The sequence below is a fragment of the Nesoenas mayeri genome (genome assembly GCF_963082525.1).
Source record: "Nesoenas mayeri genome assembly, chromosome: 12".
NCBI classification, from domain to species: Eukaryota; Metazoa; Chordata; class Aves; order Columbiformes; family Columbidae; genus Nesoenas; species Nesoenas mayeri.
Window position 1 is genome coordinate 23,047,952 of NC_137547.1, and position 56,693 is coordinate 23,104,644.

At 43.3% G+C, this 56,693-nt stretch overlaps 1 protein-coding gene across 1 annotated transcript; it reads left to right on the plus strand.

Moving 5' to 3' along the window:
• Positions 1-16,671: 16,671 nt before the first annotated feature.
• Positions 16,672-53,898, plus strand: ESRP2 (epithelial splicing regulatory protein 2; the record flags this gene model as incomplete). Its single annotated transcript, XM_080352209.1, has 15 exons — positions 16,672-17,174; positions 18,063-18,191; positions 35,977-36,090; positions 37,035-37,149; positions 37,890-37,988; positions 38,105-38,159; positions 38,933-39,043; positions 39,837-39,969; positions 40,159-40,201; positions 40,695-40,996; positions 42,913-43,134; positions 44,097-44,283; positions 45,494-45,683; positions 46,670-46,847; positions 53,809-53,898. Exons 1-15 carry the CDS (start codon positions 17,040-17,042, stop codon positions 53,896-53,898), a joined length of 2,103 nt encoding a protein of 700 aa, XP_080208335.1. The 5' UTR covers positions 16,672-17,039.
• Positions 53,899-56,693: the final 2,795 nt, after the last annotated feature.

Here is a 56,693-nt window from a genome sequence, read left to right on the forward strand (position 1 = left end):
TGACCCATTAACTAATGAAGAGTTTGGCTGCTTACTGTTTAATCTCACTTCGTTGCTTTGTCTCCTTCTGTACTTGTATCTGAAGTAAATAACTGTTATGTCTTTAGATCAATATGGTCTGTACTAAACTGATTAGGATTCGTGCCATACCATGTTATTTATGACACCTTAAGGATGTCTGTTCTTATGTCACCTCTCATACTAACATTATATTAGTGTGAAGGACCCTATCAGTGCATAATATCACGATCATTCTTCTTGGCAGCAGCACTCACTGAAGCAGCTTGTAGTTAAAACAGAATTTCCAGCCCCAACCAACCCCCAAAAGAAATAGGTTGTGAAACTGCAACTTAATTTAGCTCAAGGCTAGTTAGAGAATCAAGGCTTTTGAAAATTACCTGAAAAACTTACTTGCCAAAACAAGTTTTAAACTCGTGGCTACAAACACAAAATCAGCTTTTTGCAGTGTGTGATGAAAGGGATGTTGCATCACGGCTTGGGCCGGTCTTACAGCTTGCTGGAAGGGCGAGACTCTTTACTCTCGCTCCTGACTGGATGTCCCTGTCTGTGTCGGCTCTGGCAGCAACAGACGGTGCAGAACAAAGTCAGCCTGCTGACTAAAAGGTGCTTTACCGATGGTTTAACGACTTGCATGTGGTCAGACTCCAGCTGGGCCAAACCACGGCAGGTACAAAGAGATGGGATACGTGACGCTGGGAAAGAGCCGAGTGGGGAAACAAGAAGCCATCTCTCTTCTGGCAGCAGCAAGCTGTCAAACCAGCTTAGTTGTAGCATTTAACTTTAAAAGGTCTGCTCAGAAGTTTTGCTTGTAAAGGCAAGTGTCAGATTGCAGATTTTTCTGAACAGAGTTTAAATTTGGAATTCAATTCAGATTTGCAGGTGGTCATGTGAGCCTGTTGCCTGATAACTATCCAAACCATTAAAATTTTAAACTTAGGTATTATCTCTATATCAACGTTTGTTTAATTTCCCTTAGTAATACCATGCAATGAAACAAAACATACAGAGGTTTGAATACCCTCAGCCCATTTGACAGTAATCTTACCATGCCCACTGAGATGAGAAGTGGCAGAGCAATCTATCAGTTTACTGGGATTTTAGCAGTTCCTTGAACTCTAGTCCAGCATTCTCTTAGCAGTGCTGCTGAGACTGTTGATTATGGTATCATTCATAACCTTGGGTTTTGTTCTTGTCGTCTGGAGCAGTTCTGAGCAGCAGGTAAAGCCATCCCAAATGTCACTAAATGTCTTCGTTGGCCATTTAAACTGAAGCAGATGACTTAGAGGGAAATCAGATGGCATGTACCTGCCTTTCTGGCCGTAGACTCTGGAAGGCTGCACTTGCTGCTGTAGAAGCTCTGGCAGGTAACCGGGGTGAATTATTGTCTTCAGCTGACAAAACTGTTCACAAAGCAAACTTCATCTATACCAGGTGTGGGAGAGTTTTCCTTATTCTGAGGCTGAATAGATCTTTGAAATGCTTTTGGCAGGCCAACTGTTAATACATATTTCTGTGTTAACTAGTTAGTTCACACAGATTATGAAAAATGATTGGCTGTAGGACACATTAGAGCTGAACTAAGTTGTGAATTGTGTTTGCCTTCTGGATCATAGCTTGACTGCCCTCATCTTCATAGTAGAAAATGTTCAAGCAGAGGATGCCGTGGTGTTCAGCTCTAAAGGTTAGTGTAGTAATTATGAAAGCTAAACTGAGCAAATACATGCACATTTACCTTCTAACGTATGTGATGTAGCGTTTCTATTAACAAACACTGCTGCTGCTGAATTTTCCTGTGGACTGTACAATTTCCTCGTTTTTTAGAGCCACAAGTCAAGACAAAAGACTCAGAGTATTTCCTTCTTCTAGGCTGAAAAACTCCTTTTCTCATCCTGCCCCCCTGAGGCAAACTGTAGAGCAGTCCAGCTGCAGCAGCACTGTGTCTGTCCTCTCGCCCTGGCTGTACTGCACAGTCACATTTTCAAAGGGGACCGAATTCTGGGTGGCCTGTGAAGAAAAATACCTGTTTAAAAAGGGAAAGGGAAAGAATATCCATGGACTCTTCAAGACTTCTGTCTATCACCTCTGTATTATGAAAGTCTTGCATCTGATTCCCACATGTCATTATTGTATATAAAAACATACATATTTTATATTTAAAATTGGATGTGTCTATTATCCTGTGGTTTTCTTTGTAGTGCATATGAAGTGTCAGACTTATTACTGTTTGAACATGCCTCCTATATTTTTTTTAGATACAAGTACTTGTTTTTATACTCTTCAGGGTAAAGAATGCAAATTGGCCCAGAGAACACGCAAACCTGGGGGAGCAGTCTAATCACTGGGTAGAATTTGACGGTCGTCTTCCCAAGACATTAAGGAGAATTATTAGAATTAAGTTGAAGGAAGCAAAGAGAAGGCTAAAGATGATGTACAAATGTGGAGCAGAGGTTTCTTCTATAATGCTTTTGTAAAACATAACCAAGAATCTTTTCATGTGAAGTTAGTAATTTTAAACTGACTTTGCAAATCCAAATGGTATTTTATCAGCACAGTGGTTCAGCCATAAAAGTAGCCTAGGTGCAGCTTAATGTTATGTCCTTCTATTATTTCCTGAACCATATACAAATTAGTATGGATTATTATTTGAATGAGTCTGTAGGAGAAAATCCATAATGAGACGTTGGTTCAGTTGATAGCACTTTCCATTTGACTTGAAGGTGAGACAGTAGCTGCAGAGCACCGGTACGGGCTGCTGTGCCATTGCCGTCTTCCAGAGCATTTCTCACAAGAGGTTCATGGTTTCATGGCCAAACAGAAATGCATCATGGTATTGTGTCTACTTAAAGGCCTCCCACACTAATTTCAGCTTTTTGGAGCATGCTTCACTGCATGCCTAAGCCAGTGTGTGGTCTTGCAGAGACTAAATGACAGTTATATTCTATTAATATAATTCTACCCTTTAGCCATGGGCAGAGGACACAGTTTTGGAGTTTTCAAATAGAAAATGAAGGCAAGTATTACAAATAACCTGAAAACCTGCATTCACTGAATGTATTGCCATGGTGAAATAAAATGCATCTAAGTAGTGCAAAGGAGTAGGGTACATCAAGCATGACATTAGCAATGCATTCTTTATTCAGAATGGATTCAGGGTCCAGAAAGCATAGTATAACTAATTTATGTAAAAATAATGGCAATAAAGCTTTTCTTTTCTTGCTTCAACTTTCAACAGGAATTCACCCATGTACTCTTCAGGACTAGTAAATTATTTTTACAAGGCCCACTGGAATCTTCTATCCGATGACTTCTATTGAGTGTGCTTAGTGGAAAGCAACAGTTGAACTTGAATGCAGCAAGTTAGCGCCGTGCTGAACGCTGCCTTCACGTACGACATCTGTGGTTTCACAACACAACTTCTTGAGAAACTGCACAAATGGTAAGAAATATTTGATCTTTTGCAGGAATGTGGTTTACACCACGTTTGGGATCTTTGCATGGCCTAGGAAAAATTCAGTCAGGATCCAGATTTGGAGTAAAGCCTGCCATTTGAGTTGCTTGATATAGATGAAGTTCTTCTCTGCGTTCTTAATCAACAGAAGCATTGGCACTGTCCTGCATGATGTCCTTGTCTCTAAATAGGAGAGACGTGGATTTGATGGATGGACGACTCAGTGGATAAGTAATTGGCTGGATGATCACACTTGAAGAGTTGTGGTTAATGGCTTGATGTCCAAGTACAGACCAGTGACAAGTGGTGTTCCTCAGGGGTCAGTATTGGGACCAGGGCTGTTTAACATCTTTGGCGATGTGGACAGTGGGACTGAGTGCACCCTCAACAAGTCTGCGGCCAGCTCTGAGCTGTGTGGTGGTGTCAACGTGCCTGAGGGAAGGGCTGCCATCCAGAAGGACCTTGACAGGCTTGAGAGGTGGGCCCATGGAAACTTGAAGCTCAACAAGGCCAAGTGCACATACAGGCTGGGCAGAGAATGGATTGAGAGCAGCCCTGAGAAGGACTTGGGAGTGTTGCTTGATGAGAAGCTCAACATGACCCAGAAATGTATATATGCACCCCAGAAAGGCAACTGTATCCCGGGCTGCATCAACAGAAGTGTGACCAGCAGGTCAAGGGAGGTGATTCTCCCCCTCTGCTCTGCTCTCCCCCTGCCATGGCAGGGGGTTGCAACTCAAACTATTCTGTGATATCTTCATTCCCTTCCAAAGGTCCTGTCAAGCTGATGTCTTTTGATTTGTGGCTAAAATATAATTTCACTGTTTCCAAGTGAAATCAGATATCCTGAGTTTTTGAATCCTCAGAGCATTCTGCCAGTCATGCCTTCTGTTGTACTGAGGATATCAAGTTGAGGTGCGTGACCTGCAGCTGTGGCCCTCTGGCACGTGTGTACACAGGGGGGGAATGATGAGAGAAAGAGATTATGCACCCACTCTGTGTGGTACTTGAAGTTCATGTCCAACATATGACAGAAAAATTGCTTTCAGCATTCAGAAGCAGTCCTAGCTGTACTGCCACGAACTTAATTGTCTTAGGGTTTTAAGGTGCATCCTTATGCAGAGTACATGGCAACAGCATAATCCAGATGGAAAGCAATTATTAAAGTTTAAACAAGGAGCAACTGTTGTGTAGGTATACTAACTTCAGAGCAAAGCTGCTTAGACATGAAGACGTTGGATGGAGGAAAGGTATCATAAGGAAGCGTTTATGTGGAAGGAACATGTCTCTCCTAGGCAGTCATTGTAAAAAAGGGTCCTATGTAATGCTAGTAGAAAAGTGAGAGAAGAATTTTCAAATAAAATGTAAAAATATGAAGTGTATAATGGCATTCTAGTAGATGTGAATTTTACCTTGTTAAGGCAGCTTTTCTTTGCAGTGTCACTTCCTTTCACTGGGGAAGAGGGAGACAATAACAACTGTATGTCCTGAATGATGTGTTAATACATATTCAGGTTATGCCTGTGATAATATTGTGGGAAACTCGTGATTTCTACAGATGTTTGATCGTTCTGTGGTGCTATGTACTCAGCTAATGTTCTGCATTTTCAGATACTCAAAAGTATTGAAAAATATAAACCAAAAGAAGATTGTAGGAAGCTTGAGATGCTGAAAGGGAAGAGATCAAGTGTCTGCCTTTGGTCCAAACTTGAAAACACTGACAGAATACAAAGGTGAGGAATGAAAATGAATATACAGCAAAGGATCTATGTATATGTGTGTGTAGATATACATACATATGGGATCACATATTTGGTGAGCTTGCTATCCAAACTCTAACATTACCTTGGTTGAAATGAGATGTACTTTGATCTAGGAAATAGATTAGGAAACTCAACTATTATATTTTGATTCTTTGAAATCTGACGTTGAAGTCATTGAAGTGGTTCGAACAGTATGTAAGTTAGTGTATACATCTTTATCCTCTAAAGCACTGAATAAATGAAACAAATAGATCCCCAGCTCTAATTTTCCTTTGTGTATAAACAATGCTTTTCAAATTACTGGGTTTTGGCTCACTCAAGGACAGTGGTTCAAATGAACTCCTTGATGTTTCACCCCCAAACTAATCATTCCTGACACATGCTGAAGTTTTTGTTTCATCTTAAAAACGAAGGTGGAAACTGGGGCTTTATAAGTTTCAGAGCATTCCAGTACACGTCCTTTGCAACCATTGTGCAAACCATCATGCCCAATGCCAAGTTAAGTTCCCTGTTGAAACGTGACGAATGTTTCTTGTTATCTAGCCTTGATTGTATTGTGGAAAGACAAATGAAGACTGAGGGGCAAATTTTGTATTAAATAGCAGCACTTGACAATGAATATTTGTTGCCCACGAACCAGAAACTGTTGGCTTGAGTTGCACAACTGTTGGCTTATTTATCCCTTTCCTGAAACAGACTTGACTTTTTTTTTCAGCTGAGACTGTATAATCCTGCTGTTTAACCTGTGTATTGCCACTCACGTAGGATTCTTCTAAGAAAGGCATCTTTTGTCTTCTACATGAAAGGAAAATAGAAGTCTGTCTTATGCAGCATATTTTCCATACAACAATGAAGAAGTTACTCGATGATTGTGTGTACGTGGTGGTTTTGTAAATCCCTTTGGGCCTAGTCTTGAGAAAGGCAGCTAATCTCAGCAAGAGGGAGGTTTCACATGAAGTCTTTGCAGGGCTGTGGAACACATTCCTCCGCCCCAGCTGCCCAGGCTGTTTGCGTGCTGGGGCTCTGGCTGCTACTACAGATAAATTGTGCAAATAAATGAAGCTGGCCTTTATTTTACACCTACTAGTTTTGTTTTGTCACATATAAGCACACAACCTCCTCCTTCCTCCCCGCCCCTACAGCGCATTGTGACTCGCATGGAGGCCGCTGTTCCCCTGCAGCAATGAAGATGCACCCACAAAGGGTTGTCTGTCTCTACTGCTTTCAGGCCTGTGCAACCAAGTTGTAATTCTTAAAGTACAAAACCCTTCCCACTGCATTTGAGCCTACATCATCTAATGCGTGCCGCAGGTTTCATCCTCAGAAAAGTTGAAGTATGTTTTTAATTTTCTTCAGCTGTCTGCCTGTAAATGTTTTCCTCTTTAAAGGAATCTTGAAGTGAACTTGCATTAAAATGATGTTGATTTTTTTCTGTCCTTTCTTTTAATTGTTGTGATTACAAAATCCTGGAGGATTCTGAGTTAAATTCCCACAGAATACAATTACTCACACTGACTCCACCTTACTGCTGTGCTACTAACTGTATCTTATTCATCATCGTTACTATCCACTCAAGCATTAGAAGCTGCTATAATTTGTAACATGCCACAAAAACTGTAAGAAATACTTAATGGTAACGTGAAGTCCCATTTTCAGTGTGCAGTGGTGATAAAACAAACGATGGTTTTGTATCCTGGATCAGAGGGACGGTAGGGACACCTGTGAAGCTCCGGGATGATTCAGCAGTAAGGTTTGCTGCTTGGTGTGCTTTGGGCGCTTTCAGACAGCTTCGGTTTCAGCAGCGAGTTCTGTGCTTTGGTTTTTGTTGGGTTTTGTTTGTTTTTATTGTACTGAATGTGTGTTTAAAAACTGTTTCTTTAAATATAGGGTGTTAAAAAGAAAACACCACACATTCTGGTAAACACTGAGTGTTGATAGGACTGACAGATATTTTCATATAATAATTTCAGTTACAGATAAACCAGAAAAAAGGAGGATGCAAGTGATCTAGCAATTATACCATGATGCACTGAGAGTTGTTTACATATAATGAACCCTTATCCTGTCTGCTGGATCCAGTCAGCCTGTCATCACGCTAATGCAGCGCTTGTGTCAGCCCAGGGGGATTTGAGAGGAACCTACCCATTCATTTTCTGCTGGTCACAGAGCAGCCACCAGTGCAAAAGCTGGATTCAAACCGATGAAAGGGCAGGAGATATATGATCAGTATCCTAAGCATCAAATACTTTTGAAAAACACATCTCATGGTAAGCACTTCCCCAAAACCTTGTGTGAACTGTTTAACTAGAGCACAAAGACAGGTGACGTGCACTGGCTTTGCCAGCCAGCCAAGATCTTCTGATCTGGCTGTTTATGCCTCTTCACCTCCCGTTACCTCTCTGGAGTACAGGAGGCTGCTCTGCTGAGCAAGAAGCGCTAAGTATGCTCATAAAGGTGTGGCTTAGCTCCCTAGCAATTCCATGGCAACAGGGGCGTAGTAAACTAGCCTTAAGTAAAACAAACAGGCTTTGTAGAAATCAAAAGTTGAGAATGCAAGCTGTTCACATCTCTTTGATTAAAGCAGCTAATCTTTGATTGAAGGTGGTGGGCTCCACCTTGTTCCCCTACACCCAACAGGTTCACACGGGTTGGGTAGATTAAGTCTTGTGCTTTCAATACCAATGCAAATGAATGTTTGTAGTAATTTTTGTAAGATGTGTTGTGAGAAAAAGATATTAAATTTACATGTTATTTTATCACAAACATAACGTTAAGTAAAAGGAAAAGCCTGGTATCATTTACTAAAAATCTCATTACCCTGTACAGAATGGCTTATCTTACACTGGGAAGTACAGAGCAGAACCCATAATACTGAAAAAAATCTCCACCCTTTGTTGTTGAGTCCTTTTGCTTTGTCTTCCTCAAGGGAAATTATGTGTTCCTACCGGTCCTTCACCAGCACAAGTTCAGCTCTTACACAAGACAAAGAAGATTGCTTATACTTTCATCTGACTAGGCAGAATTACATTTATAGACGGTGTTCCCTTCTCCAGGAATCTACAGGGTGAAAGCACACCTTTTTTCCTACTGTAGTTACACGCTCAGACAGGGATTCCTGCATAGCTAGAAAGTAATCCAGGGATCTGAAGAGGCAAGACCTGTTCTGCAGTCTTACAACTTCCACCTATACAAAGTAGGTGCAAAATGCTACCCAAGGTGACTCATCTATGCCGGTGATAGCCAGCCTGGCTGCCTCTAGTGACAGCTGAGTGTTCAGTAGTGATCGGCCTAGAAACGCTTGCTGTGCCCTGAGGCCATGGCTTTGCGATGCTGTAGGGTAGCAGCACCCCTCTTCCCGTTCCCATGAGTCTTGGTTTTGCCAGGATAGCTGTTTGTGGTCCAGTCTGTGGACCGAGTGAGGGAATGGCTGCATCTTCAGGGACACTCTACCAAAATGGGGTGGTGTGCTGTTCTGTTTGCTTTTAACTGAGTCAGATCCAGCTTTCTGAAACTGGATCAATATTTCAAAGCTGATCCACAGCATAGCCCCACAAATAGTAGTGCTGAGGAACCAGAGGGGACAGTGAGCCAAGAGTGGGGTAAGGATGAGTGGCTGAGGCTGGATGAACAAGGTATGCCTGAAATTTATATGGATGTCAAACATATTTTATTAGGAAAACTACAGTTTAAGTGCACAGCTTGTCATATGTGGCAGGCCAAACAACTCCTAACTATTCTCATTTCATCAGTGCGACTATGTTTGCTTATAGCGCATACTAGGATTTAATCTATCTGAACAATAATGAAGGAGTAGATTGGACTCCTCTGGCTCCCTGCTCACACAAAGCAAAGCACCGGAGAGCGTAAAGGAATGGTTGGAAGTTAAAGTTATGCCCTAGACATCTAAGTCACCCAGAGCGGTATCAGTACATGAGCTCTGGTCACTGTGTAGCCTCTCCCAGAATGTGCCAGGCAGCTTTCTCATGTGCATGCCCCAGGGCTCTTTTCCTCACCACCATGTATTTTAGTGTAGAAAGGGCAAAACCTTCATGTATGTTAACTGTATGATTGAGATAAATACTGGAGAAAACCAAGGAATGACGGGGTGACATTTCCTGTCAAACAAGGGTGTGCCACATGAGCAGAGCGCTGTGGAAAGCAGGTGTGGTGGTACTGGCACTTATAAAACAGCCCTGTCGTGGTGCATTATCACAGCTCCAGCTTATTGGGAAGGGAAAGGGCAGAACTCATTGCACCCGCTCGCCATGTGCTTAGTTATTATCTGTGTTTATGAAGCAATTCTGTGGCTATTAAGTGATAAAATGCACTGAATTGCATCATATGGCATATTAAATTCAAAATGTATGCAGTATGCCAAATGGAAGAATCTAAGCAGAGCTGTCTTTCCCCCACCCCCCTGCTTTTTTTGTTGCTTGAATACATTTCACCTCTGTGCAATATGTTTCTGAAAGAACGTTTATTTTCAGGAATTCGTATCACTCTCTAGTGTCAGATATATCAGTAAGGACACTACTTCTACCTTCCTTCCACTGTGTGCTCCACAGCATATAGAATCCGTCCTCAGGCCAAAGGAAGAAGTGTATTTGTTGAATTATGCTCAGAGGTTAAAGTGAAGAGGGGATTTGTTGAATAGATACACGGAAATTTATTTGAATGAGAGTCTGATTACTGACAGAACTAACTATATAATACAGTTCAGTGTGACCTAGAGTCTTGATGCAAGCAATTGCATCTAGAGGTGCTGGTGAAAAAAATGAGATATCTTTGCAAAAACTGGAGTTGTCTTATCAGTTACAAACGGTAGAAAATAAACTCATCTAATCTTCCTAACAACTGGCATATTAGTCCTCCTAGATTCTGGTCCTGAAGAGTCAGACAAGGCCATGTGCTTCCAACACAGAGACAATAAAAGTTGTACCAGAGGCCTGATTCTTTGGGTAGGTTGTTCCATCCTTGTAATTGGGTAGATAGGACATAGAGCACATTTGAAGTATCCCTGACAGGTCCCAGTCATTGGTGGTAGAACTGGAGCAAAACAAACGCAATCAAGGTGAAAGAACAAAAAAACCATTGAATGATAGGTCTCCTATCATGTCTATTTTGGATGCACATAATTGCATTCATCAGTTTATTATACAAAATACTTTGATGAAATGTTTTTAAAAGCCTAAGGGCTTCAACAGGTGATTAAGTTTTGCTTAAGTTTTGCATTTATATTTTACTTCTATTTATACTGTGGTGAGAAAAAAACGTGTATTAGCATGTCTGTATGTGGAATAAGTTTAATTAAATTATAATGAAGAAGCAGGTTAAATATCAGAGCAGCTAAATCAAATGGGAATTAAATATTACAGGAACACACCCTCTTTGTTATCAGGGTTTTCAAGTCAGCTGAGCGCCTGTGATACAATCTGAGTAAAAAGACAGAGCTGTGTAACGTGTGCCCAGGTGCTCCCACGAGGCCAGTGTCAGCCAGTCGCCAGTAAAGCCTGAGAAAATGGAACTTGCACAGATTCATCGTTAACTTTGTGATTTGCGCAGTTGTTTGTCATTGAGCCATTTGGACTTCCAGTGTACGAACTTTGGCGTTCACTTGGTGATCAGTTCTTTCTTTCACTGCTGTATTGCAGAATCGATTACCAGCTCTCGGTAATTGAGAGCAGTGTATAACGTGAGAGTCTTTTGATGTAGATAGTGGCACTGACACTTACATTGTCCAGCTGGTTTTATGTTTGCATGCAGGGTGGCTGGAGTTGGATATCTGAAGTGCCAGGTGGCTTTGGCTGTCTCACTTTGAAACATCAGTGATTCTGAATGTCAATGAACTTGTGAGAACTTTCTCTGAATGCATTAATGTGTGGGAATATGGTGGGCTGAATATAATTAATTCATTAAAGGAGTGAATATAGAAATTCTTCTGTAAGAAGTTAAAGGATGACTGGATTTCCTGTCTTGCTGTTTCTATGTTTGGAAGCCTCTGAGTTGGTCTGTTAAATATAAAGTATAAAATGGCCCCAACTAAAGGTTTAGTGTAGACATCAGGTCATTCTCATTTTCTGTTATGAGGAGTTAACCACTTGTTCTTTTCACAAGAGGATATAAAGTTTATCCTGTTGAACTTTAAACATGCAAAGTAATTTTAAATGTTATTGTTTGTAAATTAATAAGATTAGTCTATTTAATTGCATTTAAATGAAAGTGAATGAAAGCCAGCATTTTGGCTTTTAGCTATTGTGGTTAATTTTGTTATCGATTTATGTATGTGTTCTTTGCTGAAGTGTGGTAGTAAGGATGTTGGTAGGGGTCTTTTTTCCATCATAGATGTCATAACAAACAACTCGTTATGCTAAACCTCATCATTAAACAACAAATTTTTACTGTTGGATATGCAGTCACGCTGACAGACTTACAAACTGTTGTATCCTTTTAACGGACAGAGAGGGTGGATTGGTAACAGGAGTAATCTAAGGCTGAACATCAGTTGGCTAAAAAACCTGTCACAGAAATAATATTTTCCATTGGATTTCCATTTTCATATGATACCTGAGACTAGTAAAAAAGTGACCAATTGCAATGAAAATATATGTAGGCAGATTCTAGGGGCTATAAAGCTTCACACAAAGTGAATATCAGTCCCAGGTAAGGTAGATTAAAAGGTGCAGGAAGTACTTGCATATTCATCTCATTAGGTAACACGGCATGCCTAACTTACTGCAGTTAAAGATCCTCAGCTGGCTGCAGTGAATGGTTTGGAAATTCAGCGGTGAGATCGGATTGGCCACCAGGAAGAAGCGTCTCCCGAGCAGCGCAGCGCGGCTTTGGAACGGCCAGGGGCTCGGACCCCGCCCGGGGGGCTCGGACCCCACCGGGGGCTCTGCAGCGCACAGCCGGGCCACGCGCCGCCGGGCCGGGCTGGCGCGGGCAGCAGCCCCAGCTCTGCGCGCCGCGGTGGACACGGGGGCTCCCGGAGGTCCCCTCCACATCACCTTGCAGCGATTCATTCCAGAAAGCTCTGGTAAATTTTTGGAAGGAAAGCATTGTTTCCAATGAGGGAAAAATCAAAATTCACTGTGTATTTGTTGCAAACTCTTCACTTAAATGTAAATCTATAATATTAATCAAAGACACTACTATGCATGCATGTTTGACCTGTCCATCCATTACACTGAAAAGTAAATGCTTAGATCTTCAAAAGCCTGATACCTGTAATCTGGAAAACGTGGCTAAACAGCATATACCTGTCCTGCAGTGGGAGCCCAGCCTGTATCAAACCTTTGTAGAGTTGAGACGCTGGATTGATAGTCAGCCCCTAAAGGAGGGAAGCTACATAAAATAGCAGGGAAAGTAGTTTCGTTTTTATTTATCTAGCTTAGTCACCAGTTTTATGTTTTAATTTATCTGTGAGTCCATGGAGATTAAATTCGACTGATGCAGGATTCTAAATGAATGCTTTCAGGATGGCTTGGTGGGGCTAGTATCTGCAGGGTAAGGACCCGCTGGAATCCACCTTCCTGAAATGTTTTTGCATATTGCCCTGCTTTTGTGCATATCCCGATGGAAATTATTTCAAGGTTCTGCACTGCATTGTAACCATGACAGCCCTACCTGGCAGACAAAGCGTCAGATCTCTCCTACCGTCTGGACAGCAATCAAAGAACACTGTTGAGCAGTTGTTCCCATGCCCTTTCCCACTCATTTGCTCTTAAAGAAAGGATGCCAGAAAATTCCTTACATATCGGTTTATGTTTCAGGAGTTACAGTAAGCTCCTCCTTCAGAAAATATTACTGCAGATGCTTATAATCCCATCCAGGAGCCAAGCACTGAATGGGTTTGAAATCTGAATGTCTTTTACCATGTGCTTATAGATCACTCACAGATCTTGTACTTGCTGTGCCAGTTTGGTCTGCAGATGCTGATGCACACAGAGGATTTACCACTACCCGTGTTGTCCAGTTAAACACCAAGGCTCCGTACTTATTTAATTTAGCGTCTCTGCTTCTCAGAAGCACGACATGATTTTGTCTGGAAGAGGCCTGTGGAGGTCAGGCGCCCACCATCCCTGCCCCGCCAGCGTGCCCCTTTGGAAGTTAGACCACACGTGGAAGTTAGTTAACATTCCTCAGGGCATTTCAAACAGTTTTACGAGGTTAATCATCATCGTTGTGTTCCTTTTAACTGATGAGTAAAGTATTCATGAGGAAGACAGATAACTTTTCAATATCATACAGGTTTGGAACAGGAGACTGATTTTTAGCTTCCCCGAAAGGTGATTGGAGTATTCCTGTAGATCTGAATGTGGCCAAGGTGTTATTCCTCCAGGTCTCATGCCTCCAAGTTTCATACTCCTTTTTTATTAAGAAGGCTATAAGAGAACTTCAGTGATTAGGAAATCCAGTCTACAGGGGGTTTTGATAGTAATGTGGTAAAGGTAAAAGGGGGAGGCAGTGTTTCCTTCTCTATAGTTTTTGTCTTTCTCTGTCTTGATTCAGGAAACTGGATAGTGTGTATAGTGAGAATGAAATTGTCACTGCAGGTTTGTCCATTACAAGCACAATGCATTTAATGAGCTTCTTCAGCATTCTCATGTGATCTAACTGTAAAAGCATTCTATTTTCCAGCTTGTTTGATTAAAAAAATCACAATACTGAACTTGCATAACAATGAATGTCCATCTTTAAAACCTTTATTCTCCATCCAGTTACGTTTATGAAACATTATCCTTCCATGGAGCCTATGAACAAGAACCTCTATAAATATGCCTGCGAGGATTAAAGCTAAAGGTGAGCAATAACTCTTGATTTCAGCAAGATCTTGGTTACAAATTAACTTTGTTAACATTCAATGTACAAGGGCTTGTCCCACATGTTGTTTCAGGAAGTGGATCCTGTTGCTGCTCTGTGGAGACAGGTGATCTCATCTCTTCACATTTTTTTGATCAATAAATCCAGAGACGGGTATAATTAAGAGTTGCATGCAGAGAGAATGAGGCTTCTGGATAGAAGGTGAATGGGAAAGTAGTTGCATAATCTGATACTTGAAAATGTCTGAAATCCCAGGAAGGCCAGTGTTTATTTAAAGTTTTATTTTAAACATGTTAGAATATGTTTGAAGTCAATTTAGCTAGAATAGTTGAGCTAAGCAAGTAACAGTAGAAATACATGAGTCAAGATAGTTTAACAGTAGAAACCAGATGGGCTTTCTAGAAAGTGATACTACATTTTATTAGATGAGCTAATAAAACTCTCAAAAGCTTACAAGCTTTAGGGCTCACTAGCCTTTGATACCATGCGTAGATTTCAAGTGAGTTTTCAAGGGTCTTTGGCATTGATATGAGTAGAACTTCTTTAGTTTGACATGTTGCTATAAGTAAATTACAATACTTTTTTCTTTCACATTAGATTAGGTAGGTATTGGCATTCTGTGTTCCAATCCAGTGAAGCCTGTGAGCATATATATCAAGCTGACCAAGAATATATAATGTGTATGATCTTCTATAGACGTCTGCTAATTATAATCCCTTTTTGTATGAAGTAGTTATGTATTAGGGCTATGGAATGACAGCCTCATGAAGGCAGGTAAGTTATATCAGACCCGTAACATAGCTTCAGGTAAAATCTATGCTTACACTTGTGTGTACAGACACCACCACTCCCCTGACACCCCCATGACGTATATATATATGTATTTGGGAGGGAGGAACAGGTTGAGATGAGAGGAACAGTTCTCACGCTTGAAGTCAGTGTGCGTTTCTCATTGTTATTACAGACTTAAGGGATAAGAATCATTCTATATACTTATGAACAGGCTGTTATGCTGCTTCCTTACTGCTATATCTAAGGGATATACCTAACCAAAAGGAATAAGAATGTTTGGGGTTTATTTTCTACCAAGGAGTTCTAGACATACGTTGACAGAGGACAAGACAGATGTTGCATAACTTCGGAGGATTTGCCCGTTCTGTAACAGCAGTCTGCCTTCAGGATTGCGTTTCGGGCAGCTGCACGTGAGCTGCAGAGGCAGCAGCTGAGGCACATTGAACAAGTGCCTTGTCCTGCCCGGCGAGGGGCACCTGTGCGCTGCAGACTGCCGGCCCCTGCCAGCTCAGTGCTGCATCCTCCAAGAGTAGTTCACTGTAATTGAAATACATGAAAATAGTCTTGCTGATGGTGTTAGCATGGGAATCGGGGTTTGCTGAAGGAGGTCCATAGTAACTGCTATAATTAACCGATTATTAAATTAGCATGTTAAAAGAAAAAGAGAAAATGTGATGTAAATATTTAAACCCATCAGATAATCACAGCTAAATGTCCAGCTCTGTATTTTCCCATCAATAGCTAAATGGCAGTACTGTTTTTTACTCAGTGAAAACTGTATTTCAACACAACACTAATATTGAAGTACAAACTGAGGATTTAATTGAGCAGAAGAAAAATTGTGACGTGTCTAAGTTGCATCATTTGGCCTTTAAAAACCATTAGTAACTCGTCAGTGGTGGCAATAGGAAAAATAACGTGGTCAAAACAGTTTAGAGGTTTTTTGATTTTCATTTTTGCTTTAAAATAAATTTGAGTTTGACGATGTCTGCAAAAACGGTCCAAGTCCCCGATGTTACAAATATTACTACTGCTGCCATCGAGCAGAAATGCTCAGAGGAGTGTTTTTGTAGCAGCTAAGCTAGGCAGTGTTTTCCTGTTGTAGAGTCTCACCTGTGAAGCAGAAAAGAGGTGTAGAGAATAACTGCCAGTCTTTGACTGCATTTAGTGCCCAGGAGATAGTTCTTCACTGAGCAGTTACAGGATAGAGAATACAAGGTTTATATTTCTGGTCTGTAAAACGTGGTAGATGTGCACCTTCTCCCAACAAAAAAATATTTTAATAGGACCCACCTTTGCAAACCTTGTGCCAAGTAGGGCCTAAAATGCAAATTACTTTCTGACTGTAATATCCCTTAAAAATCCCTGTATAACACTACACTCTCATTATACACGAACGTTGGTAGCTCAGTACATAGACAGCAACGTGCACGAAAGGTGAGGACTTCCGTGCATTTCAGAGCTAAGTCACAGGTTGTGTTTCAGTACCCGTAGGTGTATATTCTTCGGATTTCCGAGATAAAAGGGGACTCGGTACGACTGCACCGACCCCGAGTGCCCCCGGCCGCCTGGCGAGGGGCCGCGGGCGCGCAGCGGGAGCGCGCACCGCCCGCCGTGCCCAGCGCCGGCCGGGAGCCCGAACCGAAAGCAGGTAGAGGCACTTCCTGCAGGCAGAACCGAAGAGGGAGAAAGGGAGTTTTCCTCTGATCTCCCTCAAAAACCAATCAGGCCAGATCAGCCAGGCGTTGGTTCTCCCTCCGTCCCTCCTACACCTTTTCCGAAGGCCCAATGGCCTCTTCCCTCTGGGAGATTGACTAGAGTCACATGAGCCGCACCAAGGGCAGGTAACTTGGGAAGGGGGAAGCTGGGCTCCTGCCATGATGTCAGAGGGAGAGGAACCCAGGGCTCGCTAATATCACCTCCCCATCAGCCCGGGAGAAGGAGGTCACCGGGAACAGGTAGAGATGCACGCTTTCTCCATTTTTCTTGGTCTCAAACACCTTTATCTCCTAAATAGCTCTTTCTCTATTCTTGATATTGTGACTCCTCGTTCGCTCCTTTCCCCTTTGATCACTTGGAGGTAGGGGGTGAGCCTTTGTGGGATTTGTTTTGTTCTTTTGTGTGTGTCCTTTTTTTTTTTCTCTCTTTTTTTTGACCTCTGCTTTTGATTGTAGTTGTTTCCCCCTGTGGTCATGACGGCTTCGCACAGTGACTCTTTGGTGGTGTTGTTTGGGGCAACAGCTGGTGCATATGGGGCTAAACTGGGTTCGGATGAGAGGGAACTAATTCTCTTGGTGTGGCAAGTTGTGGATCTACCCAGCAAGAAGGTATGGCTTGGGGACCGGGCCGAGGGCGCGTTCCCCGGGCGCAGGGCGAGCAGCGCTGCCCGGCCGCTCGCCGCCTGCCCGGGCCCGTCCGCGCTCCGCCGGCGCACCGAGGGGAGGGAGCGGGGCCCCGCGCCCGGCGGTCACTCACTCACGGGCTTAGTCACTCCGGAGGGTCCTTTTTGTTCCGTTCTAAGGGAAGAAGTAGCTTTGAAAGAGAGTTTGGCCGCTTCCACCCCCCGCCCCGTCTCCCTTAAAAAGTCTGTAGCTTCAGCTTCGGGGATGACTACGGGCTTTTGAAGGTTCAAAACACAAAGCTGCCCTCGGCAGGCTCCAAACGTGCATGCTTTGTGGGAGCTGTCTCGGGTAACCGTTGGACCCTCTCTGGCCTGCTGCCGGAGGCACTTGTTTTTTTCTTTAACCAGTGTTGAGTAAACTTTAAGAGAATACTGAATTCCTTTAAATTTTAGGCTGATCTGGAAATATGGTCTATCTTTTTCCCCCCCAAAAAGCCCTATCATAACCAAGAGTCCCTCAAGTGAGGAAAGGCTTTGATAAAATAAACCTGACTATCAATTTTATGAATAGATTCAGGAAACTGCCTTACTATTGTGTGATCTCCCCTTTGCAGTTAGCCAGTCTCACAAAAATGGGTGCTAACTGCGGAGGGTGTCCCGTGAAAAGCGGCAGAGCGTGGCTCTCCGGGCGGGAGGGAGAGAAACCGAGCCGAAGGTTTCGGTTTGTGAAATCCACAAGTGCTTTTCTCATGGCGATTGTTATCGGGAACGCGATACTGCACCTTTCTGATTTTACTGCAGTCTGAACGCTTTGTTCAAAAGAGCTAGTTCGATTGTTCCTCACTTCTGCCCGTAATTTCTTTAATGTTTTTAGGTAGGAGCACTACACAAATCCCTGGTGAAAGCAGACAATTTGGACTTAAGTGACCAGTGTCGTGAAGTGACTGGCTTAACAGCAGAGGGGCTGGGCAAAGCAGAGCCACTGGACCAGGTTCTCCAGCAGGTGAGGCGCTGCTCCCGGGGCGAGGGCTCTTCAGGGTGAAGCCCGGGGACGAGGTTCAACTGACCCGGTAAAAGACATAGACTTTAATTTTGCCTTGCACTTCGAAATCACGAGCAAGCTTTTGTGCTTATTTTAAAGCGAACCTCAAAATACCCTGAACCATTTGAAATGAGAACCCCGTAATTCTGAACTGGTTGAGTACAATATCAGAGTACTTGAGCAGATACTCTAGTCCTTGGAAGATCTGGCTTCTGATTATTTTGATGGGTCTGCTTTTATTCCAAATTTCTCTTACTTAGGCCTTAAAAGAGTAGGCTGATAAGAGCACAACTTAATTTAGCAGTGCTAATTAGACTTTCAAAATTTAGGTGGTATGTTTTAATCTACAGATTCACTGCTGTATATTTAAAAACGTGACCTTTTCTAACTTGTTTTTCTTAGATTTACTTGAAATCTTCAAAACTATACTTTCATAAAACATCAGCTGTGCATGTTCCGTATCACACTTTTCCAGATGAGCTTAATTACTTTAGTGGATTATGAAGTGTTTTGTTTTGTTTTTTCACAATTTCTGTATTTTGCTCTTTGGCTCATTTAATATTGCATTAAGACAGTAAATCTGTCAATTTGTATGGTCTGTGCAGTTCAAGAGGCCCTAAGTTAGCAGAAAAATGTAACGCAACTAGTGTATACATATGCAGCTCCTGAAAGTTTGCTTGCTTTCACTGCCTTTTCTAGATACGAAATGCGCTTGAATGGAAAAATACATTAGTGCATTTTTGTGTAACATATAAAAGTGGCTTTCCACACCTTGTCTGAATCATTCGTAGGTGTGTTTCAGCAAGAAACTTGCTCAGGCAGTAGAACAGGTTCGTGTTGCTGTAACTCCTGGTGACACAGTTAACTTGGCAGCCCAGGCCCGAACCCTCTTTGATACTGAATGGTTAACACCTCGCTCTGGAGTATTTTTGAAAATAGAAACGTGTAAGTTTTCTGTGTCTTAAAACCTGTCAGCATTAAATGCAGGTGGCGTTTGTTCTACCTGCACCGGTTTTGCACAAGTCCACAAACAAAAGGTGATTTTTTTTTTTTATTATTTATTTCTTTTTTTAAAGCTTCAAAATAACCCCTGAGAAAATGTGCAGCTGCAGGTCTGATCTTGTCCCAGATCTTGCACTGAAGACATCTGGAACAGCTTAGCCCAGTACACTCTGTTTACCTTTGTAACAGACACACTTTAATTATACTCAATACTTTATGAGATTGTATCTTATTGCTGTAAATTGCACTGTAGGTGGGTCTGCTTTAGCAAATAAAAGGAAATACTGCCTTCATGTGTAGGTGGGCAGAAACTCTTGAAAAACAACCATTTTTCTCCTTTTTGTTGCGCAGATCTGTGCAACGAAATAATAATTTTGCTGTTATTTGGATGCCGGTTGTGGTGTGGCCGGTTCCACCACGGGCCACCCGGAGCACGCCTTGGCTGAGCCCGTCTCCCTCCCCTCCGTGTGTCCTGACTGAGGGGCTTCCGAGGGGAGTCGATTCATCCTCCCACTTGCAATGGCGGCAAACAGCAAAATTACATATTCTTTAATAGCTGATCCTTTCCAGCGTTTTTGAAGATGAGTCCATTAAATTTCTTAATGGCACCATGTATTGTAAGGCTGAGTCAGGTGTTTGTCAACACAAACACTTTTCCTCGGTGGAGTGTTTTGACTAGCAGAAGCACAGGGGGGTGAAGTGGTTACTTGAAAAGGAGGAGGAAGAGGAAGTAGACTTTACCTTGATTGAGATAATGTTATGGAGTATGTGAAATTAGCTTTCCACACCCTGTTTGGGTTGTGGTAGAGAATTTGATGATGCAGCTGAAGCTTTTGCACGCCTCTCAATCAGGTAAACGAAAGTTTTGGTGTTTGCTTCTGGCTTTTGCCTGGGGTTCCCAGTCTCTATGTGTAGTGGGAAGTGAGAATCTCTGAGCACAAATCCATTGTAACTTTTATCCGGTTCAGAGGCCTCTCCCAACCTCAACCATTCTGTGATTAGTAACTGGTAAACAATAGATCAGCTACTGCGGGCGTGGAGTTTTTCCACTGACCACAGAAAACCTGCTCCTGTTACTGTTTAGTTCACTTTCCAGCAATGATGGATCTACCGAAAGCCTGTAATCTGTGGTTAAGCCTTTACTCTGTTTGTAACAAGGCACTTCAACAAATGATGCGTTTCAATTTTACTTCATATTCCTACAGTGTTACATTCACATGACTTACTGCTTGCGTTTGTCTTAAGTATTGTAAAACAGGATTCCCTGCCAATATCTTTTTTCTGTGTCATTTTACCAAGCAAGGTTCTGCAGCCCCGTGCCCCCGATGAGCGAGCCGTTTGCTGCAGTCTATGTTCTGTATGCTTTGCTGCAAGCTTTTAGAACTGTACTTGTCCAGGATAACAAGCATTTGATTCCACAGATGCTACTGCATTTATGGGATCCAGCTATATTTTCTGATGGTCATGTGCAATGTTTTGGGTGGGGAGGTGAGATCCTGGTCATGTGCAAATATAAGGGAAATAATGGCTTGAAGTCATACAGCGCAGTGTGCCTAACGTGTTCGGTTCAGCCTGTCTCTCGTGGACCAACAGTGGGGAAGCTGGCGCTGCTGGCTGCGCTGCGCTGGTGGAGCTGCACGGAGCTTCTGAGTAGAGAAACCTGAGGGCTCCTTTGAAAAGTCAGTAGATCTCCTGTTGGGGTGTTTGTTTGGGACGTCCTGAGCCTGTGATGTGCTCTAAACACGCATTACCTGCTCCTTACTAGAGGGAATAGTGTCCTCTGTTCCTTCCTGCGTTACTGGGACATTCTTGCTAGGTTTCGTTGTTCAGATCTTCAAATCACAGGACTGGCTTATTTAGCGTGTTATTTATATTTTCCCAAATAACTGCTGGAGCTTTGTGGTTTCATGGTTTCCAAGCTATTAAAGGGAGAAAATTGTTTTCGGGTTGCTCTCTGAAACCTTGCAGGAATGGAAGCTTGCTTCTAAAGAGCAAAACTGAAATGAATTTGCCTCGCTTTCAGCCCCATGACTCTGTCCTCATACGCCGACATCTTCACGTGCTTCTCTGACTCTCGCCATGGGGTTCTAAGTTAAAAACTGAGTGCGAAGTTGGAAGTGGTGTGGATTTCTTTATCCCTCTCGTTCAGAACACCAGGCTGAATCCGCATGGCTTGCCTTAAGACATGTTGCTTTCCTTTTGCAAGGCTATATTTGCATGTCTCCCTGACAAAGGAGAAGTCTAAGAAAAGCTAGTAATTTTGGAGAGCTGTCTGCAGTGTTTAGCTGTAATTACCGTCTTACTTTGAATGATATATATTAAAAGATCTCATGAGAGCTGGATCTGGTTTTGGACATGGTGCAAACATCCAACTTTAATCTATGGATAGCCATTTAAGTAAAATTGTTTGAAAGGCTGTCCTAGTCTTGCTGATCTTTCATTGATGCACTGGATTTAATGTACAATGCAATGAGAGATTAGATTCATATTCTTAATCCTAGACAGACAAAGCTGGGCCTCTTTCCCCCGCTCCCAAACTGGGCACCAGTTGAGAGCACAGAGGGGCTGCCACTTCACCTGGTGATAGCGACTTAGCAGTTCTCTAAAGCATGTTCGAATGCCTATTGATCATCCCGCTGAGCTGCACGTGCAGTTTATTTTCTCCCGTATCAGCAAATTCAGCAAGAAACAAGCTGGTTAGATGAGCATTTGGAAACAAATGGATGGGGAGAGAGGCGGAAGAACCAGTGAATTCCTCTAACCTGATAAACCGGTTACAACTCTTTTTTTCAAGAGAAACTTGTTCTGCAAGCTCTTCACAAAGTGCAAGCAGAAACTTCCCTTGGCTGCCTTGCCGGCTGTCACAGCTTCATTTTGGATACATTATTTTTTAATACATTTTTAATATACCTCTGAACTTTTAGACTGCAGAAAAAAGTCTTAAAATGCAGAGTGTTGTTCTGGTTTGTCTTTTTGCCTCGTGTTTGTTTGTGGTTTTAGTCTTGTGATTGGTCTTCCAGTTTCAGATTATTTGATGGCTGCATCTCAGTGAAACTCTTAGCAGGGCCTGTATTGGAATGTTTGCAGGGTTGGGACGTTTTGGAGCGGGCGTTGGGCAATCCTTTGCGGGTGTTACTGGGCAGGCTGTTCTCTCCACAGCACACACGCAGGCTGCAGTTTCCCAGGGTTTGTGAGGCTGGCTTCTTTCTTGCCCCGCCATACTTTGCCATCTTTTTGTGTGCCAGGAGCTCTTTGTGAAGCTGTGCTGTAAACAGGATCACTGAAACGAGCAGGTAGGGTGGGAACTTCTAACGTGCTTTGCTGTCCAAGCTCACGTCCCATGAAACTACACCCTTTAATTTTATCTTCATGATCCAACATGTTTGACGGCGATACTAGCTTCAGGTATTTTCTGCCCCCGCATCACGTTCTCGAGCTGCAGTTGTATGCAGACTGTCCAGTGGCAGCTCTCCCTGGGTGGGTGCTGCTGCGCGGCCTCCCTCGCCTGCATTCCTGCGTGCTGCTGGCGCAGGAGCCTGTGGGGCAGCGTGTCGAAGTGGAGCAGTTCTGGGTGAGGTACGGGGTGGCAGGTGAGGCGGTGTGGGGCAGTTCTGGGTGAGGTACGGGGTGGCAGGTGAGGCGGAGTGTGTGGGGCAGTTCTGGGTGAGGTACGGGGTGGCAGGTGAGGCGGAGTGTGTGGGGCAGTTCTGGGTGATGTGCGGGGTGGCAGGTGAGGCGGTGTGTGTGGGGCAGTTCTGGGTGATGTGCGGGGTGGCAGGTGAGGCGGTGTGTGTGGGGCAGTTCTGGGTGAGGTACGGGGTGGCAGGTGAGGCGGTGTGTGTGGGGCAGTTCTGGGTGAGGTACGGGGTGGCAGGTGAGGCGGTGTGTGTGGGGCAGTTCTGGGTGATGTGCGGGGTGGCAGGTGAGGCGGTGTGTGTGCGGCAGTTCTGGGTGAGGTACGGGGTGGCAGGTGAGGCGGTGTGGGGCAGTTCTGGGTGAGGTACGGGGTGGCAGGTGAGGCGGTGTGTGTGCGGCAGTTCTGGGTGAGGTACGGGGTGGCAGGTGAGGCGGTGTGGGGCAGTTCTGGGTGAGGTACGGGGTGGCAGGTGAGGCGGAGTGTGTGGGGCAGTTCTGGGTGATGTGCGGGGTGGCAGATGAGGCGGTGTGTGTGGGGCAGTTCTGGGTGATGTGCGGGGTGGCAGGTGAGGCGGTGTGTGTGCGGCAGTTCTGGGTGAGGTACGGGGTGGCAGGTGAGGCGGTGTGTGTGGGGCAGTTCTGGGTGATGTACGGGGTGGCAGGTGAGGCGGAGTGTGTGGGGCAGTTCTGGGTGATGTATGGGGTGGCAGGTGAGGCGGAGTGTGTGGGGCAGTTCTGGGTGATGTGCGGGGTGGCAGATGAGGCGGTGTGTGTGGGGCAGTTCTGGGTGATGTGCGGGGTGGCAGGTGAGGCGGTGTGTGTGCGGCAGTTCTGGGTGAGGTATGGGGTGGCAGGTGAGGCGGTGTGTGTGGGGCAGTTCTGGGTGAGGTACGGGGTGGCAGGTGAGGCGGTGTGTGTGGGGCAGTTCTGGGTGATGTATGGGGTGGCAGGTGAGGCGGTGTGTGTGGGGCAGTTCTGGGTGATGTGCGGGGTGGCAGGTGAGGCGGTGTGTGTGGGGCAGTTCTGGGTGATGTATGGGGTGGCAGGTGAGGCGGTGTGTGTGCGGCAGTTCTGGGTGATGTATGGGGTGGCAGGTGAGGCGGTGTGTGTGGGGCAGTTCTGAGTGATGTGCGGGGTGGCAGGTGAGGCGGTGTGTGTGGGGCAGTTCTGGGTGATGTAGGGGGTGGCAGGTGAGGCGGTGTGTGTGGGGAGGCGGTGTGTGTGGGGCAGTTCTGGGTGAGGTACGGGGTGGCAGGTGAGGCGGAGTGTGTGGGGCAGCCGCGGTGCTCGGGTGTGGACGGGCAGTGTGGGTGAAAGGAGAGGAACTTCTTAAGATAGTTTGGCCACCAAACAGTTTGTATTGTGAAACCGTGGCCTTGGACTGGTATCGCGCCGAGGATTTCCTGACAGACACAAGATGTCCTTCAGGCTGTCAGGGCAGCTAAGTCATAAATTCCCGCTCTCACAGGAGGGCTGCGCATACGGTGTGCATATAGCCTTATGCAAGGTTCTTACTACATATTAGCATATAATAGCTCCCTAGTTCCATTGATAAACATAATTCAACCAATGCTTATCTATGCTTGATACCTAATATTGGAATATTGTCAGTCTTTGTGGTGGGGAAGTAAGGGCGTGCTGGTGCTTCCTGTCGCTGCAGGCTGTTCAGCGCGGGATTGTTATTGTCTGTAGCAATGGAATGGACGGCCAACTCTTGATTCAGAACCCTGCCTGTAATTCTGCTGTCGATGGTACAAGCAAACCAGCTCCCACCATGTTGCAATTGGAACACACAAATCTGTTCTCTTAGAGAAGAGTTAATACCAAAACAGTTTTTCTGCTACATATATAATGTATGTATACGTGAATATATGTGTATAGATCATGTGAACGTATTTGTTATTGGCAGCATTTGTGTTCTGCTAGGTTCTGTGGAAAAGCAATAACATCAGCTGCTCTGAAGGCTGCAGCACTCTCATGTGAACTCCTCGGGTGTTCTCGTAAACCTTGCTTTGTCCCTGCACTTAGGTGTATTTCACTTCAGAACACGTGGAGAGTTAGTTAAAGAATTTGTCTGAAGCTGCATATTCTTTTGTCTGGAAGCCTAAACTGGTGGTCCTGCCGAGCTGGCCTGTCATTTTCTAACAAATACTGGCACTGGCTTTCTGATTTTAAGAGAAGTGAATCATTTGGCCCTTTGGTTTGAGGATAAGCCTGAGTAGACTTTATGATAACAAATGCTGCTGCTTGTTCTGGTGAAGTTAAACAGTAACATTAAATCTCTTAGCAGGTCTGGGTGGATTAGCATATATAGAAAAACAAACTTTCCTGTGACCGGTCCAGAGTGCTTGCGGCGCCCGCCTGAGCGTCGTGCTGCGCGGTGCCTGAGACCTGTGTCACTGCCACGTTTCCGTCCTCACAGCCATAATACTGTACCCAAACACTTGGATTTCTCTTGAAATTGTACTTGCAGCTTTTTTGAAGTCATTGTCAGACAGTAAAATGCGAAGTAGAAGCCGTTTAATACAAAGATTGCTGGATTATGTGATCCTCAAAGACTTTGAACTTCTTTCCTCTAACTTGGTGTAAGTAGCTGCTGAAAAAGTCACTGGAAATGAGTTAAAGAACTGTTGTCAGGGTTTTCAAAAGTGGCTGAGAAATAATGAATGACAAATAAAGGATCTGTATTCTCCCATTTTGACAATACAAATACATGCAGTGCTTCTACCAGTTCTTACATGTTAACATGGAAGCAGCATAGAAAACTTTCTGTGGATGCTCTGGGTTTTTCTAGGAACTTCCACCGTTTCCCTCTTCCTTGGGTGGCACTTTATGTGGTTCTTACCACAGCCTGTGAAAACCTTGCACGGTTCTCTCATCAGTGTGTTGGATTACATAGGAGCTTTTCCCTTTGTGTTTTACATGGCCAGGTCTCTTTTGGCTGAAGAGGGAGACAAAACCGTGTGTGACACATCAAACCTCCTGAATCAAGAAGCTGCTGGCGTGGAGGGGGATGCATGCGGCTGGGAACTGGGCAATGCACAGCGCCACAGCAACGGGGCTGTGCCAGTTTGGGGTTTGCTTGATTGATTACTTGAGTGTATTCTCCAGTGTTACTTCTTACAGAGAATTACACTGTTACAGGATGAAATTTGTTTATTAGAAAACATGTGAAATGGCACCATGTACATATGAAGTGCAGGAGGCCAAAACCATTGCTCTTTTTGTGTGCTTAAAGAAACAAAAGAAAATATAAATCAGCTTCCTCTTCCCATAAACCCCAGATGCTGAGAACTGATCACAAGAAGCTGTGTGACCTGCTTCATACTCCAGAGAACTCGTATCAAGTCTTTCCAGTCATAATGAACTCACTTTGGAAACAAGAAGCTGCTTGAGGGAGAGGATGTAGTTCTATAAGAGGAAGCAACACCATTTTAATGTCGCTGCAAATGTTCTTGTTCTCTATTGGGCAAGACTGAATCCCTTGGAAAGCCCCGTGTAAATCTGATCTTAGTTGTGAACTGCCAGAATCTGAGAGAGAATCGTTTCTTACTCTCATTTGTGCCTTTCTCCAGTGTAACCCGTCCCCGATGCAGGGGCTTGCTGCCCAGATCTCCGACTTGAGACGTTTGGAGATGAAAGGCAAGCTGATCTACTTCCACTTCTCCTTGTGCTGTTGTGGAAGGACGCTGGGCAGGCCAGGGCGGGCTCCGGCTCCCCGTTCCCGAGGCAGGGTAGGGCCGGCTTGTGGAAGTTTTGCCGATATCTTTAAGGGTTTGAGCGACGATCACTTGTATACACAAAGATGCTTCGTGGATCTCAAGGCTGTTGTCCAGGAAACTCCACACCTGTGATATTCTTACAGCCTGAGTGTAAACGAGAGGCAGGAGTTTGAAAGAATAGTGAAGGAAAAGGAATTGTATTAGCCATCTTCTTTCTGTTTGTCTGTTCTGCTTACTTTTCCTGGTTGTTACTGCAAAAACAACCTGAAAACAGCCCAATAGTAAAAAGATGGTTTAATTTTGCAGGTATTGGCTGTTCTCCTACAACTGGTTAAGCTTGCACTACAAACAATGAGGTAGTGTTGAGTAAATAGAGCAGTACCATGCATTGCAGTCAATAGAGCTAGTGCTAAAGATCACATTGCTAATGAAAGTTTGTCCTTGAAACAGAGGTGAGACGGAGTGGGGGAGGTATGGAACACTGAGAGCTTGTGCTTAAACCAAGACTTTAGGAGATGTTGCAGTCAGAGTATGTTAATTAAAACCTGGAGTTTGGAAAGTATATTCAACCTTGCCTTTCAGGCCCTAATGACTTGCTCTGGGTTGAGCTGATAGCCAGAAGCCCGGGAGGGGTGTGAGGCACCATTGTAATCCTGCTTGAAATATAGGTAAAAGGTTGAGAGAGTATGGATTTTTGCATTACTAATATTCAGTGTTTCCTGAAAGATTTATCTTTTGCTTAAAGGCAGACTCAGGAATACTCTCCACTAACAAGTGCTAAGGTTCTGCAAGATATGTGCCTTGTTTTGCATGATTTTGTTGGTTTTGATAGCTAGTGGCCTCTTTCATACAGATTAATTTAAAGGTGAAAACTTCCTTTATCTCAGTGTTTCCTTATTTAGCGGTTTCCTGACAGATAATATAGTAGTAAAGTCAGTCCAGAACCCGTGGTTCTTATGTTGCTGGGCTGGGGTGCTTTATCTTACGCAAGGCTGACTTGAAGTAGCTTATTTGTGGAGTACTCTGCATATTTCAACACTCTCTTATTAAAGCAGATTGTGCTTTTGAAGATAAAGCTGTGACCTGCTTGCCGTGACATTGAGATGGCCTGAGCTCATGGTCTCGCCTTTTATGCGTAGTGCATTACCTGAGTTAGATGCTGTAGATACCATGGCTGGAAAGCAGGCGAATAATCTGATGTTGCAAACTTCCATCTAAGAAATAATTAATCAAAAATGGTCGTAGATCGCTCAAGTGGCCTGGCTTGGACAGGTCTTTGTTGCGGCAGAATGTTACATTTTTACATTCTTTTCCAGGAAGAATTAAAAGTTTTAGTTAGCTCTTGTTTACTCTGTAGCAGAAGACGCAGGCCCCATTAAAATAAGCGCAAGAAAGAAACAATGTGGAAGTTTCCCCTTAAGTTGTTTTATCACAGTCCTGAGTCACAACGTTCTACTTCTGTGCTGCACAAACTGCCGGCGACAGACAAAGCGTCACAACCGTGGCTCCATTTGTGCAGTTTGTATTCTGCCTGTTGTTGAACCGTGCTTAAACAAACCTATTTTTCTGCAGAAAATTAGCTGTCGGCTGCTGTCCTCTAAGCGTGAAGCTTGAGTTCCCAAGGAGTGTGCTGAACTTGCAAGCACTTCTCTATGTTCTGTGGAACGGAGCTCGAGGGGTGCCCTCGGCGTTTCTCCTGGGCTCTGGCAGCCACCGCAGGGGTCCGCGAGCGCCGCGCCGTCGGGGCTGGGGGCCTCCGCGCCGCCTGTGCCGCGACGGGGCAGGCTGGTGTCCTTCCTGAAACGTCAGCTTCTCAGCCCAGGCAAAGGTAGAACAGATATCTTGAAACAGCTTTGAAAACAGGTTCTGTATTTTTTAACGACCTCTTCTATTGAAGATCTGTGATGTTTGGAATTGTTTGAGAGAACCCCAGGCGCATGATAATTGAGACCTTAACCGTGTTATCTTTCTTAGCTCGTGTCATGGGTGGGAAGAATTAGTTTCCTTCTATGAGAAAGGCAACAATACAAGTTTATGTCTATGCAGACACCCAGGGCAGGTGAAACTGGTTTGGAACAGCAGCAGATGTGTGGTAGCTGGTGTGCTGTTGTTGGACCTCTCTTCAGGAAGGAATATAAAATGACGACAAGGTTGGTAGGTAGTAAGACGCAGCACAATGCACTTGAGAAGAAGACGGTCTGCGATGCCTGCAGTGGCACATCCTGCATTTCCTTGAGACCGAGGAGAGCAGACTTGCTCTTCCTCTTGCAAATTCCAGCGCTGGATGGAAACTCTGGCTGCTTTTCGGTAACTTGTAAATATTTCTCTCTTTCTCGGGTACACTTACGGTGGCTGTTGTGATTGGTGACTCATTCAGTTATTTAATACAGTTCATAGTACCTCAAGAGGCATAAGGTTATAGGTAACTGGATTGGCCATATTGAGCCCAGTCATACTGTCTGAGCATGCTGGATATGAAAACCATGCTTTTGTCCAGGCTGGTCTTCAGTCACTAAATAATCTTGGCTATTAATGTTCAGTAGAGCAAAAAATTGCTTTCCTCTTAAGAGAAATAAAGCTGGCAATGTTGGGTTTGAACGTTTCTAGTGAGTGGACCTCAGCTGCCTCCCTCGTCTTTGCAAGATTCCCCTGCAAAGAAATAAAACCAAGGGGCAGCTTCTTTTCATGTTTGTGTTTGAGTAGTATCTAAATACAGGAGTTTTTCCTGTATTGCTAGAAAGGGAAAAAACGCTGCAGTTTGTGGCTGCACTGTGGCTTACACTTTGTATTTCCTGTACAGCAGTTTCAGTGCAAGGTCACCGTGTATCCATTATCAGCCATGTGGAATATCAGCTAACAGATGAACAAAGGCAAGGGCTTGCTGTAGGATTCCCTGTTTAAAAAGTTACCTAGCACAATAAAGGGTTATCATACTTGTAAATACTGCTGAACTGCAGTCTGTGCACCTCCCAGTCGTATTGACATGCTTTAAATTCCTCCATTGCATGGATAAGGTTGACATTATCACAGGGGTCTGAAGAGTGAAGGAGCAGAAAACTGCCCATGGAGAGTATTGTAAATAAACGTGAAACCCTCATGGGTGTAGGGTCTGAGGCACAAAGTCCAAGTGAAAATATTTCCCAAAGTTGACATGTTATGGTAGGGGGTGTGTGTGTGTGTGTGTGTGTGTGTGTGTGTGTGTGTGTGTGTGTGTGTTCACGCTTTGTATAACAAACCCATGGCATCTTACTCTCGAGATTTCTCATGCTGTGTTAAAGCCTTTTAGTCCCAAGGGAGATTTCAGGGCTGCTGGATGGTTGGTTTCCAGTGGTGCTCCAATCTTGCTTATGTTCTGGTGACAGAAAAGTTGCATTAATCAAATGCGACTGCATCTCACCTCTTTGTTTCCTCCCCCAGACAACACGTTCTTCCCCACGCGCTGAAGCCACCCCCACATGTATGCACTATGGTGGTGTTATAATGATCTGTAGTGTGGCTGTGGAGAGGAAAAAGAGGGTCTGCCCGGGTCAGAGAGACAGCAGCTGAGATCTGAAGGGGGCTGTGGTCCGGCCCCGGGAAGCTTGGTCCGAGAGCGAACTGGTATTTCTGGGTTGAGGAAGAAGTGCTTTATGTGGTTGCTACTTCAGTTGTTTCTACAGCATATACTGCTGTATATGTGTATAGATCTTCTAGTATTTGTTTGGGGAAATTCTATTTGATAGTTGATCTGACAGACTGAGCTGTAGTTCTCAAACTTCATTATACTAATAAAATGTAACAAACTTCAGTACTTAATGTTGTGAAATATAGTGAATTTTAAAAATAATTTATGAATTTAGAAAGTCTGAATTGTTAGATGTGCAAACATGAAAATTCAGCTGATGCAATGAGATTATTTAAAATATAATTTGTCCCTATATATAATTCTATACATAAACATATGCCTGTGTACACAAAGATACCCGTATCTGTATGTTAGTTGTCTGCCTGTAATGGTTTGTATGCTGCCTTCTGCCTTTGTTTAGTAATAATTCGTTAGTGGAGGAGTCTCTTATGTAGGTGAAGTAATGCATGGAGGAGATGTAAAGAGACCTGTGGCTCCTGCCTGGCGTGGAGGCGTGTGCTGCTCCGGGGGAAACCTGTTCGGGGGTGTTCGTGTGCTTTTGTTTTCTAGTGAAGATGGGGGAAAAAGCCAAGCCACATGTAGCTAGTTTGGCAGGTTTGAGTGGACGAGATGGAAACAGTTCACATTTTGTGCCTCACAGAGAATTTTTTCATCTCAGTTTATTTTACAGAACTGTGGAGTATAATTTCACTTTCTCTAGGACAGTTACATATTAGTAATATGAGTTCTTTAAGCTCAAGAGAATATACTGGAATATATGAGCCTAGATCAGCCAAAATAACATTTATTCTAAGTTATTCCTGAAACTTTTCCTTTTAATAATGACCAAAAGAGATCAGTCCTGAATAAGTTGTTGTGGGTTTTATTTGCTTGTTCTTGCAAAAGGCTGATGTAGAACGTGAAGCCTATTCCAGTTGTTTTGACAAGCTTTAGCCCAAATCGAGTATCATCTGTCCATCTAGCATCTTAAGTTTTTGCTGGACTTGGTATGATTTGTCCTCCCACTGAAGTCTAAAGATGCCATGGAAGTCAAAATGGACCATTTTTGATGGGGTAATTTGGCAGAAACTGGATCATGTATTCATGTGTAGTCACTAAACTGTTCTCTCTGGGCAATTCACTAAGATGCCTGTCAATACTACTGGTTTGAAACCAGCTCTCTGTGCCATGGGGACCATAATTTGTGCAAAGAATATTGGTAGATCTAATAACTCATCTGTCTACTTGGGAATAGATGCATGTCTAGCTTAAGTGTGGGCTACAAGCTGAGCTGCTTTCTGGATTTTTATGTTATGCTTTAGCACAATGTTCCAGGCCTTGTTGAGCTGTAAGAATGCCTTTAGTTCTGAAGCTTTGTGAAGACTGTGTGTCTCGTCTGGTGCCGTTAGCTGTGAGGGGTCAGCAGGGCTAAAAGAGGCACAGCAGAGAAACTTTGTGCCTTGCTGAAGGAAAGGATCCTGTTCTGAAGGAAAGGATCCTGTTCTGAAGGAAAGGATCCTGTTCTGAAGGAAAGGATCCTGTTCTGAAGCGGCACTAGGAGGTGCTGGAGATCTGAGGAGTAGGAAACAGCCACGTTTCGGGTATTTCTCAGGGGTGGGTTAAAGAGAGAATCCCCCAGAGCGCCGTGGTGTTTCAGCAGTGGTTCAGCTGACAGCCTGCCTGCATTCTGCAGCCGAATTATCTCAGTATTTCGTTACCGCACAAGCACGGACACAGTGCAGATGCAGTGGCCTTTCTCAAGGATGAGAGCTATTTTTAGTTGGGGAAATGGGAATATCCAAATAGCCAGAGGTTTATTTTAGTGCTTTGTGCATCATAACTATAGAAAGAGCTTTATGAGGAATTCTTGTTTCTCAAAGATCCCCGGCTTTGTTCGCTTACAGTGAAGGCAACACGAAGGGGGCTGTGTCGCTTCAGCCTCTTGGGATGAACTGCAGCGAACACGGCAGCTCTGCTGGCTCCCCCGGCTCTGCTGCCGGAACACCCGCGGCTCCCTGTGCTCTCAGCTGCGCGGCCAAAATCCAGTTCAGCCAGTTTTCCAAACTGGGACTCAGACTCTGTCCTTCCCTTCCACCGTCTCTTCTCTAAGACCTGTTGTAGGGTTCATGGAAGTAAATGTACGGAGCAGCTTGTTTCATTCTTCCTTTCCTCTCCATTCATCTTTTAATCCCAATATTGAATTATTGAACATGTTCCTTTAAATATGAAATGATTCATCAGAGCTCTGCTAGACTGACCTGGTGGAATAAGCAATAAAGGGTGGAGGGTGATGCCAACACACGGTGGTTCTTGCCGTCGAAATGAGGGCTGGTTGCAAGATGCAGACGGGTAATCACCGCTCTGTATAGCTCTGCTGCCCTGGAGCAGAGGACCCGGGAGACACAGGGTGTGACGGGGTGGGGAAGGGTGGAGGGGCAGCTGGCGCAGCGGGGCCGCTCTGCAGGAGGGACGGGGGTGAAGAGTGGGGGGCTTTGATTAGAGGAGTGAAGGAGATGTGGGTGGAATTTATGAAATGAAGGAGCTATGGACAGGTTGTTCAACAAGTGAGACAGAAAAATGTAATGTAAATCTCGCTCTGGTCTGAACTTGCCCTTAGCTCGCTGCGTTTGGGTGTATGCCAGCTCGAGGTTGGTTTTTGAGACGCTGCAAAAAAGGAGGCTGAAGATGGGTTCTCTGCAGGAACCCCAAATTGCTTAACTAGTGTTTCAGTGTGGCTTTCTAAACACATCTGTGCTGGTTGCTTTAACTTATTTTGATACATGTGATAGGCTGTATCTGTTGCCTGAAAGACTTAAGGGACCTGTGTAATGTGTAGTAACAAGAGCTGGTCACTGTGTTATTCATACGTAACCTTTCCACGGCTCGGAGGTCTCTCGTGTAGATGAAAGAAGCCCGTTGAGGCTAATCTCAGATATCTGTCATTCCTCTGTGGCAGTGCCGCGCTTGCTGCTTGCCCCGTGCTCTCTTCCGACTCACGCTTGCTACCCCATTCCTCTCCTCAGCTAACCCCTGCAACAGCTAAGCCGGTTTGGATCGGAGGGATTGCTTCTGTCTCCTGGCTATTCTTCCACACTCGTTTTGCCCTCTTCTGGAGCAGTACACCCCAAAGTTTGAAAAAGGCTGGTTTGAAGACAGAAGTTCCTAAATCAGTGCTCTGCAAGGCCTGCCAGCCTCGTGGCATTTTATCTGAGGCACTTGGAGCTGCTAGCCTCTAGTAAGGAAAGCAGAGAATTGCTTTGACGTGTTGCTCGTCCCCTTGGAAAGGAGTTTGCAATGTTGAATGTCGTCACTGACATTCCATAAATATGCAGTGCGAATACAGTTAAATATAAATGCTGCCTCTTGTGCCGCCTTTAAACTTTAGCACCCTTGGAGTATTGGGCTTATTGGTGTCCTCGTGCAATAATTCACTCTTCTGAAAACAGCTGTGCTGTGTGTGTGTCTTTTCAGCTGTACCTTGTGTGGGAAACACCATTGAAAAAAGGTGAATGTTTCTCTGCAACAGCCTTGATTTTTACCAACTTAACTTACACCACTTGGCCTGAGCATCTCCTTCCTTGTCCAGACACTCTTCTCCTTGTGTTTTCTAACTTGGTGAAGGCTTTTTGAACCGCAGTTCTCATGTTTTATTTGTAAGGCAGGAGGCTGCATACATTTGCTGCTTCCCTCAGATTGTGTATGTTGGATTTCTTCTTGTATCTGACCAAAATAGCTCCATAATTTCACTCTTTATATGGGCTCTTGTGCATCCTCAGAAGCACAGGGTACAAAGTTGAAGGTTTGGGGAGTGTTTTATTACTGTTCATCACTAAGATTCTGCTTCCTTTTGGCAATAATCCATGTATACCTCCTGAAGGCTAATTCCTATCACCATTTCCAATCCCTTTTTACAAATATTTGCTCTGTGCTGTGCCCAAAAGCTAAACCAGAAAGTAATAAGGTGCTGCATTTAGTAAGAAGGCAATGCTCCTCACACCTGTTCCTGTGGTGAGAGTATCTGTTTCTGGCCTGTGACCGTGGCAGTCCCCAGAACTGCATTTTTCAAGTGGTTCCTTTTGAGTCCTCTGGAATTTTGGTCTTTTTTTGGTGTTTACACATCAGCTGAAGTATTTTGAGCACACTCAGATCTCGGTGTTCTGACTATTCAACCTTAAACAATGACTTGCTTTATAGCCTCAGGTTCTTCAAGACTTGGACTTGTGGCAGGAACACAACCTGAAGCAGCAATCGGGAGAAAACTGGATTGCTGAGTCTGCAAGAGTTTGGGTTGTTTGATTTATTTGTGGATGTTGTTGGTTTTGTGTGTTTTGGTAGCGTGCAAAGAATTGCATTGTTTCTGGGGGGGATATTTCACCCTTCGTAAAGCTTCCAATATCTTCTGTTTGATATCAAATAACTTAATTTTATAGATGTATTGGTACCTGCATGTGTATGTGAGGGAACAGTTAGCGCGAGGGGCTGGTGCAGGTGCCTGCGCTAGTGCAGCCCTTCGGGACGCGCGCGGCCGGGCAGCGCGGGCCAGCTGTCCCGGCCCGACGGGAGCTGGCAGTTCCGAAATAGAGCCTGGGTAACGTGTCTGCTCCTGCTGAGCCGCGCTTGAGGCAAGACTTCTGCCGTGCGGGGCCTTGCCTTTGGGACGCACACACTGCAGTGTGAGGCTGTAACTCCCTGAAGTGTCACATGTGTTGATGATGAACAGCCCAGCCCTGCGTTCCCCCCATACACAGGTTAAAGGACAGCGTAGAGATGCTGTCCGAGTTTCAAGTCAACTTGTAATTTGCTTTTGGGGGTGGTTGTTTTGGAGTCATAAGCTATTGCTGAGAGCAGTGGGCGGCTCCGCACCGTGATGTGAATGATTGCTTTGTTTGTGATGAGCAGCAAGGGGGAAGCTTAGAATAATTACAGCTGTCGCCTTGAAAGTTAGCTAACAAGCTACTGTTTACTGGTTTGATACATGTTGGTAATATTATGCATGAGCTGACTATTATGAGCAAGGAATTCAACACTGGTATGGCGTAATAAAAGGCTAGCAACTGTTGTATATGGAAAAGAACATTGAACGAGACACAGGTGGAGCCCTTTCCTCCTGAGAATGAACCTGTGGGGGGTTATCCCTCCTACAGCTACCGAATAATTTTCTTCTATCTAGTGTTTGTGACACTGCACCTCTACCAAGAACTTTTAGTGACTTGGATCCAACTTCCTTATAATTTCACTTTTGAAGGTATTAGACCATAATTTGTTGGGTTTTTTAGCTTATAACTTTTGAAATATTAGTAAATTCTGGTGGGTAATATTTTTCTTTTTGAAGTTCAAATTAAAAAAAAAATATTATTAAGGACATAACTGAAGTCAAAGGTGCCACAGGTGAGTAAAGGCTATTGCAAAATCAGTATTGTGATTGATCTTGGAAGGTTTTTTCTTTCTCAGATATTTCATAGCTTTTATTATAATTAGCTCAGACTTTGGACATTACCATTATAATACCTTTCATATGAACTCATCATTCTGCCACATTGTCCTGATTGTTCTTTTTACCATACTGCTGGTGTTCTTATTTTCTGTTCTGCAAATGTGTATAGTTTCTTTGCCTGCCATTATCAGGATCCCGTGTCTGTTCTCAGTTGCATTTTTTCAAAAACTATTACAAAATGCTGAATTATTTAACCCTTTTTAAAAGTGTTTTAATAATGGTAACTGCTTGTATTATGGAATTATCTGTATCAGTCAGTACAATGAAATGTGTCACTTTATTTTTCAGTTTAGTCAGCTCGTATCCAGCGATTTGGAAGCACTTGGAAGGAGCTCTTACACGCTCTGCAGCGATGGGCAGTTACTCATCCGACAAGTCCTCCACCCAGAAGCATCCAAGAAGGTACGAGATCAGAACTGGTGCAGAAGGGCAGTACTATGCTTTAAGGACATCAAAGGAAATAGCTTATGTGGGTTGAGATGAGCACCACGATTCAGCCTTGGGAATCCTGAAGATCATCCCCACCCCGTCTGAGCCCTGTGTGGCAGAGAAGCTGTTCTTGGCATTGCTCTTGGAAGTCAGCTACAGTACTTGGGGACTCCCGGATGAGTGTAATGAAGGGCAAAATTAGGAAAGACAGGATAGAGACAGGAACGATACAAGTACTTTGAATTCTACATTCTGGCTCTTGCTCTTCCTGCCGGTCTGAGCAGCACTGCCTTGTGACCCTTCAGAATCTTGATTTACAAACGTGGGTGCTGTCTGCTTGGACCAGATGAAACCTTTATATAGCAAAACAGTTGGAGAGTGTGAGCAAGTAGTGAGTTAGACCAGAATTATTGTACCCCTTGCGAAATAAGCTGACATCTGAGTGAAGGGCTGCCGGAAAGTTTGTTTAATAATGTTACGTAATTGAAATTCTTATTCAACACACAATAGTAATGAATAAATGTGTTTAAGTTGTTGAAAGCTATTTTGTACACTGTAACAGTAATAATTTAAACTTTGTTATAAAGTTTTGGTGCAATATTGCTTTTCAGTGTAGCCACAAAATAGAAAAAAAAGTCTCCTGAATGGGAGTACTTAGAGTACAGCAAAACCTAGATTTGTATTTTATTTACTACCCGGCCTGTTCCGCACAGGTTTGCCCTCAGAAGCTATTTGGCTTTGCTCACCTGCAGATCTAATTCTGCAGGGCTATGGAATTGGAACTAGGCTGGTCTATCATAGACAAGCTGATGACACACAGCTGTGTGATTGCTGAGACTGCCTCATTCGGTCCAAAAATATTAATTAGCGTTTAAAGGGATGGTGCGTCCAACGCAGACTTCTTGCCTTCCTTGCAGAACCTCCTGCTGTCAGACTGCTTCTACTCCTTCTACGATCTGCACAAAGAATTTCACACCTGCTACCCTAATTCAGCCGCCGTGAAAGACCAGACTATCAAGACCATGGCAGAATGTATCCTTTTGCTGCAGCTTTTACACCAGGATCAGTGGTGCTGCTTTGGGTTTTCTCTCTCTGATCGTTACAGGTTTCTTTGTTCCGAGCTGAGATGTGGGCTTTAAAAACTCCCAGGTAAAATGGAAGGAATGTTTGCTTAATAGTGTTTGGGGTGAGCAGCTCTGCTTGTAATTTTTTTTCTCAACTTGAGTCCACCCATGGGATCTAAACCATATCTGTAAATCTACTCACGAAAAACATGACTGCATTGACTTGATCTCCCAGGAAAGGCTCAGCTGCCGCTGGGCCTTCCCAGCACCAGCTGGCCCACAAGCCCCTGCGGTTTGCAAATCGCGGTAGTTCTCTTGTATGATCCCGACGGAACCAAGCTTAAAAGAGAGAGAAATGTAAAACCAAATGAAAACACTCGACATTTCTTACGTTTTAGGAGGATTTTTGTGGCCCACTTAAATGTGGTTAAAGATCACTTATAGTGGAAGTGATACAAGTGTGTTCCACTTTTTTTTTTAAAAACTATTAACGCTGAAATGATGTAAACTATCGATAGTTTTCAGACTTTTGACTACTAACGTGAATATTAACCAGTTTATGAGCAGAGTAACAACTGTCTGATGGTCAAGTGTCCCTGCTAAGAGCAGTAAATGTTATTGCCAGTTCTGTGTTAATATCAGGAAAGCCTTATGACTCGTTTACAAATGATCGTGCAAGTCTGTTATTTTCTGTAATCGCCTGGTTAGATCTAGGCTTAGGGACAGATGAAGCAGAAGAGGACTTTGGCGTGTGGCAAGTGAAAACCATGGTGGCTGTCATTTTCAGCATGCTCTCTGAAAGCTGTAGTAAGTGTCCCATTTATACAAACTGCTGAAATCTTTCTGTAAGGATTGGCAGTGGTACTGTCATTCTGAAGTAATCTCTGACCCTGGTCACATTTAACCTTCCTGTTTCGTTGCAGATCACATATTTACTGAGCCTGAAACTGTGAAATACAAGTATGAAACAGGTCCTTGGTAAGTGCTCTTGTCACGGTTATCTACAACCCAAGATGGGTCTTGTCTGCAGCAAGGAAAGCTCGTGAATGTTTCCGCACGGTCACAGTGGAAGTAGCTTGTTTCCTGAGAACATAACGGTGTATTCGGTAGCCTGATGTAGACAGCCTGATGTAGCTGGTATTGTTGAATGCTGTAGTTTAGTCTGTCTCTTTAAAGTCACTGCAAGTTAAATGCTCTTTGTTCTCTAGCCGCTGTTTTGCACGGCAGCGCGGCTGACTTATCTTACCCAGCAGTGAAGAAATATTTGTGAACTTTCCCTAAGTCAACAGGGTAATGGCTTGTGCACCCTACGAGCTGCTTCTCAAGAGAGCTTGAGTGCCGTGTTGCACACTGAGCCTAGGGAGAGAAGGAACAGCGTGGTCTTTGTTTTCAATACATTGCCATAACTGCAGAGTGAAACATCTTCAGCACAAGTCATAGGTAGTTGCATTGAGGACTCTCTTGTAACTGTCAGTGTTGGATTGTTAAATCTTTCAAAGAAAATGAATCCAGTTCCTTATTACTTCAATTTGTGGTGACAACATAGTGCATCCTAGGTGTTGTCTATATAAAAGAACTATCCCAGCTAACTTTTTTTTAAATTGAAATGAGTAATGGAACTAGAAGAGTCTTAACAGCAAATACACTCCTCATTTACAAGTTAAATTACTTTTAAACTGAAATTGGGTAAGATCATGGGAAACCTAGGTTAACACTGACTTTGGCTTCGTATGTTTTTCCTTTCTGTGCAGCAGTAAATCTGAAACGGTGGACAGTGAGACGGTAATACGCGCCAGAGGTTTGCCGTGGCAGTCCTCAGACCAGGATATTGCTCGATTTTTCAAAGGGCTCAACATTGCCAAGTAAGATAACAAGAATTGGTCGTGCTTTATCGCTTTGTCTTTAATAGCATATTCTTTTAATACTTGAACACGCGTCCCTCATGACCCCCCACTAGAGTCCCTGCTTGTCCTTCCTCACCCTCGCCCCTTCCACCCCATGGTCACAATAACTGGGCAGGTTTACCAGCCCTAGGTGTGCAAGACAGAATTCTGAAGTCTGTGAAGAAGAGACTTATCAATTGAAAACCAACATATATTCATTTGTTGGTAGTACCTAAAGGGAGAAACTCCTACTGCATTAATCAAAGCAGAGTCCAAGATATAACAGAAGCTGTAATGTTGTGCCAACTTGTCAGAATTCTGCTCTACCTCCTAAACAGGCCAGATTCAAAACCTCCAAGTGCTGTTTGGAAAAAATTCACATGACTGATTAATGTACACCTCTGCGTATGTATGTGTGTATATACGTGTAGGTTGAGTTTCATTTAGCATACCTGTCACTAAATATGTATTCCAGATTCTCAACACTGAGATAGTATATATTTTTTTTAAAGTTTGGAGTTATGATGACATTCACATCAGCATCTGAGGTGGAAGCTGAGAAGGTGGTGAACAGCTTGAGATCCAAGATCTCACTGAAATGAGTATAATTTTGCTGCACTAAAAATGAAATGAAGTTGTCCATAATACCAATTTCTTTCTCAGTCTGTAGACTCCACGTTGAAGTGTGATTTCTCTGCTATTCTTACACAATTGTTTATCAAGTGCGTTGAAGTTTCAAGCTGAGCTTATCTTTGCTGGTTTTACCTTGCAGAGGTGGTGTGGCTCTGTGTCTGAACGCTCAAGGAAGAAGGAACGGGGAGGCATTAGTGCGGTTTGCAAACTCCGAACAGAGAGATCTCGCGCTGGAAAGACATAAGCATCACATGGGTAGCAGATACATTGAGGTAAGAAGTAGTGACTCGAAGCAAATCCTTGGAGAGCAACCTGCGTATTTTAGACTACAGTTTTAAATGAGAACAAAATGCACTTCTGTTTTGCTCAAAATACAATTCTCTCACCTGTGGAAGAGCATGTGCATTTTAGAGTTGAATGTTGCAATTTTCAGATGTGGTTTTTTTCTTTTTCTCTTTAAGGTTTACAAAGCAACTGGGGAGGAATTCTTAAAAATCGCGGGAGGTAAGTGATTGTGGGGTCAGTGTCACACTGGAGTTCAGGGGAGTGTTGTTCTAGTTCTGATTATTGGGTTTTTTCTTGGCTGAGGACACAAATGGATAATGAAGCAGCTTTGCATGTTTTGCTTTCCAAGAATACTTGACCCTGTCAAGTTCTGGTTTCATGTGGTTGGATTTGAGCTGTGAGCGTTTGGGCCGTGATGTTCACAGACCGATCTGGCCGGCCGGGAGGAAGACGAGCCTTTGCAGGGGAAGCACCTGTGTGCCCTGTTCACACTAATCTCATCCTTGTTCCAATGTCATTAAAATGTGCAATAATTTCAGGGTAAGGGAGTTTCGCTTCAAAATAGATTACTGGGAGTTAGAAGTATCTCGGTTTTTATGTGGGTTTGTTGCTAGCTACTTACCCTTCTATATTGCTCACAATGCTTTGCTGTTCCTGCATCCTACAGAATTAAGTGACCAGCATGACCATACGCTGTCATTTTTTGTACCAGGCACCTCCAATGAAGTGGCCCAGTTCTTGTCTAAGGAGAATCAAGTTATCATCCGGATGCGAGGCCTTCCCTTCACCGCCACGCAGGAGGACGTCCTGGGCTTCCTGGGGCCGGAGTGCCCGGTCACGGGAGGGAAGGAGGGGCTTCTCTTCGTCAAGTACCCAGATGGCAGGCCCACGGGAGATGCGTTTGTGTTATTCTCCTGTGAAGAATATGCCCAGAATGCACTTAAGAAGCACAAAGAAATCCTTGGAAAACGTTACATTGAACTCTTCAGGAGCACAGCAGCGGAAGTCCAGCAGGTTGTAACCATTGGCCGTGAGACTCAAAACGTAACAGTTAAAACATTTCTTCCAACACTTGCACACGAGGCTGCTGTTCTAGACAGGGCCATACGTGCTTCCTGAGTAGCATGGAAGATCGCACAGCGCTGGGTGTTGCTTTTTACTGCCATTGGTTTCTGGTTTTTTAACCCCTCAGATTGTAAAGTAAAAATAATTGGATAATTTCCTTCTACTTAAAGGCTGACTGAAATCACAAAAATAATTGAAAAGTATTCTAGATGGATAGTATTGTAGGAATACTTCTTGGAAATCCGCAGTCTTGTCTTTAACTTCCGATGTTCTTGCACAGAACTTCCAATATTAAATCCAAATCTGTGTGCATTAAAACAGCTTTCCCTACAACTGCTTTGTTGGAAACTAATAATTACCAGCATGTATCTAATCTGTGGTGAAATGAAGTGAATTTTCTTTTCCTGAGATGATAAATTCCTTTTTCTTCTCATCCTTTATCAGTTCCTATTATCACCTTCTTAAACCACTTTGTTTGGGCACCAGAACCCCAAGCCTGTGAAAAAAACATTGCATACTGCATTTTCTGCCTGACACAAAGTATTTCTAGAATGATAATGTCAAAGGGAGCCATTGAGATTTGATCTGCTCTTTGCATAACCACGGGCTATGAAAACTTACTGCAGTTACTGTTTCAACCTATGTGATGTGAGAAGTCTATTCCATAGAAGCAGTGAGGCGAGGAAAAGGATATCCAGACGTGTAGACCTGCCATTTGCCCTTAGTACTGTGTTATGGAGATTAGAGCAGCCGAGAGTCTGATACGGGTGTTGTGAAGACTGGTTGAATTGGCATGGTGAGGTTTGTTTCCTTCATTCTCAGTTCTGCTCCTTAGAGGACGAAGCCATAGTAAGTCCTCCAAGGAACAAAACCACTCTGTCACAGTGACCAAGTCTTTGCTCTCATTTTTGTTAGTGAGACCTGGGTAGAACTTCTACCAACGTGTCATTACTTTCCCTATGACAGCCGTGTAGGGTGACACCCTCTTGTTTTTGCTCCTTGAGCAAGAGATGTTGGTTGTTACTTGTTTGAGTAATTACAAGAGGCAAAGCCAGCTCTCATCGACTTAGTGTTAGTATGAAGTGATTGCAATATTCTGTCCACAGCTGAGGAGAGATTTCCAAACTGAAAGGTGCTACAAGTGTTATAGAGTCTTGAAAAAGGCATCTGTTGAGACAAACTCCTTCGGCTGACTCATTACTGACAAAACTAGGGCTCTGTAACCTCTCCTTTGATTCCTCTTTTGGAGGAATGTATTTCTTCCGATAATCATTGCTAAATATGTTTCTCAGCAGTAGCCCCAACAGCAAGTTATGTTGCCTTTGTCATTTGGGAATGAATCAAGTTTAAAAACCACTCCCAAAGCACACAGCGATGTTCAGCTCTGGGTCTCCTGTACCTGGAGATGATCACTCAAGCTAGAAAATAACCACCCTAATTTAACTAGTCAGTTTTTATGAAGGAACTAGAGCTGGGGTTTTTACTTACTAGTTATTTCAGGTCTCAGTTCTTTTAAAGTGATTGTCTTTAATTTACCCTAATTTAAGTAAGAACTGTATCTGACAATATTGGTTTATTAGCACAAATGTGGTTTTCAGATGTTCCGTTTTGGGATACTCCAAAAAGAGCTGTAATCTGCTTTTAACATTTTATACTGAGATTAGAAAGGTGTGTCATTAGAGTCATTAGCAAATTCTGAATATGAAACTTTCGAATGTCTAACGCTAACACGAAACTATCTGCAATAATTTGGTTTCATGTTTTTTTCTCTGATGTTGGAAGCAGATTTATTTAAATGTGTGGAACTGATTTGTGCTCAAACAGATGATTTGTAAGTCTCTATCAATGTGCTTTTTTGCCAACAGGTACTTAATCGCTATATGTCAACACCTCTTATTCCCACCCTCCCAACTCCCATCATTCCTGTCATACCCCCACCCTACACCATCGCCACGGGCAGCATACGTGACTGCGTGCGGCTCAGAGGCCTTCCTTACACTGCTGGCATTGATGACATCCTGGAATTCATGGGAGACGCCACAGGTGATATCAAGCCCCATGGAGTTCACATGGTCCTTAATCAACAGGTAACAACATTTTGCATGGGAGGATCAACTTCCCGGTTATTGGACGGGGTTAGAAGTCAGGGCAGCTTACCTGTTCTCGGCTCTGCTTTCGTTTTATACTCTGTTCTGTTCGCCCATCTTTTCCTTCCTTCTCATTTCTCCTCCCCTCTGACATGCACACTTGCTTTGCTCTGTATGTGCACGCATAAGACTGGGGAGGAAGAAGCTTGTTCTCTCAACGGCAGCCTCGAACAGCCGCTGGTGTTTGTCAAGTGCTGGAATTACACGAGGCAGAAACGTCTCATGGTAGATGGCACAGCTGCTCTGTCAGCTCCAGAGTTTCTCCGTGGGACCTGTGCTGTTTGGGTGGTATGGGGGGAAATTCCTAACTTCCAACTTGATTAGAGACTTCTCAGACTTTAAAAGGAAGGTGATAATTAAAAATGTGTTTTGGGTACATTGTAATGACATAATCATAGGGATAGCTTCACAGCAAAAGAATAAGAGACAGTGTTAATGAACTGTATCAAGGAAGCTTCCAATTAGGTGAAAAGGGGAAAAAAATCACAATGCGGAATTAGTTAAGCACTCACACGGGTTTGCAGCGATGCTGTGGAGTCTCCACCCTGGAGATGCTTGGAATTGAAGTGGAAAAGGCCATGAGTGGCCTGATGTAACTTGAAAGTTAGCTCTGCTTTGAACAGTGTTTGGATTAAAGGCCTCTGAACATGGTTTCCATGTTAAATTATTCCTCATTTCTTCCTGCAGAAGATGGAAGTTGTGTTGTGTTAACTGGGCACTGGTTACACGAGTCTTACCTTTCTGCTCTTAAAAATAATTGTTGAGTTATTAGCCATTGGTGCCAGATGAGGAAGAACAACACAGACTTCCAGTAGACATTTAATCTCAGTACTTTCTGCACTACTTGTGCTCTGGGTATTTTAATAACAGATTGACTTATGATTATTTCCCCCCTTCCCCAGGGACGACCATCAGGTGATGCTTTTATCCAAATGAAATCTGCTGATAAAGCCTTTATGGTGGCTCAAAAATGTCACAAAAAAATGATGAAGGACCGTTACGTGGAAGTATTCCAGTGTTCAGGAGAGGAGATGAACTTTGTTTTAATGGGTGGCACTTTAAATCGTAGTGGCTTATCCCCACCGCCATGTAAGTTACCATGTAAGTCTGCAATTCTTCTGCTCTCTGCTGCTAAAGGCTGATATGTGGTAGGTGCTGAAGCTTTGTGGCCTTTCACCTTTTGACTTGGGTTTTGCCGTGATCAATAATCATCCATCTATATACATGTCCAGATTGGAATTGTTCCCTTTGGGCAATAATGGGACTGATCAGAGGCGGAGGGCAGCAACGCCTTGCCAGTGAAATTGTTGCACACTTTGCTTTTTATGGGTGTACTGTTCTTCTGAGCTCTGCAGTGGACTTCCCTGTGGTGAAACCTACCTGGAATTAGAGGGATTTTTAAAAGGGGGGAAAAATGTCTGTATTCTAGCTGCCAATGAGTGCTCTTGCTGTCTCGCCTTAGAGCGCTGAGAAGGTACGCTTTGGGCTTATTTTTTGAAGGAAAACACCCACTGGGATGACATGCTAACAGCCCATAGAGTGGTGAAGTTTGATGGATTTTTATATTTTTATTTTATTGAAGATTACAGTGAATCTTATGGTGGAACTATAATGGAACTTTGCAGTACCATTCTAATCAGTCTCACTACCATCACTAAACAGATAGAAATACGTATGTGCAAAATAGTAAAAAACTGCTAAATATAGTATTCAAAAGAGTTTGACTGCACACCAAGCCAGGCTTCGTGTTCCTGTACAAATCACGTATTTGTTCATCCGGATGCAGCAGACTAGTGACAGAGCAAGGCTTTCTTTTTTCCATTTGCTATATACTAAAAATACGTTCTGAAGTTGCAGGAGGTTTAGACATGAAGACTCGTGGTCAGCAGTTGTGGACACCCGTGTGTAGCTAATATGATGGTACTTGTGTCCCACAGAGTACAACTTCTGTTAGAAAGAACGGAGGCTGCGTGGTGTGCACGCCTGCTTGCTCCATGCACATGGCTTTATGCTTTCTTCGAATAAATCTGAAGTTCCTTACTTTCCATTTATAAATGAACGAGGCTGCTCAGCTTTAGAACTTGTGAACTCTTAGCAGTTGCTCCTTTGAATGCCGCAGTCGTCACTCATGGTGATGCAGCAGGGGTCTCTGGGGAGAGGCCGGAGAGCAGTCTTTGCACAAGCCTTCGTTAATCATGCCCAGATGGCCATTAATCACATTGGGTTGAATAATTCCTTTCCCATAGCAGAGATCTCAATTCTGATTGTTTTTTGTTGCCGTGTCCTGGTTTGTTCTTAGGTCTTTCTCCACCAACTTATGCTGCTTTCCAAACAGCAGCTGTGATCCCAGCAGAAGCAGCAGCGCTTTACCAGCCACAAGCCCTGTTGCCAGCCACCAGGTCTCCCCAGGCCTCTGCAGCTCCAGCTGTCACCTACTACCCTGCTCAGACTGCTCAGCTTTACATGAATTACACAGCTTACTACCCCAGGTAACTTCTAGGCTTAGGTGCTCCTCTTGATGTTTAGTGTCAGTGGTCACCTGTGAACAGCTCTTAAATTTGTACTCCTGGTGCAGATAATCCTGGGAACTTGATGTTCAGCAGCAGAGGCAGCAGCCATTTCAACTGATTCTCTGTGGCCTTGTAATGAAGTTTGGCTTTTTTGTAGGTTCTGTTTGAATCTCGTGATAATGTTGGTCTAATATTTAACAGTGGTTTTGGCACTGAGGCAATGTCATCAGGCGGTTCTATTTCGTGGCCAAACGAGAAGCTGTGTCAATATATGCCTCTACCCTCAACGCTTAGTTTGTTCTTGGACTTACAATACTGTTTCTGTACTGAAAGATTCATCATAGGTGTGTACTAGGTTTGATTTCTTCTATCAGTGAGACCAAAGAACACTTTATGTGGGTAAGCAGAGCAGAAGATCTCCACCTTTTCTCTTCGCACAAATGGTATCAACATGGCTCACTGGCACCTGAGTCTGTGTTCACTGATAGTTCCTACGCTTCTGACACTTACTAGTCTGAGTATCTGGTAAATTGCTGGGCAGGCCCTGACCAGAGATGATACTTTACTCACTGTTTCGTGGCTTTGAGGTGCCAGATTTGGGCCCTTGTCTGCTTTTCATACTATGATTCCCCCCATGCATTTTTCATTATGGTTTTCTTAACAATCTTCAAACAAGTCATTTGTAGCTACTATTTTTCTCTTCCCCTGTGAAATAACAAGTACCACTCTCTATTTTCAACTACTAATGTTAGCTATTTTCCTTTCCCTTCTTTCTTCAAAAATAAATTATCAGATGCTGAAGAGAAATGACAAAAGCCCCCAAAACAGGCCACATCAGACCTGCTTCTTTTTCTGTAATTTTTGGGATTATTCTCAAATTTAAATTCTCAGTTCCGTCCTTGCCTGTTGCAAGTACTAAACCCAGTTATTGACTTTGGTCACAACTTTGCCCCTCTCTCTTTCAGCCCTCCAGTTTCCCCCACCACGGTGGGGTACATCGCAGCTCCCCCGGGAGCTGTAGCCGCTGCTGCCACTGCCGCCCACAGTCCAATCCTGCCCCAGCCTGGAGCGTTGGTCCGTATGCAGGGCTTGCCATATAACACAGGAATGAAGGAGATACTCAGTTTCTTCCAGGGATACCAGGTTAGTATGCAGTCCCCCTCCTTGAATACTGTATTTGGACCTCCGAATAATGACCAGTAGGGATCAAACTGAGCAAGTCGGTGCTTTAGGCAATGGCTGAATGAGTATGCAAGCTCAATGTTCTATATTTAACTGGCAGACCAAAGTTTAACGTGCAATTTGCCTTATTTCTTATATAGCAAACGTATCCTAACTTGAAAGCGGTGATCTGCTGTCTAGGGTTAGGGCTTGAGTCTGGCAAGCAGAGCGCCTCAGTGTAAGTGGGGCTGCCAAAGGCAGGTGAAGGCTGACAGAAGCTTTCAGTCCCGCGCACGTTTTGGGGAGAGCCCTAGGTAGGCTCCGTGTGTGACCTGCAAGGCTTTAATGTCAAAATCAGAGAGCAGGTTTCAAGTACGAAAGGCTGTGACCTAGATGCGGTGACTTGCTTACAGGAGAGGCAGATACCTCTGTCAGACAGTCTCTCAAGGACTAATTATTTTGGTTACACGCAGGAACATTAAAACTGCGTTACATTGCAACCTAAGGGAAATCTGTACTCTCCAAACCACTTTGTACTGATAGCAAGTACTCAAGTATTCTGCGTGCTATAGTAGGTACTGATTCAATGCTCTATCAGTGAGCTAACACATAAACTTATCTTCTTGAGGAACATTTAGAAAAAAAAAAAAGGCACCATGTACAAGTGTGTTTTTCCATGGCCTTTCCATGTACAAGTGTGTTTTTCATGAAATGGGCCTTTTCATGTCTCCTGCCTTTCATCTCAGAGGATGTTGTATCTATATCAAATTTTTTGTCATCGTGTATTTGCTAAAAGGAAAGATAATTGAATATGGTATATTCTGGTGAGTATTTAACTTGCGTGGATAACATCACTTACACAAATACCAATTCTGTCCTTATGGTACTACTCAGAAGCCCTGACATGCACCTGATTTAAAACACTGCTTGAGTAATGTGTATGAAAAGCCAATTTTTGCACATCTATACTGCAGAGTTCTGTAAGTCCGTATCAGTGGTGTTGCCAAAGGGTAAGATGCAGATGGGTTCATTTCACTGCACAGCAGCAGTTAACGTGCCATGCCTGAATGGTTCCTGTTTTCTTTTTTGTTGTTGTTCCTTTAATGTTCTTAAAGGACAATGGGCTTTAATTTGTAGAACCAGAAGTCTGCCATGTAAATGAACATAGGCTAAGAAGAGATGCCTAATATATATACTTTCCAATTTTGAGTATTTGGAGGATGCAGTGCTCTGCCTCTTGTGGCTTCTTTTCAAATGTTACATTTCTGTTTTGAAAGTAGTTTCACATGTTTGTTTTTTCAATGGAAAAAATTGAAGGTCACCTTATAAAAAGTGTCATAAATCTTGACAAACATTAAAAACAAACTAAATGCCATTGTATTTTAGGACAGATATTTCCAGAGATTAAACCAAGTTCAACTACTTGTTGCTTTCATGATTTCCAGATGAACAGTAGTAGCCATTCATCCATTGCTCAGCCATTTATACTTTACCTTTTGTTTGTCAACCGACTGGAGTTGTTGGTGGATTAATGGTGGGTGTATTAAAGCTTTAAGTGGGGAAACCTATTTTCTGATTTGAAATTCAGCTAGAACTGTAAGTGCATTATTGGAAAATGTGACCTGAGCCTATCTGTGGATGGAACAGGTCAGTGACAATGTTTAGTAGCTCTGAGTTCTACTAAATCTTCAGTTTAGTGAATCTGGACTTTGGGTCTGATGCTGAATTTGTCCTTTTCCTTGTTTCTGCATTTGGAGAGTGTTTATAGTGTTTATATTGTGCAACTAAATGTTTCAAATGAATAGAAATTTTGGCACAAGGTGAAAACTATTTATATTCTTGTGCTGCAACCTCCTGTCATCATCAGTTACTGTTATTAAATTGGTCACCTCTTTGATTTCTTTAGAAGATGTTGTCCAAATGAGATCGGGTTCAATATCTTATAAAGGAGCCAAGGAATTAGTTTGAATTGTTCTTGGAATCCCGCATGTGGTAATGCTGGTTTTATACTCGCTCATTCCTTTAGGGGTAAAGAGGAGGTGATGCCTTTCTGTGCTGGGACAAGGTTGAGTCTGGAGGAATAACTGCTCTTTTTTCTTTTTCCTCCCCTTTCCTCTCTCACGTTACTTTTGCACTTGCTGGGGCTGCCCAAGGATTTGTTGCACGATGCTTTTGCTCGTTTATAAAGCGAGCCCCTAATAATGGTTAGTGGTTTGGGCATGGTTTTAATCTCTGTATAACTAAATGATGTTGGTATTCTGGGAACCAGATCGGAGGTGCTGAGATTGAAGGGTGATTTTTATCTTTGTATGTCCTTATCTGAAAGGAACAGGTTTTCAGGTTTAGTTCTTGCTTTATTCTCTTCTATTTTCTTCCTCCCATCCTCATGGGCTCTGTACGTTGCATGTATGCACATCGTGCTACTTAAGTGAATGCACTTTTCATTCCAGACCTGCCTCTTAGGAGATAGACTTGGCTTATCATGGGTTTCAACAAGCTGGTCTCAACATCAGTACATGCTTCTAATAACAAAAAATGTAAATATCTGCGGATCAGCATTTTAGTTTTCATTTAATTTTATCAATATTAGCCTCTTGTGTGGTGGTTCAGCAGCTTGATTTCTTCTTGTAGTTCTGCTTTCTCGTTTTTCTTGTTGAAAGCTCCTTCCAGCTTGCATGTGTTTAATGTATCTTGCATTGAACAATCTTGAAAAACCTGCCAAGAATTTTAATAGCAAATCTTAGAGATGGTCATTTTCCCCATCACCTTTCTGTAGAATATTGTACTTAGTGTACTGTAATCTTCAAAAGAGCTAATATTAGTACTTTCTGATTCAGTAAGTAGTTCATATTAAAAAACCAACCAAACGGCAATAACAAAAAACCCCACCACGCAATTCAGAGGGTACAATGGCGTGTCAGTAGCTGCTCTGACAAGCGCTAAAACACCAGCTGCTCAGCAGATGCTGGTCTTTGGGTATTATGTTGAACTAAGGGATCTATGGATATTTACAGGAAACTCCCCTTATAATTTGAAAAAATATGTGATTGTGAAGAGATCCTGTAGAATTAAGAAAAATAATTCCTATTTCAGATCCTGTGCTGAAGAGTTTGAGGAAGAAGTGGTGCAAAAGTAGTAATTATGTGCAGCAGACTCCTCAGCATTACTGTAGGCTGTGGCATTGCAGTGAGAGCAATGGCGTAGCTGAGGAGGGGACAGGCGTAGCAGTTGAGTGATGGATTGATGTGAAATTGTTTGTGTATTGGAACAAAAACTTTTCACCAAAAAGTATTTTTCTTTGTTTGCTGGCCAAATGGTCTATGGATTTTACTCTTTATCCACTAAATGAATCAATGAGAAATATTTCTAGTTGCCAAATAATGACTTTTTTTTCCTCCTTACGAGAATGCAGCGTTATTGCTAACGCTGACAGAACGGCTGTTCTGATTGACCTGCACCTTGTGTTCTTAGCGGACCAAAAGCTGGTTCACAACTCTCATCTCAGCTGGCAGTCAGCATGCATTTAGTAGTAGTTGCCCAGATTCTTGGAGCTTGGCATGAACGTAAAGTGAACTCATGTCTGCCTGAAAAAGACTGTGTGGATTAGTCCTTGGAAAGCAAACTGGCTATCTAGGTAAGCTGTGTGTGAGTATGGTACACGTTTTTCTGTAAGAGAAGCTTAAGTTAAATACCATTCTTTAAACCTGTGCTGGGCTTAGGTGCCTTTTATTTGCAGCTAAAAGGAGCTTTTGCAGTATATGAATCCTCCAAGTCTTCGGAGACCAGGAATTCAAGGCTCAGTGGTGGGGGCAGGGGGTGGCTTGTGTTAAGGCAGTAATGAGGAAGTGAAGGGCAGTGGATGGATGGCTGGATTCCAAGGGCATTAACGACATTTCTATCTCGTATCAGGACAGCAGGCTTCATTGTTACTGACTTCTTAGGGATTAGTTTTTTTCTCTGAAATGCATGCTTAAACAAAGAAGTATTCTCTGTTTCCTATGGGTTCCTTTTGAAATCTGATGCTTTGTAGCCCGAGAGGGATACCCTGTGTCTGTGGGCCTACTTTCTGACCAGGGAAGGGAAACAGGATGTGGTAGAGGAAGAATTTACTCCTTACTGATATTTGAAGTCATCTGGCAAAATTATGGGCTATTCTAGGCTCACCCCCATGCACTCAGAATAGCGTATGCTGTTTGTTTTGCTTTATTCCTAAATTTATCTTCCACCTGGAAGTGTTGGCTGTGTGGAGAAAGCACCTGTGAGACGGGGACTAGTAGCTCAGAGGTTACTGTTTGTTTGCTGCCTGCCACGCTTGGAGCAACAGACCCAAGTGGCGCCATCTTCAAGCTGTATTTTTGGGAACAGGCATCACGTATTTCACGATCTGTTCCACAAAACCTTCAGGTGGTATCTGTTCCACAGGGAACTCAGGTGGTTGCTAGTGCTTGTATGTGCACGCTTAAGGTACAATTCGTATACACTAGGGGGTTTCTCCTGACCCTTGTGCCAACGGTTGCAGTTTCCTAGCCATGAAATCTGATTTTATGTTCCAGGCTTACTGTATCTTGACTGTTTTTCCAAAGCCTGAGAGCTGGATTTCTTCCCTTTGGGAACTGTTCTGTGATAGAGTTTATCAGTAATTTAGGCGAGAAGTGCAGCTGCAGTCCTGAAGTGGCCACTTTGCCCATGGTGTTTCCCTTTCTTTCATTTCCCCTTGTTTTTTCCCAGTTGGGGCATGTCTAAATATTCTTTCAATTTAAATTTTGTTTTAGCAATGGATATTTTTTCCTTGGATTGCTTTGCGTATGCTGTTTCAGACTGATCTTTGAATGTCCGCTGCAGGAACTGCAAAAATGAAATGGAAATCAGTGTCTCGCTGGTTAGTGACCTGGTTAGATCTGTGCAGCCTGTGAGGGGACAGAAACAGTCCCATATTCCCCTCAACCTAGCAGGTATTTCCGAAAGATATAAAATAGCTTGGAAGAAAAGCCCCCAGGTACAAGGAGTGTAGTATACTACCTCTCTTGTTCCAGCAAGGCTGTCTGGTTCCTCTGGTCCTCGAAAGCTTTGCACTGCACTAAGCACAGCAGGCTGGGACACGCTGCCACACTGCAAGTAATTGTTGGCCAGAAATGGTCATCTCCTTTAGGAGAGAGCAGCCGGTGTCTATGTCGGTGTCTATGATTTATTAGTATTTTATGGTCTATTGTAATATCTTATTTAATATGATAATACAGTGTTATTTAATATACGTGAGCTGAAATATCTCTGGCAACTTGGACTTTTCTGTGCAGTGTAGTTTTCACACTTTTCTGTTTTCCACGTTGTTTTATGCATTTCAAGTGTAACCTTTTAAGCACTGTCCCTCACAAGAGAATATGGATCTTTGCCTACCGTACATCTACTGATAACTTAAAGTATGTACTATCTTGAGACATTCCTTCCAAAGAGTAAACTTACATTTTGTAGATTTGTTTCAAGGGCAGGTCTGGGAAATGATAAATCTAATATTTGCACGGTGTGGTTGCACTGGCAGAAACTATCTAGAACATGCTCCTTGTATTTGTCTTTTTCTTAATGGCACGGGTCTAGATGTGAAGGTGGGTAGAATTCAGTGGTGAGAATTCTGGGAGGTTCTTTTCTTTTACATTCTCTGGGCTCTTGGTTGTTGTCTCTGTGAAGGTCTATACTGTGATGGATTTTTTTCCTTTTCAGCTTCACCTTGGATGGATACAATATGTCCCGTATGCCCAAATACCATATTTTGTTCTCCCTAAGCTGGCAGGAGACTTTTCATATTATAGAAATATCAAAGGAAGTCAGTGCAGTATGTCTACGTTGTGTGCATTGGGCAATTCTCCAAAACGTTAGTGCAAACCAGCCATTCCGGGGGAGATGGGCTTCTTCTTCCGGGGCTTCTTCTTGCCACTAGAAGATATTCTGTAACTTGGGTTACGCTGAACATTTTGTCTTCTAGAGTACAGGAGCCACTGCAGTGGTCCCTTAGCACCTGCAAGATTGCTCAGTCCCTTTCCAGGATACATAATTTGGAAAGATTATGAGACAGATACAAACTGATGTTCATATTGGCCAAGATCTGTTTTCTCACAAATTTCCTGTTTGTACCAGGCCCTCCAGTAATGTGCATGATGACTGTTCAGAGTCAGGATCTCCAATATTTTTTTAGATCTGATCCACATGTGGGGGTTTTTGTTTTAATTTATTGGTGTGACTGTATTGTACAGTCACTATTTTTATTTTCATATTCTTCTAGTGCAAATCTATCATGATGCAGTTATACTGTATAGTTTTTCCTTTTCCTGTATGGAAATATACTATGGTAGTATAAATGCTATTATATCTTTCAAGTGCATTCATGCTGGGACATTGATTCTCTTTAAGTACACTGGTGTATCCTATACAATGCAACTATTATATGCAGCTGAAGTATTTATCAGTACCCTAGTGAAGCTGCAGTTTATTTCCATGACTGCATAAAATATCTGAATGAGATCCGTATGGTCCTTTTAATCCCCCGTTCGGCATGCATGCTGGAAGACGCTTGTGTGCCCCGCTCAGTCACTACTGGCAGCGTGATTACAGGAACCTGAGTGTGCTGTTACCCGATGCTGCCGTCTCACGAGCAGAAGGAAAAAAGGAGCGCTTCATGGGCTGAACTACTGCCCTTCCGTGATAAGGAACAGCTCAGATACACAGTTTAGAGTATTCCCCATATGCGTGTACTTTATTTCTACAGCCAGTAATTCAGTTCATGTATTTTTTTTATCTTGCATAAAGAATAGTATCTGTCAAATTCACTGTCTCCTGCCAGTTCCTATAGGTGATGCTCTTAACTATGGTTGCAAATGATGGTCTGTGTGGCTTGCTGTACCAGAACTGTTCCCTCTCATGCTGATTATCCTATATCACACTTGTACTGTAGTATGCACCTGATGACTACAATGGCCTTATTCAGCTGAGCGATCAAGCAAGGAGTGTGTTACAAGCACCGAAAGAGTGGGTCTGTTTGTAACTCTTTGTAACTTCTGAAGAAGGTAAGATGCAACCAGCAGAAAGTGGGGCTGCAGTGGTGAATGGGAAGGGCAAGAAGGGCTTGTTGATACAGAATTTCTTGATTATGGCTTTTTCCCCTTCTTAGCTTGTGTTGGGATCCTTGCTTTAATCTTTCTGCTCTTTTCCTATTAAGAAATGAACTAACCTAAGGACGCAGGCTGATGGTGATCTGTAGGTGATGGGATCGCAGTGGTGGAGGCAGTGTGATCGCCTGCTTCTGCTCAGGTGCCGTGGTAAACTCCTGGAAGGGTTTATTGGTGTTTGTTTCTCATCTGAAGCTTCCAGTCCCATTTTTTTATTTTCAGCATAGCAAATGATGATTTTTTTTTAATTTTATTTTTATGGCTCCAAAGCACATAATGTGTGTGCAAAGCTCCCAAACCTCTGGCTTTCTCTCTCCTGTATCATATAGCTGTCTAGAGACTAATTTGTCTGTTTCTTCAACTCCCTAATGCAATATGAACGATTACATTTATTTTTTTAGGAGAGGTTTCCTTGGTATAGTGGCTTTCTAATGCAACTAACTACATTTGCTAATGGTAAACTTCCTGCATTTTTGGCCCTAATGTATAATTCTTAAAGAAATTTTGTTGTGACCTACGTGGGGTTCGTGACTTCCCAGTGATACTGTGTTCCATTCAAAACACTACTGAGTAGTTACTATGGTTTTTCTAAAACAAAAAAACAAAAAAAAACCCACCCAAACCCCCAAACCAACCAAACAAAAAACCACCACCAAACTTTCAGTACAAAAAATGGCAATCCGGTCCTGTGCTTTCATGCAAGTACCTTCCTAGATAAAGCTGCTTTGCACACTCACCAGCAACTCCGTTGTTGTCAAACCCGCCGGTTCCTCAGGACACCGCTGGGAGTGCTGGGGAGAAGACAGCTCAGAGCTGCACGGGCGGCTGCTGCGCACAGCACCCACCGCTACTGCCAGCATTCCGGATTTGTGCTGCCTTGTTTTACTGAGACGAACTGGAAATCCAGATCAGCAACAGCCTTCTACTGCGGATGAGACGGGAACAGTCTTTGAGTAGGAAATGGTTAATGGAGCAGCTCATCTGGAATTCTAAGCAGTCCCAAGCAGTATCATAGAGAGACCACTCTTTTTAGAACAAAGCATCCAGAAAACAGGATTTGTATGGATTTGAATCTATATTTTAAAACATATATATATATACACACACACAAAGAAAATCTATTTTTATCTCTAAATGTATATAGTTTATACTACTATACTACTATATAGTTTAAACTACTTTTTAAAGCTCTCCTCTGTGCCCAGGGGTCTAACTCGGCTTTACGTGTGTTTTCAGCAATATTAAACTTACATTCAGGACTGATGCTGAATGACTTGATCCCATATAGATTAACAGTGAAGAGCTGGTTTAAAGCGGACCACCTTTTAGGTTGGATCTGCAGCTCAGCCCAAACTGTGTACAACGTTCTCTGTGAGCACAGTGTTATTCTGTAATAATCCAAGATCATCTCCAAACATAAACTGAGCTTCATACATGATGTTTTATTGTCTTTGATTTTTTTCTGCATGCTATTTCTTGACTAACCTTAGCTCTATGAGAAGAAATGATATGAAGTCTGTACTAACTGTCTTATACGTGCTTTTAGTTTCTGAAGTGTACTGACGTTTATATGTTAAGAATACTTTTACTGCCTGCTAAGTGTTTGGGTGAATGAAGCTCTGTACTTGTTTTATTTTCATGTTTGAATATAAAGCTGATCAGAAACTTCTACTGGTAGTAACTGAGAAGTCTGTTTCTTGCAGTAATACTGGGCACACACAAACTCTACAAAAAGTGAAACTCTTAAATATTTTAACCTTTTCTAAACTCATGAGGACATACGTGACATGAACTTAACTTGAATTGGGTTAATACTCATAAAACTGGCTGGTTTTCCAGCACAGACCATATGTTTTGTTTGGCACTGATTTCTCCCACAAACTTGTCTTGTATGCTGAGTTTTTGATCCTTCAACGTTGGGTTTTGAAACTTCACTGAGATTAATCTCTATCTGATAAACAGGGCTTTCCAGCCTAGCTTAGGACTTCCAGCACGTTATGAGAATGGCTGGGGTAGCAAACGGCAGACAGAGGCAGCTGCCTTAAACACAGCCTTTTGAAACTGCCTTTTGAGAGCTGACGAGGGCAAATGCTCTCAAGTAAATCAGCTCCAATGGCTAAATCTCATTTGCTGTCCTGCTTTTTTCTTAGCTTGCTTTAGTACATTTGGACTGCACCAAATTTTACTTTGTTCTACCAACCAGCCTTTCTTGCACTGTGCACCTGTGTCCAGTTCAGCTCATCCTCCCAAAACACAAGTCTCATACAGCTCTATTTTATTTTTCAGACCTTACATGAGAGTGTTCCTATGGCTTATAGCCTTTGTCACTGGGCCAGTAGTCCACATAGTAGAAGAATTTTTATTCCCTGAATGCCGGGACCTCACTTGCCCTTTATTAACAGCTAAGTCTTTCTTTTCAATCTTTAACCTGAATTACTTCTTTAGCAAAATCTTTGCATGGAATTAAGTCTACATCATCTGTTCAGCACACCAGCGGAATAAGAGCTTCTGCACCAAGCCAAGCTAAAAGCTGAATTCTTTTTTCAGTCTGTGGTCCTTCTCCTCCTTCCCGGTCTCGCATCCCGAATCTTTTTGCCGCAGACGCAGGAGTGGAGTGACCCAGCTGCACGGCATTAAAAACTGCATTTCCAGGTGTGGTCTCTGATCTGAA